Source organism: Spinacia oleracea, chromosome 4 (genome assembly GCF_020520425.1).
Source record: "Spinacia oleracea cultivar Varoflay chromosome 4, BTI_SOV_V1, whole genome shotgun sequence".
NCBI lineage: Eukaryota > Viridiplantae > Streptophyta > Magnoliopsida > Caryophyllales > Amaranthaceae > Spinacia > Spinacia oleracea.
In genome coordinates, this window is record NC_079490.1 from 21,286,716 (window position 1) to 21,338,509 (window position 51,794).

Consider the following 51,794-nt stretch of genomic DNA (forward strand, 5'->3'; position numbering starts at 1 on the left):
AGGTAAACCTATCGAATTTGCCACGACATAAAAGGACTCCTTACTTATATCGTTGAGTTTCACCAAAACTAACATGTACTCACAATTATTTGTGTACCTTGCCCCTTTAGGATCAATAAGTAACACCTCGCTGAGCGTAAAAATATTACTAGATTGATGTAAAGGTTATCCAAGTAAGTGTTATTTTGGCATGGCACCTTTTAACTCAATTTTTATGTTTGGAACTTAAGGCTTTTACTATGTTGGTTAGATTTTAAGTGAACTAAAATCCTTAATCATGCAACATAATCAAGCCACAATCTCATGCATATTTAAGACATATTTAAAAGCAATAAATAACTTAAAGCATGCATAAGATAAGTGTGATCTAGTATGGCCCGACTTCATCTTGAAGCTTCAACTTCAAAGTCCGTCTTGAAAATGGATTGGAAACTTCACCTTGAATTTCACCGTGGGAGGCTCCATTTTCTTCAAACAGGATCAGTTATAATTAAACTAATTACAACTATTTGATGGTACGCAGACCATATTTGAATTGAAAAATAATTTTGGTGCATTAGACCAATTACATTCAAATGAATGGTACGCAGACCATATTTTCTATCCTATTTAGGCCATACTAGTCACTTCATAACCTGCAAAATAGTACATATACAATATATACCATTCACTCATTCATTATCATGAATGGCCCACATAGCTGGTTAGTAAAACACGTTATGCATCACATAAATATTTGCAGCAATTAATCAAGGGCACCAATAATCTATCAATTATTCGGTCCTTATTAATTCTAACCAAGTTGTTTAACCTTAAAGGATTTGTAGACCTAATCAAGAGTTTATGACTAAAATTGCTCCCACTAAAACCAATAACTTTATATGCTTTACTAATTTTAAACATAAAAATGTATTTCTAGTCTAACCGGAAACATACAAGTTTAATTAAAATTTAAAGCTCATATAAAATTATAATTGAATCCATTTATTTAATTTATTTTTCAGTTGAATTAAATGAATTTAAATTAATTCAAGGTTTAATTTTAGTAAAATAATTAGTATAAATAAAATTTATAATAATTATAATATTCAAAATTAAAATCCGAGAAAAAAATTTAAATTATCAATTTTAAAATTAATTAAAATTATTTCCGAACTGAAAATCTCAAATTAAAATTCAAAACGATTCAATCGTAATACGACGAGCACTTGAGCTTGCGCCCAAGTCCCATCGTGTGCACGACTGGTCGCTGCACAAGGCACACATAGCTCCACGCAACACGCAGCCACAGGCCACACGCACATGCAGCCATCGCTGGCCACGCCGCGCGCAGCCTCTGTGCTGTGTCGCGCCTGCTGCTGCTTTCCCTCGCGAGGCATCTCTTGCTGCATGCGAGCCATCGCTCGTTGCGCGAGCCAGCGCTCGCTGGCGCGAGCCTTCGCTCGCTGGCGCGAGGCAGTGCGCGTTGTGGCGCAGCTCGCTTGCTGCCCACACGTGACTGCTCGCTTTGCCCTGCCCTTCGCCCACGCCCATCGCATAGCACACACGGCCAGCACCTTTGCTTCGCGTGCGCGCCATACTATGCTGCTCGCTGCATTCGTACCGCACGGGTGACGAGCTCCCTTGCTCGTCGTCGCGTGCCCGCACTATACAACACCCCTTAAGGGTAACACGTAGCGTCCTTTGCTTTGTGCATGCAACTTTTATGAGCGAATTATATAAAAATTAAAAAAACTTTAATTTAAAATTAACGATGAATTAATAAATCATATTAATTTCATAATTTTAGGGCGAAAAATCGAAAATTTATTAATCAATTAATTTCCGATTAACATGGATTCAAATCTAGGTCATAAAAATTAAAAATTTAACATAAATTAACAATTTTTATGGTGGATTTTAATCATGGATACCTAATTAAATTTTAATTAATTATGAAAAACAAATCAATTCTAAACTATTCGAATTTCAACAAATTAATCATAATTACAAATTAGGTTGTATAATTAACAAGTCTAGGCATTCATAATTGTTAAACATATACTGTAGGTCAATCAAAAACTCAAGATTTATCAACAAGAATCGCAAATACTTAATTTAACATCTTAAATTTACAAATTTTTGCGTTCGAAAAACTAAAACCTCCGAAAAGTCATAGTTAGGCTTCGAATTTGGGAATTCTGGGTTCGGCCGGAAAATACTATTTTTGTCAAAATTCCTTTTACATGCGGAATTGACACAAAAATCACTCAATTTGGATGAGTAACGAATATTCTGCCGAAAAACTGCGTACATATAAACGCAATTTGCAATTAATTACGAAAATTAATCACCCCTTTAATTCTTTGCAAATTTGTAAAATTTAACCATGTTCATGCAATTTAGATTATGAAAATAATAAGAGGCTCGTGATACCACTGTTAGGTTATGATACATATGAATAAACATAAATCATGCGGAAAAACCATAAAGCCAGGAAACATATTATTTACACATAATCATTTAGCATAATTCAGATGCATACACTTTGTAGCGTGCCCTCCCTAGCTGCGCCCGAACCGAACAAGAACAAGTCTTTAGGACTCCAAGTGTCGTCCCTCCGTAGATAGTCCACAACACGTCCGGATCTTCCTTAAGCTTGACCAACTAGAATCGCCCTTAAGGTTACTTAGGATTTTCGGCTATTTTGGGTTGCAAGTGTTTGGCTGATTTTTGCTTAAAATCTTACCTTTGAATACTTCAATTCTCGTCTCTAAATTGTGAACCTAGGCCACATATTTATAGAGGCTATGGAAAGGGATTTAGAATCCTATTAGGATACTAATTAGTTTAATTAGAATTTCATTAAAACTCTTTTAAACTAATTCTATCTTTATTAGGATTAGGATTTAATCAATAAACGAATTCCATCAGCTTTAGGATTCGTATCGAACACAAACGTTGCACGACACGAGCGTACCGCACAGCCCGCGCAGGCCTTGCGGCCCACACGAGCAGGCGCTGCTCGCAGCCCACGAGCGTCAGCCCGCGCGCGCCCCTTGGCCTTGCTGGGCCTGGCCTAGCGTGGCCTTGGCTGCATTGTGTTGGGCGCTTGGCTTGCTGGAGGCGGGCCTGGCTTCGTGTTGGGCCTTCGTCTAGCAAGTCTCGTCCGATGCTAATTCGTACGATGCGCTTCCGATTAAATTCCCGATTCCGGAATTCATTTCCGATACGAACAATATTTAACATTTCCGATTCCGGAATTAATTTCTGTTTCGAACAAATATTTAATATTTCCGTTTCCGGAATTATTTTCCGATTTCGATAATATTTCCGATTCTGACAATATTTCCGTTTCCGGCAATATTCTCGATTCCGGCAATATTTCCATTTCCGATAATATTTTCCGATACGTACCATGTTTCCGTTTCCGGCAACATCTACGACTTGGATAATATTTATATTTCCGATACGATCCATATTTCCGTTTCCGGCAATATCATCGTTTCCGGAGTATTCACTTGCTTGCCTTTGACGATCTTAGCTCCCACTGAAACCAAGATCCGTCGATTCCGAATATCCATAGATGGAGTATTTAATGCCATTAAATACTTGATCCGTTTACGTACTATTTGTGTGACCCTACGAGTTCAATCAAGAGTAAGCTGTGGATTAATATCATTGATTCCACTTGAACTGAAGCGGCCTCTAGCTAGGCATTCAGCTCACTTGATCTCACTAAATTATTAACTTGTTAATTAATACTGAACCGCATTTATTAGACTTATCATTAAATGCATACTTGGACCAAAGGCATTATTTCCTTCAAGCAAAGCCTTTGCTAATAGTCTAGAAACTAGTCTTGGTTGATAGGTACGTCTAAGAACTTATTAGGTAAACCTATCCCATTTGCCACGACATAAAAGGACTCCTTACTTATATCGTTGAGTTTCACCAAAACTAAATGTACTCACAATTATTTGTGTACCTTACCCCTTTAGAATCAATAAGTAACACCTCGCTATGGCGGAAAACTATTACTAAGATTGATGTAAAGGTTATCCAAGTAAGTGTTATTTTGGCATGGCACCTTTTAACTCAATTTTTAAGTTTGGAACTTAAGGCTCTTACTATGTTGGTTAGATTTTAAGTGAACTAAAATCCTTAATCATGCAACATAATCAAGCCATAATCTCATGCATAATTAAAACATATTTAAAGCAATAAATAACTTAAAACATGCATAAGATATAAATGTGATCTAGTACGGCCCGACTTCATCTTGAAGCTTCAACTTCAAAGTCCATCTTGAAAATGGATTGGAAACTCCGTCTTGAATTTCACCATGGGAGGCGCCATTTTCTTCAAATAGGATCAGCTATAATTAAACTAATTACAACTATTTGATGGTACGCAGACCACATTTAAAAGCAATAAAATTTGGTACTTTAGACCAATATTACATTCAAATTGATGGTACGCAGACCATATTTTCTATCCTATCTGGGCCATACTAGTCACTTTTCAATAACCTGCAAAACAGTACATATACAATATATACCATTCACCCATTTATTATCATGAATGACCCACATAGCTGGTTAGTAGAACATGTTATGCATCACATAAATATTTGCAGTAATTAATCAAGGGCACCAATAATCTACCAATTATTCAGTCCTTATTAATTCTAATCAAGTTGTTTAACCTTAAAGGAATGTAGACCTAATCAAGAGTTTATGACTAAAATGCTCCCACTTAAACCAATAAATTCACATGCTTTACTAATTTTAAACATAAAAATGTATTTCCTAGTCTAACCGGAAACATACAAATTTAATTAAAATTTAAAGCAAATATAAATTTATAATTGAATCCATTTAATTTATTTTCAGTTGAATTAAAATGAATTTAAATTAATTCAAGGTTTTAATTTTAGTAAAATAATTAGTATAAATAAAATTTATAATAATTAGATTATTCAAAATTAAATTCCGAGAAAACAATTTAAATTACGAATTTTAAAATTAATTAAAAAAAACGTTTCCGAACTGAAAATTTAAAATTAAAATTAAAACGCATCAATCGTAACAAGACGAGGCACCTGGGCTTGCGCCCAAGCCCCGTCGAGTGCACGAGGCAGCATCGCCCCTCGACTGATTGTACGGCATCACACGAGCAGGCCACACGCAACGCAGCAAGCCCAGGCCACGCTGCGCGCAGCCTGCCTCACTTGACGCGTCTGCTTGCTTCGCTGGGCGCGGCAGCGCGCGCTGTGGCGCAGCTTGCTTGCTACCCACACGCGACTGCTCGCCTGGCTTGCGCCAATGTCCATCGCCCTCGCCCCCTCGCCCATGCTGCACACAGCACTTGACACAAGGGCAGCGTGCTGCCTTGTGCTCGTGTGCCATGGCCCTTGCTCGCTGCATTGTACCGCATGGGCGACGAGCTCCCTTGCTCGTCGTCGCATGCCCGCACTATACAACACCCTTTAAGTGTAACACGTAGCGTCCATTGCTTTGTGCGTGCAATTTTTATGAGCGAATTGCAGAAAAATTAAAACTTTTATTTAAAAAATTAATGACAAATTAATAAATCATATTAATTTCATAATTTTAGGGCGAAAAATCGAAAATTTATTAATCAATTAATTTCCGATTATCATGGATTCAAATCTAGGTCATAAAAATCTAAAATTTATCATAAATTAACAATTTTTATGGTGGTTTTTAATCATGGATACCTAATTAAATCGTCAATTAATTATGAAAATCAAATCAAATTCTAAATTATTCGAATTTCAACAAATGAATTACAATTACAAATTAGGTTGTATAATTAACAAACTTAGGCATTCAAATTTGTTAAACATATACAGTAGGTCAATCAAAAATTCAAGATTTAACAACAAGAATCGCAAATATTCAATTTAACATCTTAAAATTACAAACTTTTGCGTTCGAAAAACTAAAACCTCCGAAAAGTCATAGTTAGGCTTCGAATTTGGGAATTCAGGGTTAGGCCGTTTTTTTTTTGTCAAAATTTTAGGATGCCTTTTACATGCGGAATTGACACAAAAATCACTCGATTTTTCGTTGAGTAACGAAGAAACTGCCGAAAACCTGCGTACATATAATTAAATAAACGCAATTTGCAATTAATTAACAATTACGAAAATTAATCACCCCTTTTAATTCTTTGCAAATTTGTAAAATTTAACCATGTTAAGCAATTATTATGGAATTAATTAGAGGCTCGTGATACCACTGTTATGTTATGATACATATAAACAAATATAAATCATGCGGAAATAACCATAAATGCCAAGATTCCAAATTAATTGCCACATAACAATTAGCATAATTAGGATGCATACTCTTTGTAGCGTGCCCTCCCTTGCTGCACCCGAACCGAACAAGAACAAGTCTTTAGGACTCCAAGTGTCGTCCCTCCGTAGAAAGTCCACAGCACGTCCGGATCCGCCTTAAGATTGACCAACTAGAATCGCCCTTAAGGCACTAAAATATTCGGCTAATATGGGCTAAGTGTTTGGCTGAATTTTTGCTCAAATTCTTACCTTTGAATACTTGAAAACTCGTTATAAATTATGAGCCTTGATCTCATATTTATAGGCCATGGAATAAGCAATTGAATCCTACTAGGATACAAATTAATCAAAATTAGAATCCTAGCATAACTCTAAATTAATTAATTTATCTTTTAAAATTAGGAAATTTAATCATCAAACGAATCCTATACGCTTTAGGTTTTGTATGTGAACACAAACTTTACACGAGCATGACCCACAAGCGTGCAGGCCATGCCCGCGCACAACCCACACGGCCACTCGGCCCATGCAAGCTACAAGCCCACGCGAGCAGCAACATTGCTCGCAGCCCATTGCACGCAGCTGCGCGCGCAGCCACGGCCTGCTGGGCCTGGCCTTGCGCTAGGACTGGCGTGGCGTTGGTTGTTCGTGTGGCGCGCTGGCTTGCTGGACGCGGGCCTGGCTTCGTGCTGGGCCTTCGTCTAGCAAGCTCGTCCGATGCTAATTCGTACGATGCGCTTCCGATTAATTTCCCGATTCTGGAATTCATTTCCAATACGAACAATATTTAACATTTCCGATTCCGGAATTAATTCCCGTCTCGAACAAATATTTAATATTTTCGTTTCCGGAATTATTTTCCGATTCCGATAATATTTCCGATTCTGACAATATTTCCGTGTACGGCAATATTTCCGATTCCGGCAATATTTCCATTTCCGATAATATTTTCCGATACGTACCATGTTTCCGTTTCTGGTAACATCTACGACTTGGATAATATTTATATTTCCGATACGATCCATATTTCCGTTTCCGGCAATATCATCGTTTCCGGAGTATTCATTTATTTGCCTTTTGACGATCTCAGCTCCAACTGAAACCAAGATCCGTCGATTCCGAATATTGATTAGATAGAGTATTTAATGCCTTTAAATACTTGATCCGTTTACGTACTATTTGTGTGACCCTACGGGTTCAGTCAAGAGTAAGCTGTGGATTAATATTATTAATCCACTTGAACTGAAGCGGCCTCTAGCTAGGCATACAGTTCACTTGATCTCACTGAATTATTAACTTGCATAATTAATACTGAAACGCATTTATTAGACTTATCATTAAATGCATACTTGGACCAAGGGAATTATTTCCTTCACACGCTGGCGCGCTCCTTGGCTTGGCCCAAGCGAGGCTCGCTGCTGGCTTCGGCCCATTGCTTGATGTTGCTTAGTCATGGCCCATCGCACAATACGTCAGCACCATTGCAGGGCGCTAGGCCTAGCATTGGCGTTGGGCCTTGTGCCTTGCGATGTGCGTGCGGCCTTTGCTCGTCGAGTGATGAGCCAGCTCGCTTGCCGGCTTGTCGCTCGTCGAGCTTCCGATTCTTTTTCCGATTCCGGAATTTATTTTTGTTTCGAACAATATTTACGTTTCCGTTAATATTTCTGATTCCGGTAATAATTTCCTATTCCGACAATATTTCCGATTCCGGCAATATTTCTATTTCCGATAATATTTTCCGATTCGAACCATGTTTCCATTTTCGGAAACATCTACGTCTTGGATAATATTTATATTTCCGTCATGAATAATATTTCCGTTTCCGGCAACATCTTCATTTCCGGAATATTCTTTACTTTGCCTTTTGACGATTTCAACTCCCACTGGAACCGAGATCCGTCATTTCTGAATGATCATAAATAGATATGATGTATTTTGAATACACATACCAAAATATACATCAATTGTTTGCAAAAATAATGAAAGGATGAAACAGAAATTAATATAAAAGGGGTCACTTTACCCCGTTCGAAGCAAATGCCCCCTTATCGTATTAGGGATATATATAAGAAGTGCGATATGAATATTACAATTAGTTATTGGGATAATGATATAATAAGTGTTCTCTCTTATTTGGTATAAGTTGGGATAAGAGTGGGATAAAAGACAAAGTTACTAAATTACCCTTACTAATTCTCTCTTTCTCCTTTTTCTTTCTCATGATAAAGGGTGTATATGTGTCATTTCATTTTAAATCCATATTCCTCCATTATGTCCATTCCATATATAATGAATTGAAGGGATAAATCCATAAGAAAATGTATTATCCCTTTCGTATCCCTTTAACAAATAAATGATTTATTCAATCACGAACTCCTTATCCTTATCACACTATACAATCACCCCGAAGTTGACTTTAGGCATGTGTTGTTGCGGATTCTCCAACAACGAAGAACAAAAAAGAAAGGAGAAGGCACATGAGGTATTGTGTGTGACAGTGTGAGTGCTTTACGCGTGCAAAAAGTTGGAAGTCCTTGATCAATATAGCGACTTTCTTGCCGAAAAATGAGTTAAGATGTTATTCTTACTATATGTACCACTCCATACTTCGTAAACTCAAAACATTACTGAGTATTGGATACAAAACGTATGGAGTCGCAATCTAGAGTACTCGATAAAACAAAATTTACAGCGTACTTCTGAGTTTCTTTTGCTTGCCACATTTTGTCTTTCACATTTGCCAATATATGCATACCATCAATAACTCATATCTTTAATTATCAATAAGTAAAAGTAATAAAAAGTTGATATTATGAAAATATACGTTAAGTCGAATCCAACAAGATCTCACATATTATGTTTTCTTTGAGTTCATCCAATATAAACACAGTAGAGTATATAACTAGTGTAAAAAGTCAAAGTTGTAAGAAAAAAAGATAGTACTCCGTTGACAAATTTGTCAAAAACTAATGATCGTTTTTTCGGGGTCTTCCCAGTTAATCTTCATGACTGGAAAATTTTCTCAATCAAATGACATTTTTGAAAATAGTTTATGATTTTATTACGAAAATGCCATTAAATATGGGTATCAAGTACTATAACATGACATTAAATGTGGGTCACATGCACATTAATAATATATTTTCGTAATACACAATTAAAGCTGGCAATGAGTTGGGTTGGGTTGGAATCAGGTCGACCCATTAATAAACAGGTTGAGAAATTTTCAATCCGACCCGACCGGTTTACTTTAACGGGTTGAGATTCTCACCTGCAACCCAACCTGTTTAAAAATGGGTTGACCTGTTGACCCGTTTAAGGTTTTTCCCTTTTAATTGTAAATCGACTTGACTTTAAAACTAAAGTGGTAATTTTCTTGAGGCAATCTCGTAACAAAAACTAATTAATACTCCAATATGTATTTATTGGGAATCAAAACCTTAAATAATAACTCAATGTTGAAGGAAATTATGAGAAATAAAATCTTTAAAATGTCTATGGATCTATACTATATCATTGCTTGAATCTTGAATAGTTGGTGAAATAATTCAGCAGTAATTGACTTTTAATAAATGAATGAAAAAAAACCAAGTGAGTAAAATTGGTCATCCAAATATAAGAAGAAACAACACTCAGAGGCTAAGAAGGGGCTCATTATTTACTTCTTGTCTTCCTTCATTATTATTTAGGAAATGACCCTAGATTTGATGCTTTATTTGTGATGTAGAAAATATATTCATAGAGAACAAATCTAGGTTAAGACTTAGGGATGAGATAGAGAAGATAGATATCGAGAGAGATGAGTAGTTACTGACGACTATTATATATTAGTTTAAGTTTTTTATATTTATAATCTGTTTGAGCTAAAAAAAACCCAAAAATAAAATTTTAATACGGGTTGAGTGGGTTGACTTGACCCAATTATTTATATGGGTTAGGCACGTTGCTTTCGGGTTGAAAATTGCAACTAAACCCAACCATTTAATTAAACGGATTGGATTGGGTTGACCCATTTAATTAAACAGGTTGAAAATCTTAACTCAACCCTTTACTATTGGGTTGGGTTAGCGGGTTGAGTTAGCTTTTGTCAGCTATAATATACATCAACAACTATGTACTCCATCTGTTCCTTAATGTTCTTCTCGGTTGGAATCGGGAAGGGGATTAAAAAAATTAAATCTTAGTATGATCGGGTGTAAGAGATTCTACAATTTAGAATAAAAGAAAGAGAGAGAAAATAATAAAGAAAGAAAGGAAAGAGAGATATTTTATTAAAAAAAATCATAAAATAAGGTGAGTTAATGAATTAGGGGTGTGAATGAATTAAATAAGGTGAGTGGAAAAATCAATGGGAATAATTGGGTAGGTGGATGTAATAAATGTGGGATAGGAAATTAAATTGTAGAATGAAGGTATTTTGGTAAAAAAAGATGGCCAAAAATAGTAAAGATTACAACTGGGAAGAATAAAAAGGAACGCCAAATCGGGAAACGGGAAGAACATTTAGGAACGGAGGGAGTAATATACAGTCAACAACTAGTATTATTCAAAACATCTTTATTACAAAATTAACTATATAATCGGACACTTACATATAAACAATATTGATTTTAGTACTACGTAATACATTAACAATTATAAAATATACAATTAAAGACAAGTTGTATACAACAAACACAAATGAATATATCTGTTAAGAATTACAAATATATAGTCATAATCAAGATTTTACCACATACGGAGTATAACATACAATATTCAAGCAAAAATATTTATAAAATTGCTATTTAATTGAAAAGTTTTCACAATTATTGAGATTAAGCCCCTATTCTTTTTGTCTTAACTGAAGTTTCATGACTTATTTCACAGTTCAGTTCAGTTCAGTCCAGTTCAGTTAATTTTAGTCCTATTCAGTTCAGTTCAGTTCATGAGCATTTAGTTCAGTTCATTTCAGTTCAGTTTAATTCAATTGAATTCAACTTATTATTATTATTATTATTATTATTATTATTATTATTATTGTTATTATTATTATTATTGTTATTATTATTATTATTATATTATTATTATTATTATTATTATTATTATTATTATTATGTTAAATAATAATTTCAAAACGTTACAAGCTTAACAAGCTACAAAGATCAGGTGAACTACAAGAAGTTGGAGGGGAGCCGAGATACAATCTGGGCCCCCACTCCTCTAGCTATGGCGAACCCGATCCTGCTGAAAATGTGGGCAGTTGCCCGCGCCCCAATGTCTTGAGCCCTGGAGTACGCCTGGACCCGCTTCAGCAAAGAAACAGCCCCTTTCTCTAATTCCCCAAAAGAAGAGAAGGAAAAAGGTAAGAAACCGTAACCCAAAGCCCTACAACGTGCCGCATACTTAACCTGCTTCCGCTGCGCTGCAACCGCCACAACCCGACCCGGAACGAAGCCTGACAACCCCGATTGCGTCATAGGGGAAGACCCAGTCAAGTCAACGCACACATCTAGACCGCCATCCCATGAATAAAGCAATATATCTGCAGGACGAAAAGCTCCATCACTCTCACTAGTCAGCCCAACATCAACCTCCTTGCGAGCAGAAATCCCCGACCGATAGCAAATATCCAAAAGGGTATCACGAACAACATTATTTCGATGTTTGATACCCACAATGCCAGCAAAAGACACGGCATGATCCCCATAAATGTCCTCATCGAAAACCCGAGATCAAGCAGAACACGGCGTCGAATCAGCGAACAACGGAATACCCAACCGATAGCAAAGAACCGAACGATAAGTCTTACCGTTCATAGTCTGGCCTAAACCTGAGATGGGGACTGCCCGCAACCAAGCTGAGGAGTGATCCCCCTGCTGTGATTTCCATAGGGCAACCTGACGTGAAGATAAGGAGTAGGCGGATTCCGCATCAGCAGTAACCTTCGTGAAATATATGTCTGCCGATTTCTTCATGAGTGTGGGGGCAGCGATCTCACTAGGGCTACTCATAAGGTCGGTTTCCACAGTGCTATTGAAAAGACCAAGAGCATCATCAAAGGCCGGTCCCGGACCATCAACACCTGAAAGCCGAAGAAGCAAATCCTGCAAACCAGAAGACTGCAAACGGGATGCAAGAAAAGCATAATGCCGAACATCACCAGCCGAATAAACACCCAATCCTCCATAAGAATAAGGCAAGGTGGCAAGACGCCATTGCCAGTCACCGAACCCAGGTCCCGAAGCAGTCACGATACGCTCCAAAGAAGCCCGAAGAGCCACATCAAAAGATAATTGGGCCGCTTCGAAAAGATGAGGCGGACAAGTGCGCATAGCAAAGTAGAGTTTAGAAACTCCAGTACACGCACGAAGAAGCAACAACTCACACTGGGGATCATTAAGCGTAGCTACAGCATCCATCAACACAACAGTCTTCGACACACGCTGCGAAACCAACTCCTTACAAATAGAGGAATCCGTACTGACTGGACCACCAAGCAACTTAACACCAAGCGCAGGACGAGCAATATCCGAAGGAAAGACACCCTCTAGACGACTGCGTGGGTCTTCCGAAGGCCAGAAAACCTCTGTCTTCTCAACATTAACATGGAGACCTAAATGAGGACCCTCCTCCAAAATCAACTCCAATACCTTTCCAACCACCAAAGTGTCACCAACGATAGTGCCATCGTCCAAGTACCAAGCCTGAAGAGATAGATCAAAAGAGTCTCTGATTCAACATACCAATGAATGTAGAACCAGAGAAAAAAGCAAAGGACCGAGAGGATCCCCTTGCTGCACACCTTGACAAGACCACAAGGTATGCTCCCCATAATACAGCCGCGCTGGAGAAGAGTAACAGAATTCAACCCAACGCGAAAGAGCAGGACAATGTAGCCGAACCTCACGCAACAAAGCCGATCGATCAACTAAATTGAACGCATTCCGAAAATCCACCAATAACATAGAGAAGCCAACATCAGCCCCACGAGCCTCAACCAAACGATTAACAGCATGAAGAATGGCCTCACCACCTGCTGGAACCCCAACACCAAACTGAAGCCCTCCTAAGTAGGTTCCTAAACGCGGACCAATCAAAGCAGCCCCGACCTTAGAAACAAGGCGCCTCCAAATAGTGCCCACAGCAATAGGCCGAATACCACCACCAGGCTTAACAAGTGGCGTAAGAGGGGCACTAGCAATATATCCTCCAAGCTCACCAGGACACTTTCCATCAAGAAAGAGATTAACTACCTGGGTAATAGCATCCACCAACTCATCAGAAACAGCTACAGCAGCACCACCCAAGAAATCCAAAAGGTGTTGAGCACGCAAGCCATCTCTACCGCACGAAGTACCACGCGGAAAGCCCCTAATCTGCTCCAACACAACAGCGGAGGAAGCAGTAAGGTGATGATCAACAGGGGTATCCGGTAAGGTAGGGACCGGAAAGGAAGGGTGTTTTGCTTGCAAATCTGCAAGACTAGCATCACTGTAAGGGGCAAGACCTGAGGACGAAAGAACTCTAACAGCAGCAGTGTAGTGACAGTCAGAAATCTTTCTCTTGCATTGCTTAATATTACGCTCCGCCAAACCATGGTCTTCGTCAACGTCCAATGTAGACACGCTAGCCAATGTGTCTATGACAAGTCGCTCAGAACCACCAGGCTCACCCCAAGAACGAATAGCAGAGGTGATACTCTCTTCCTGTCGACGCCGCCTAACACCAGAGGAACACTCACGATTACTACGCGGAGAAAAAGTATTGAGGACACAAAGAGGTAACACGAGCAACTGAACCCAACAAGCAATGTCATCTGGTCTGCAAATCACCTTATCAAGCGCCCCTTTTAGAACTCGCGAAAAACCCAAACGGCATTTGGGAGGGATGGATTTCACAGAACGCAACCGCTTAGACAATAAAGTGTCTAGTAGAGCAACATCAAAAAAAAATGATGTTCTCGAGGCGCATCAGAAGAAGATATCTCGGAAGTAGGAGCTTGTTATTATTATTATTATTATTTTTATTATTATTATTATTATTATAAATCAAATGCTAACAAAGTCAAATATTTTACAAATAGTTAGTGGGAAGCCGATATACAATCTGGGCACCCACTCCTTTAGCTATAGCAAATCTTATCCTGGTGAAAATATGAGCAGCAGCACGAGCCCAATGTCTTGTGTCCTAGAAAACTTCTGAATCCGCTTCAGCAACACAACAACATCCTTATCCAGCTCCCCCAAAGAAGAGAAAGATAACGGAAGAAAGCCATAACCAATGGCCCTGCACCGTGCTTCGTACTTGACTCGTTTCCGAACAGCCGCATCAGTCACAACCAGGCCCGGAGCAAAGCCAGACAACCCAGATTGTGTCAAAGGAGATGATCCCTTCAAGTCAACACACACATCATAGCCCCGATCCCAAGAGTAGGGCAACACGTCTACTGGTCGGAGAGCTCCATCGTTCCCTCAAGATAGACCAATATCAACCTCTTTCCGCGCCAAAATCCCAGAGCGATAACAAACATCAATAAGGGTATCCCGAACCACATTATGCCGATATTTAATACCCACGATGCCAGCACGTGACACCGCATGATCACCAAAGATGTCTCTCGCAAAGTCCCTGGAACAAGAAGAACAAGGCGTCGAAACAGAGAACAAAGGAACCCCCAACCGGTAACACAACACACATCGGTAAGCCTTAGCGTTCATCGTCTGTCCCAAACCTGATATGGGGACAGCACGAAGCCAAGCAGAGGTGTGATCTCCCTGCTGAGATTTCCACAACGCCGACTGTCGAGAAGATAAAGAGAAGGTGGATTCTGCAGATGCATTAACCTTTGTGAATATATATCTGCCAATTTCTTCATGAGTTTAGGGGCAGTGACCTCACTAGGGTTACTCAGAATGTCATACTCCACCGTTCTACTAAATAGACTCGACGCATCCTCAAATACTCGACCAGGACCAACAATACCAGCATGTCGTAGAAGCTTTGTCTGCAGCCCCAAAGACTGTAATCGAGAAGCAAGAAAAGCATAATGACGAACATCACCTGCGTAATAAACACCAAGTCCGCCAAAAGAAAAAGGTAAGGTGGAAAGACGCCACTACCAATCGCAAAAGCCAGGCCCCGAAGCAGTTACAATACGCTCCAGGGAAGATCGAAGAGCCTCATCAAAAGTGCGCTGAGCCGCCTCAAAAATACCAGGAGGACAAGTACGCAAAGCAAAGTAGAGTTTACAAACTCCGGTACATGCCCTAAGTAACAATAGCTCACACTGAGGATCATCAAGCTGAGCAACCTTATCCATAAGCCCAATGGTCTTGGTCACCCTCTGCATCACAAGCTCACCACAAAAAGATGGATTGGAACTAGCGGGACCACCTACCAACTTAACACCATGCAAAGGACGAGAAATATCAGGGGGGAAAGACTCCCACAAGCCTGCTTCGAGGGTCCTATGTAGGCCAGAAAACCTCGGTCTTCTCCGCGTTAAGATGTAACCCGAGACAAGGTCTGTCCTCCATAATCAACTGTAGAACCTTCCCAACCACCAAGGTGTCACCAATAATAGTGTCGTCATCCAAATACCATGCCTAAAGACATACATCAAAAGCGTTCCTGATTTTACAAACCAGGGGTTGTAAAACCAAAGCAAATAGCAGAGGACCAAGGGGATCACCCTGCTGCACCCTCTGAGACGACCATAACGTGTGCTCTCCATAATACAATATGGCTGGAGTGGAGTAGCAGAATTCAACCCATCCCAAAAGCCCGGACAACGAAGGCGAACTTCACGTAACATGGCCGCTCGATCAACTAAATTGAAGGCATTTTGAAAATCCACCAACAACATCGAAAGACCCACATCAGAACCCTGGTCCTTAATCTACCGGTTCACAGCATGAAGAATGGCCTCACCACCCGCAGAAACCCTGACACCAAATTGAAGACCATCAAAATAACTTCCCAAAGACGGACCAACCATAACAACACCAACCTTCGAAACCAGCCGCCGCCAAATAGTACCCACAACAATAGGACGAATACCACCACCGGGCTTAACAAGAGGTGTGAGGGGAGCACTAGAAACATACTCTCTCAAACCCATAGGACATTTCCCAGCTAAAAAGAGATTAACCACGCTAGAAATGGAGTCAACTAACTCATCTGAAATAGCCACATCAGCACCACTCAAACAATCCATAAGGTGCTGAGCTCGCAAACCGTCCCTCCCACAAGATGTGCCACGTGGAAAACTCCTAATCCGGTCCAAAACAACAGCAGAAGTAGCCATGAGATGATGGTGATCAACATGAATATCAGGCAAGGAAGGAGCTGGAGAAGAAGGGTGTTTGGACTGTAAATCCGCAAGAGTGGCCTCATTATAAGGCGCAACACCAGAAGAGGAAAGAAAACGGACTACAGCAATGTAATGACCATCACAAATCTTCCTACGACACTGCTTGATATTACGCTCTGCCAAATCAAGAACCTCATCAACATCCATCAAAATAGGGGATCCAGCTGCCAAAGCTTCCCGCAAAAGTAACATACTACCACCCGACTCACTCCAAGCACGAATAGCATTACCAATGCTCTCTTCCTGCCGTTGCCGCCTAACGGAAGAAGAACACTCGTGATTACTCCTAGGACTAAAAAATCAAGGGTACACAGAGGCAACACGAGAAGACTAACCCAACAAGAGATGTCGTCAGGCTTGAAAATCACCTTATCAAGCGCGCCTTTCAATACCCGGAAAAAACCCAAACGACATTTAGAAGAGATGGATTTCACAGTGCAAAGACGCGTAGAAAGCAATCTGTCAAGAAGAGTGACGGTAAAACCACAATCAAGTTCGTGCACCGTAGTATCCACATGACTAGGTACATCAGAATGGAGTTGCGGTTTAGAAAGACCATAGAGCACAAACCGAACAACACCATCCCCATTATCAGGTGGGGCCACAAAATTTGAACCTGCACCATGACGACACTTAGAATGAATAGCATGCGTCTTAAAACAATCCCCGCAAAGCCAAACCCCCATACGACGGAAGGTCAACTCAGCCTCAGCGAAAATAGCCAAGTCAGTGGTAAGAGAGTGTCATGTGACTGCTTGATTGGCAATATCACTACAATGACGATCACGAAGATGAGTGATCAAAGAGCTCCTAGTAAGCCCATTTCCCCCGCCATCTTGACACCCATTAAGTCCCACAAATGGGCAATGAAAATGCACCAAATTAGAAGGCATTAGAGCAGCCCGAGGTAGCACAACCAAAAAGAAGGGTCATAGAGTCAAAAGAGCCAGGAAAACAACAGCAGGAACAAGTAAAAAATAAGGCCACAACAAGAGGACAAAACAGGAGCAAGACAAAGCAACCACAACAAGAGGACAAAACAGGAGTAAGAGCATCCACAACAACAAGACAAAACCACAACAACATCGTGAATAACCCCCACGAATAATGGCCTGCAAACCGAACCAAAACTGCCGCCAAACTACCGACGAACAATTGTAACTGCCAAGCAACACCCACTGCAGCCCACCCAATGCAGCAACAACACCACAACAGAACCCCGCCGTCGAAGCACCACAACAGCACCGAAATAACACCACAACCACACAGCAGCCGAATAACAACAGAACAAAAACACAGCAGTACCGCTGCCGGACCGCCGGCGAGCAGGAACACGAGGGACCGGAAAAAGCCGCCTGAAAGAACCCTCGCAAGCCTGAAATACGTTGTCGGGAACTGACCAATTACTGCACCAAAAGCCGCTTGTATGCTTCCACGAAACTGTTAAAAACCATCCCTAATGACGTCGGGAAACACCCCTAAAACTGACCCAACACCGTACGCAGCAGACCCCCTATATCTCGCCTGAGAACCGCCCCCTGCAGCAGACCTGAAACACACACGTAGTCGCCGAAGAAACTCACCAAAACTGGGCTGAAAACACACCGAAAACTGAAATACGTTGTCGGAAACTGACCAATTACCGCACCAAAATAACCCCTGAAAGCACCGCCAAGCACCGCCGGACCTACCACCACCGTCGGAGAACCTACCACCGCCGTGAAAGCCCTAGAATATGGACATGAAAAGAGGAAACCTACCCGCCCATAACGCGAACCCTAATCGCCCTTTATTATTATTATTATTATTATTATTTGAGTTGGTATATTATTATTATTATTATTATTATTATTAATCAAATGCTAACAAAGTCAATCAAAGTACAAAAAATTAGTGGGAAGCCGAGATACAATCTGAGCCCCCACTCCTCTAGATATAACAAAACCTATCCCGGTGAAAATATGAACAGCAACACGAGCCCCTATGTCTTGAGTCCTAGAGAACTTCTGAACTCGCTTCAGCAGCGCAACAATATCCTTATCCAACTCCCCCAATGAAGAGAAAGAAAACGGAAGAAAGCCATAACCAATTGCCCGGCAACGTGCATCGTACTTGACCCGCTTCCGAATAGTCGCATCAGTCACAACCCGGCCCGGGACAAATCCATATTATTATTATTATTATTATTATTATTGTTATTATATTATATTATTATTTGATATTTATGATTTATTATTATTTAGTTATTAATTATTTAGTTATTTATTATTATTTAGTAATAAATTACAGATTACTAATTATTTAGTTATTAGTTCCTAATTACTAATTATTAACTATTAATTATTAACTATTAATTATTTATTAAGTTAAGTTAAATTAAGTTAAGTTAAGTTCAATTCAATTTCAAAAGGTCTTATGCGCACAAGGTGTACAATAAATTTATTGTACACCAAGATAACCTTTATGCAGTTTTTTTTTTTTTTAACTTTAACCTACTTTTTTGTAACTTTTATATTATAAAAATAAAAAGTTGATAGATTAAATATTTTAAAGGGTTAAATGATTAATTTATACACTATTATTGATTTTGATGAAATAATTTTTATTCAAATGAAAAATTTATCATTAAAAAATAGATAAGTTTTACATATATAAATGTAACTTTTAAACAATTTGAGTCAACTTTTACTCTGAATTTATTGTACACCCCCTTGTAAATAAGAATTTGTGATTCAATTTAATCCAGTTCAGTTCAAGAATTAATTCGGAATTTTTTTAATTTTACATTTCCCCAACTCAAACTTCTCGAGTATAAAAAAGTTAAAAACCTTAAACCCCGCGCCAAATGAACCCAAAGTTACAAATTTTTTCTCTCCTCGCACTAAAGACGACGACCAGTATCCAGTAAGTAATAGAAAGAGGAGAGGGAAAGTGAGTGAAAAACAACCATGGAAGAAGCATCGCAGGGCGACTCAAAGGTATTCAGCGTTCGAATCGTTTCGATTGATCACTATATGGCTCCTCCAATTCCTGATTTCGACATTTCTTACAGCAGTTTCCAAGGTTTTCCTGCAATTTCATCTCTTTGGAATCGATTGATTGTTTTTTCCAAAACCCTAGATCGATTGGAATTTAGGAATGATGAATAATTGACGAAATTCTAGGTTTTAGCTAAGGATTTTGGGTTTTCCCTTCTTATATTGTTTTGCAGGTGAAAATGTGAAGGAGGTGCCTGTTATAAGAATATTTGGCGCTACTCCTGCTGGTCAGAAGGCTTGTGTGCACGTTCATCGAGTAAGACACTGAAAGTTTTGATGAATTTACTCAATTGAGGTGCCTGTTTTCTATATTCAATTTCTATGTAATTCTTGTGAATTAACTTAATTGAGTATTTATGGGGGTCCAAGATGTCCAGTTGAATTAAGGAAATCTGTCAACAACTACTGTTTATCTTGTAAATTTAGTACATTTTGTTTTAAAGAATCCTAATTTGACATTCAATTAATCACAATATGGTTCTAAATTAACCAAATAGGATATACACTTAGTCACGTACTTGTCATCATCTTTTCATAGCAGGTTAATTTTTTAAATATTTATGGTAGTTACTACCTAACTGACAAGAAAAAGTTAGAAAAGCGGAGTAGTTATTTGAATTTTCTTACTTATCATAAAGGTACTCTATCCGTTCCTAGTTCCTAAATATCCAATTTACTAAATGACTTTTTTTTTTTTTACTCTTGTTTCTAAGGAAGTTTGAAAGATGTAAGTGTAGAATAAGGTGGATAGAGTAATATAAAGGGAGTAGAAAAGTGTACATATTGTGGGAAAGTGGGTGTAAAATGGTAAAAGGTGCTTGCCAAATATAGATTAATGGAGTGTTCTATTCACCTGATTTTCACTTATTTTTCCTAAACCTTATCTTATCTGAACTTAGTAACTTACCTGAACTTATCTGAACTTGCTTGAACTTATTAGAACTTATCTGAACTTTCCTGAACTTATTAGAACTTATCTGAACTTTCCTGAACTTATTAGAACTTATCTGAACCTAGAACTTATTCAAACTTCTTTTGTTATAAATTGTACTTGGTAACGCTTATTTTTCCTAACTTATCTTATATAGATTCTGAACTTATCTAAACTTGTTCTTCTTGAAATAAGTGGAAACAAGGTGAAAAGAGCAAATCCTAAAGTAGAATTGAATAGAAATTGAGTAACACTTTTAAGATTGAAGGGCGTAGTTAATTTCGAAAGGCCTTGTACTTAGGCTTTTGGAATTATTTTTATAATGTGCCTATTTCTAAGTGAATTTTGGTAGAATGGGATAAAATAGCGAAATTTGAAGCCCCAATTGTACGGAGTATGTTGGTTTAAAATGTGATTAAACTTATTTCATGCTAGCTCACATGGTAATTTTGATTTGGAAGATATCCTGGATGTTAAAGCTAGAGTTTCCTTCTAATTGCACATTGGCCCTTGATATATCTTGTAGGCTTTACCGTATTTATACGTTCCCTGCTCAGATATACCACTCCAGTTAAATACAGAAGGTTTGGCCTTTTTACTTATGGATATTCAATGTACTCTTTGGTTAGATATGTTATGTTTCATAGGTTAAATGGATGTTATTTTCCGTCATCTTGTCCTCCTCTACTTTTATATAAATTATATTATCATACACTTGAAGCTTCTTAGTCAATATTGGCATATTTCTCTTTTAGGCACACGCATATAATTTCTATCATCATATTTGTTGTTCTAAAGTGAGCTATGAACTTTGTGAACAGAAAATTCGAATGCAGCCATTGAAAAATTGTTATTTTCCCTTGCAGCAATTTCCACATTGTCAAGTAATTTGACGCTAACGTATTGAGAAAATTTGTTCAATAAGTTAATCTGCCAATTGAATGGTTCTCTGAGTGAAAGTGACTGGTTGATTTCTGTCGCATCATATGTTTAAAGGGAAACAATTAAAGATGGGAATAATGTTGGTTTGTATCGTTGGAAAATTTGGTGTCCTTGAATTTTTTAAACAGGCTAAATTTACGAAAAGAAAACCCTCAGGGTAGTAAGTATTATTATCCCAAACCTTGAGAAAATCAGTGCAAGCTTTGCCACTTTTTTGTAACAACTTCTTTTGATCTTTTGTACATTGATTTTCTTTTGTTTCCAAAGATCTTTATTTAGGCTGCGTTCTATTCACCTGATTTCCACTTATTTTTCCTGAACTTATCTTATCTGAACTTAACTGAACTTAAATGTACTTATTAGAACTTATCAAAACTTATTTTAGTTATAAATTGTACTTGGCCAACCCTTATTTTTCCTGAACTTATCTTATCTGTACTTATCTGAACTTATCTGAACTTATCTTTCCCGAAATAAGTGGAAATAAGGTGAACAGAATAGGGCCTTAGAGAAAGGATTTGTTTGAAGTTATCAGTTGTTGACTCGCTGGTAAAGTTTGTTGTTCCATACTTCGTATATTCTTTAGTAAAATCCTATTAGAAATAACTGTCTAGAATCTAAATTTGTTTATGTCAATGCTGTGATTGGGTTTGGGTTGTTTGTAAATACAGGTAGTATTTATGAGAATGCTGTATGTTTTGCTGTTGAGAAGGCTTTGAAGGTATGTTTAGGTTTTATCATTGTTTAAGATTTTAAATGGCTTTGCACATAATTTTGTTCCGCCAGCTGCTGATAAACTTAGAATAATTTGGATCCTTGAAGCTCAAGGGCAATGCTGGTTCAAAAAGGCAGCATGTGCACCATTGCTCTGTAGTCCGTGCAAGGAAATTTTATGGTTATCATTCATCAGAGGATCTTTTTGTAAAGATAAATCTGTATCCTTTTCATCATTACATAGTTTTAACTCTGTGCTTGAGCACCTTCTAAAATTCTGGTTGCATGACATGGAAAGCTAAAATTCAGAATAATATCTTTTGATTATAATGTCTCGTAGTTTACCTGTTTTCTAAAAACGTTTTCACATAGAATGGATGATTAGTTTCTGTATACTCACCCTTGGATTTAAGGTAGATAATTGATTTTATGGTCATATGGCTTATTCTTATCCTAAGAAGAATAACCACTGGTGCAAACACTTTCCGTCATCTTTTCCTTTGACTAGTTAGCTTCAATGTTATTTTCTGAGAAGAAATTGGTCTAGAACATCGGAGTATTAACCGAAGTCATTACATACAACAGGTTGCTGAAAGTTATGCTCTCCTGACTTTTCAAGTTTGCATACATGATTTTTTCTTCCTTTCTTTGTTGCCCTTGACTGGTGAAAGGTATCATCCACATGATGTCTCTCGTGCTGCTAATCTTCTGCTGGTATGTGTTTTTTTTGCAACTATCTGTCGACATCATAAATTTATATACTGAAGTCTTGCTGTAGTCTTCATCTTCCTGTGGACCCCTTCTTTGGCTTGGCCTCTGAGTAAAGAAGATTCTGTCACAATTTGATAATTTACCCTGGAGAAACTGTTTGCAATTTAAATGTTGGGGAAGAAAATTGTATTACATCAACTGTTATTTTGATCATTCGGTTTTGTTTGAAAGAGTTGATTTGCTTTCAGGTTTTAAGTTCAGAAGTTTTCCATCTTCTGTGGAACAAATACTCCAATCTAGTCTCTGTTCCTATGGTCAGACTATAAAATTTATTGGACAACTTTTTGCATGTTTCAAGAAATTAATTCTACTGGTATAGTGAGCTTACTTAAAGGAGTAAGGTCATTAATGCTTCACTATTAAGTTGATTAAATTATTCAACTTTTTCCTGTTCTAGGCTTCTAGCCTCTTAGGTGCCTTCTGTTCTTGGTGGATGAGTCTTGTTGTTTGCTGAGGAATTACTATATTCTTACTGAAACAATGTTTTGCAGGGTGGTGCTGTCTTTGAAAAGTGTTTACAACCCTATGAATCACATATTCCCTTCCTTCTCCAATTTCTGGTAATAATAACATTTCGGGATGAAAATTCAATTTTCTAGACTTAAGATAGTGTTCTGTCTTCTTGCTATATCTGTGGCTACTCTTCTCAATGTATTGCTATCCATAAACGTGCTGCGATTATGTTGAATAATCTTGCCTTGACTTCTTTTGCTCATTTCTATGCTATCTGATCCGATCTGATACGCTTTCTTCAGATACAGTTTAGGGCCTTTAATATTTGTTGTGAGCTGATGGTATGTTTCAACAATCAGGGAGGATCAAATTGGATAGGTGGGTGTAATTGGTCTCATCTTACTTCAGAGATTCAACAATGAGGTGTTTTCTTTTCTCAGCAAGAGTGAGCAGCATTTGTTCATTTTAGTTGTGTCTGCTAGGACTTTGGACTATGAAGCGATGATCTGATACGTAGATGAAAGTACTTGGTCATTGGATTTCTCGACCCTGCAGCAATTTTCTATGTTTTTCTATTTACTTAGTCAGGCTAAAATAAGCACAGCTTGCTTGGCTTTTGAACATTTATTTAGGATGCTCATGTCAGAATGAGAAACTTTAGTCCACCTATTTTTTATGGAAGCTGAAGTCACAAGTAAGAAGATAGTAGTGATTAATCAGATGTGTTTGACCATCTTTTGGACTTTTAGGTTTTACTTATACCATAAGGAAATCAGTGGCAGATATCTACCAATATCTGTGCTCATTTATTGGGGCCTTGGGGGGTATACGGTTAGCAAAGTGCTGATAATTAATGAAAATATTTCCGTCAGTTAAGCCTTGGGAATGAGAACATTTGGGTAGAAAATTATTGGATTTGAAATGCAATATCTTGTTATGGAGGATGAGCATTTAGCGACACAAATACCTTTTAGATTTGAATGGTATGGAAGAGATTTCTGCTGTATAATTTATGAACGATGTGTATGCATGTTTTTCTTGTATGTAGTTAATTAGTTATTACAACTTTTTTGAACGGTTGTTTAAACTGCACGAGTTTCTGACATCCTTAATCATTTTCACTTATTTATTTTTTTACCCAACTTGATGCTTCTCCAGTTCACATGTAAGTATCCGAGGCATTTAGGTGTTCAACCTCTTATTCTTGGATGGTTTATTACATGTTTCTGCTTTTGTTGTCTTTGCTTTAATTGCGTGTGTTAAAAATGTATCAGGTTGACTGCAACTTATATGGCATGGGCCATATGCATCTTTTGAAGATGAAGTTTCGTCATCCAGTGCCCAGTGATCTCCTTGCTGATAATGCTGATAGCTCTTATCCGGAAGCGTTGGTTTGCAAGTCTTCTTATTCTCAGGTCATGTTACTGTCTTACTGGTCTATGATTATCGTATTTTCAAATATATTCAATGGTTTCTACTTTCTAGTATCTGAAACTGTAAAATGGGGTTCCTTTTTCATTAGGCAGATGCGACGGCTAGTTCACATTCATTTCCACTAGTTTGGAGGTCTTCAACAATTCCAGATGAATGGAAGTGGCAATATCCTTCTGTGCGTGGCGCTTCATCAAGCCATGTTAACAACATGGTGAAGCGTCAAAGCATATGCGAACTTGAGGGGGATGCCACTGTGGAAGGTACACTGTTACTTACATCCTGCCTTAAACTACTTCCATTCAGGCCGCTACCCCCTGTATCAGTTTGATTGCTTACTGTTACTTTTTATGATTTTACAGACATTTTGAATCAGCAGTTAAAAATGTACACATCCCTCTCACAAACTCGTTCAGATGTGAGAATGGTTCAATCGCTTGTTCCTATTTGGGAGGTTTGATTTTATCCCAGCAATGTAATACTCACTGAGGATCACATGTATTGATTGTGCTGCTATTTACCGTGTCTTTCACATAAATCATAGGAAGAGTTTGAAAGAAGTGGAGTTCATGATGCAGAGATACTGGCTGACCCTTGTAGGCCACCTCCTCAACATGTTTTGAAAACCTTGTCAAATGATGTCGAATATCTGGACAAACTGAAGGGTTTATATAGCAACTCAGAAAGCAGTTTGTTAGATACATCTGATTATGTGAAATCGGTGCTGGCGACACAATGTCTAATAGAAGAGGGGAGTATAATGGGAACAGGAAACCAAAAATCAAGTGAGCTAGTATCAAATCCCTCTGAAGACGTAAACATAGTGCATTGTGGGACATCACAGCATTCTGTGCCTGCTGATGCTGTTGATGCATTATTGGGAAAAATAGAAGTGAATGAATTGGATACTCTTCAGGTGATGGAAGGGGTGGATACAAAGGTAAATTATTAGTCCTCTTCATTTCTCTCTTCACCTTGTTGTCTTATAGTGTCTGGAACTTTTACTATATCAAATTTCAGAAAGTATTATCTTTCTTACCTGTTTACATGTCTTCTTGGTTTTATTGATGGTGAAGAAGGACCTAGATATTTCCTTATCTAATCCCTTGATGATGATTCTTTAAAGTTGTTATTACCTTAAAATGTATTAACCTTTAAGTGCTTCATTTTGCCTTGCTTGTTTCCTTGCTTTGATTACCCCTTCTCTCAAATGTATTAACCTTAAAATGTATTAACCTTTAAGTGCTTCATTTTGCCTTGCTTGTTTCCTTGCTTTGATTACCCCTTCTCTCAAATGTGTTTAATTTGTATGCTTCAGGGTGCAGATCCAGAGGACATAGCACTACTGAAGTGGCTCGCTTCTTCACAGGCTGCAGAGGATATGAATTCAGATGATGAACTTCACCGGGATACCATTCTAAATCCCTTGCTGCCAGCTGCAACCATTGATAAAGTGTTGGAGATAGTTAATACAGATTATGAGAATGAATCTCAGCAAGAGTGTCAGGATATACTTGATTCAATTGTTGATGTGTTAAATTCTGATGATAACAAAGGAAAGAGAAATTGTATTGGTCAAGATTTATCTGGCCCAAAAATACCGCAGTTCGATGGCGCTGGAGATGACAACCAATTGACTCCTGCTGCTAGTTCACCTGAAAAACTGGACAGTGAATCGGTGTCTTTCAAGCGCCATACTTTCCCCATTTGTAGCTCTAGCTTTGACGACAAGAAAAAAAGGCCCAAATTACAATATGGTCCATTACCTCTGTCTGAAGTCCAGCAGTTTACTGGCAATATTCATTCTGACCCTTCAACTAAGAATGCAGATAGCAGTGGCTGCTGTGTAGTTGACTTGAGAACACAGCTCAGCTGCTCTGTGCGAGACTTGATGAGGAAAAAGCGATGCATCCGGATTGGATCATCTGGGTCAGGAAAAAGTGAGGTGGAAGAAGGTTCTATAAAGGATAAGAACATTTGTCATCCACGAAAGTTGGAATTTCATACAGAGCCAGCAGAAGAGAAAAACTTGCTGGCTGTTGAATTTCCTGTTTCTAGTCATGTACAGATAGACAAACAAACAAAAGCATGTGAGATTGGACAATCTGCCTCTACTCATTGTCCTGGGGGAAAAGAAAAGCAAGGTATCGTGAACTCATCTGTAGCTGATACACAATTTGTCAAAGTTGGCTCTGTAGAACAGTATGCATCCATGGAAGAGAAAGAGTCCACAGGATATATCAGCATGACCTTCCACAAGAAACCTCCCTTAGCTAGTTGGAAGACTGGCACATCTGAAAACTCAGCATCAATACCTGTTCCCTCCAATTGGTGTTCTGTCAGAGATGACAGTGGTGATGAAGGAACATCAGGTTTTTTTTGCTTTATATGCCTTGTAGTAATTTTAAAACACTCCACCTGGAAACTAAAACCAATTTTAAGTTTTCAGAAAATTGCTGTCATCTTTCCTAATACAATACTTGTTTGTGAGTGTCTTCCCAAATACCCATGCTAAGATTGAGTGTTGAAATGATCTAACTAATTTGAAGGGGATTTTTTTTCATGTAACTTTGTGACATATCCTTAAAACCTTAATGGTAACAGGTCAGGATAATGTGACACTTATTTCTAGATGAATGGAGTAGGTGAATATGTGATATTTGATCTGATGTCATTAATAGAATCTAATCTTTCCCCCCAGAACCTGCTATTCTGTCCAATCTGTCCTGAATACTCAAATCAGACAGCTATAACTGTGGAATCCTTGTTGTTCAATTTCAATGTTTCTTGATCTGCAAGAAAATATGAGGAATATGTTCTCCAATGCATATATAAATATGTGAAATGTAGATAAAGGTGATGCGTACTCTTCTATTTTTGTGGAGCCAATGTTAAGCTCCTTTCTTAGTACAATGTGAGCACTCCTACGGATATTGAGTTTGAAAGGTGTCAGAGGATCTGAAGAATGATCTGTTACTCGAGTTACCCTTATGTAAGAAATCCAGTTACCCTAGGAGACTGTTTTGTTCAAATAGATTAGAACAAGAAGTTTATGATTTTCCTGCAATTGATTGTGAACTAGGATTTGACATATGAATACATGATGCAGAAGCGCAAAGGTCGGGCCTTTTTCTTTACCTTAGTTGATGGTCTTCTTTTCTCCTTGTCCTGCCTTCTTTTCTTTTCTTTTCTTTTCTTTTAGGGTGGTGGTGGTGACGGTGATGCTGGCTTATAGAAAAAGGCTAAGATAGAGTATCTAGTTTTACCCTATTCTTTTGCTTCTAGTATCTCATCTAGTTGTTCACTGTTACATTGTGTGCATTTTATTACCGAGATGATCATTATTTATTTAATTTGCAAATGTAATTGAATCCTGGTGCTTCTTGTTTGACATGCTTTTTTCTCTCTTGCAGTGCAGTCTGGGGATCCGAAAGATGTTCGTCCATTCTTTACCGATTCCTATAAAGGTGTATCTGAGGAATCTAATGGCTTTGGTGACTTCTGTCAGGATTCCCTCATAGGAGTACCAATTCATTATCTAAATGATGGCTCTTATTCCTATATGTTGACACCAGCAGTTTCACCTCCATCAGTTGATTCTGTTCTCGAATGGCTAGCGCTTGAAGAAAAAGGTAGAGGTAAAAAAATATGTCTTATTTTCATATTCTATTTGTAAAGAAATTTATCCATGATACTTTGTACTCAAGATATTAATAAGCCCTTTTGAGGGATGTTACAGAACACACACGTGTGACTCAAGCTAGGTCTTTAAGTTTGACATTTTTGCTTAGGTCTCTAGCATCTTTTGCACTGATGTGCACTTCAAAATTGTTACAGAACACACACGTGTGAAGCCCTTACCTGATGGTTCCTCTCAATTACCTCGTACGGAACCCTTGAATAATCGGCTTGACGGAGAAAATCACAGAACTATAGATATTGAAGGATGTCAAATGAAAGCTGAGCTTTTCCCAAGTGTTGATGAAGGGTGTTTTTTGAGAGAAAAAGATATAACAAAGTTATCACAAGACATCTCTCAGATTTCAGGACCCAGTGGGCAGTCAAAGCCTACTCCTCTCAGTCAAACTGGCTTTAGAGACCCTGCCAGTGTTGGCGCTGGCCAACAGTTGACACTGTTCAGTATAGAGGTAAGGTACACTAGAATATTGAATTTCATATGCTCTTGAAACTGTCAGACAAGATGTTACTTATCTGTTCCTGCTTTGTTTTGCCAAATGTTTCCATCCAACTTATCTCTTATTCTCAGGATGCAGTAGTATTCCAATTACATTTATACCTTTGGTTTATTAGTATTGATTCTTCAAAGTATATGACTGCATTGTCAAAGCAATGGAAGGGATACTTAATTTTTTACTGACTTCACTTATCCAACATCGTTATCTCGATTCCCTACAAAATAACTCCTTTTTAAAAGGACAATAATTACCTTTTTTTCCACATTGCTTGAAGACTGGCAGATGCAAGATGAAATTGTCACTGATGGGATGTTGGACCTTTGGTCTGTGACTTCTATTCGACTAGTTTTATCTGAACTTTTATTATCTGAACGTATCTTGTCGACTTATTTCATCTGAAAGATACCTATTTTGTCTGAAGTGAACTTAATTGTGTGTGAAGTTAGCCTGATTTTTTTTATTTTGCCTGAAATAAACTTAGTTTGACTGAACTTATTTTAACTTATCTAAACTTTTTGTTTGAAATAAGTCGAATAGAACAGGGCCTTAGTTTGACGATTAAAGTGAGATGCTGGGTAAAATTTATATTTCCCCTCTTTCACTATACCTTTTCTATTGACCTTTTGTGTCGCCTAAGTTTCACTTCAGGAAACTCAATACCCTTTCACGAATAAGCACTGTTCTGTTAAGAGAGAAGGCACAGTCATCAAATTTAAGTAGTTCAGCTTTCTAACGGTGAATGGTAGAAGAAAGTACCAGATATAGATGTTCAGGTCAATGGCTAACATGCACATAAATTTTCTCATGAAAACACTTGGTTGTTTAGCATGTAAAGCTTATGCTTTCTATGGGATTATGTAAAAATAAAAACCACGGTGTGGATGATACTTAATCAACAGCCTTTTTGTATACCAGAGTGGTCTTACATTGGTGCTTAGAGAATATGCTCTGCTAAAATATTATGGACTACTTAACTTCATTTAGTTGAATAAGATCATGTCTAGTTCTTCTCCTCCCCATAATATCTTCTTTCTGAGCATTCTTTCTTAAAAGCTTTAAACTTGGACTAGTGTGTATGTGAGATCAGCTGTCATGATCTAGCACATATTCAGGCTATATTTTTACTCAGGCACTCAGGGTAGTGTTTGTGATTTTGTGTTTAAGGTAGGCTAGTGTTTGTGATTATGTGTCTACTGTCAGGCTAGTGTTTATGTGATAATATTAGCATTATTGCAGAGTTGCAGTTTCAGATACTTTTAAATATTTAATATACAATTCCTATCACGAGGTCGATAACTATCAATATTGCCAGCTTCCTAGTTTCTTTAGACTGCCATTACTGTCTTGGTTAAAGTAATGCTGTGAACGTTTGTGCCTTTTATTAGCCATGTCATGTGAGTGTTTTTTTGGCATGAATCTGTATGTTTAGTTACTGTTGTACTGTATGATATGGTTTTGATTGAATCTAGATATGGATACAGGTCCAAGCAGAATCTAGGGGAGATCTTCAACCTGATCCGCGGCATGATACCATAAATATCGTTGTCATAGCAGTCCAGAATGATAGTGGGCCGTCTGCCAACATTTATGTACTTCTGCGTGATGCAAATGAGGGTTGTGGAATTGGTGGAAGGTATGACCGTATGAGTGATGGAGTTCTTCAGAGTTTCCTACTTCCATCTGTACTGTGCCTTCTCTCTTAACAGAGCAGTGCTTATTCTATTGCAATAATGTTGCATATTTATGTGACTGCTACTATGCGGTTATGCAATCATGGAACCAGAGGATTATTTTATTCTCCTCCCTCCAAAACGGTTTGTAACGCCAGGTATATGTTTGCAGCTTAAGAAGCTAAGCAGCGGACCAGGTTCATTGAAAAGTAAAGTTAGTCTTAAACTGCATCTTTAAGCGCTAAGGCGTGACTTCCTCACATGATTTATGGCCAATTCTAACTAAGATTCTATGTTACTCTGTTGTGAGAATTGCAGAAATTTCCTGCAAACATAGGACTTTAATGTCGAGCGTCCATGTTTCTTCTCACCCTGCCCATCTGTGTCTTTGTTGTTGGTTGACAAGCTGCCCCAGTTGAATTGTTGTGAAATTTCTGTTTAAATAACTTATCCTAGTACGAAGATATGTTTGACATTTTGCACGAAGTAAAAAGTGTCTGGGACTTGTTATGAAATAATTTTTCTTTTCTTTCTCAGTAAATTTAATGTTGGGAATCTTACTCTGAACAAGTGCTACTTTTATCTTCTGCAGAAACTTGGATGGAATATCTGGATGCAGGATGCTTGTTTTCCCTGAAGAGAGGGACTTGCTAGACAAATTTATAAGTATAACATGTTCAATTGATCCAGATATCTTAATGGGATGGGATGTTCAAGGAAGCTCACTTGGATTTTTAGCTGAGAGGGCTTCTCATTTAGGTGTTAGCTTAATTAATAAGATCTCTCGGATACCATCAGAAACAAAGACAGTCAATAAAATCCTGGATACTTCGGACAAGGGAAATGCTGATGCTGTATCTTCTGACTCTTTGATGTCTGATATTGTTCTTGACGACAATAAAATAATTGAGGATGAATGGGGTAGAACCCATGCAAGTGGTGTCCATGTAACTGGAAGAATAGTCCTCAATGTTTGGAGACTCGTGCGTAGCGAAGTTAAATTAAATATGTATTCCCTAGAATCTGTGGCAGAAGCTGTTTTGAGGCGAAAGGTTCCATCGATTCATTGGAAGATATTGAACAAGTGGTTTTCAAGTGGTCCAGGGAAAGCAAGATTCAGATGCATTGAGTATTTTATGGATAGGGTAAACTTGAACATTGATATTGTTAACCAACTTGATTTGGTAAGTGCTGGTTCTAGAATTCTCGTAGTTTAATTCATTGAAGATTTCATTTTGTTTTCTATCATCATCTGCCTCTTGTTCTTAGTAGATTCATCTTGCTTGTTTACTTTGATTTGACTGCCCTGAAATTTGCCATTTTCTGGATTTCCTTTGGTTTCAGCACTCTTAAACTATGTAAGGTTACTTTTATTTTTTCGATTTTTATGACTGTTTTTAATTTTTATGGATATTACACTGTACGCCTTTGTCAATAAACTCAATATCATTCTTCTTTGAAGGAAACTCCATTGGTAATCGTAGGTTGATCTTTGCTAAGAGTTTAATTACCTTTCGCCTCCAACTTTTGAATCTTTGTTCTCTTCCTTCTATTTAACGCTTGCTTCTTCTACAGATAAACCGCACATCAGAGCTAGCTCGTGTTTTTGGAATCGACTTTTTTTCTGTTTTATCTCGTGGCTCTCAGTATCGTGTTGAATCCATGCTTGTAAGATTGGCTCATACACAGAATTATGTCCTTATTTCTCCAGGGTATCAACAGGTTTTGCTTTCTTTCTACTTCTCTTTTTATCCATGTCGCTGTAATGTAGATAACTATATATCTTACTGTATTTACAAATCTATGATTTTGTCTTCCTATGCTTATGCTTGTTCTGCAATTACTAGTGGCAAATCTTTAAAAGGAAATTATTTATCAAGGGATCATACCACCGTTACCAGTTAAATGCCTCTCTCCTAAATCATCAAACATCTTGTTTTCCATAAAAGTGGCTTCAAGAATCTACTTAAGTAACTTAACTATCACAAAAGCACTCGATGTAAGACATTTGTGCTTGGAAGAATTACCCCTAATAAGGATTTGAGCCTGGATTTCATAAACACTAGTGACCTGATTGATTGGTGTACATATCTTCACCATTCATCCTACTTGGGGCTATGATAATGAAAATGTGGTTCATGCCCTACTCACATCCAATATATCTGGAAAGAGCTGCTGCAAAGGCATCCAGACCCAGAATCCTGTCCTCTTACATGATGAAAGTAGGCTTTTGATTCACCTCAAGATCAAAAATTCTCTATACCTTGTTCCTATCAGCACAGGATTTAATGGCCCTGCCGCTCAGCCCAAACTGTCTAAGTGTAGGAATAAGGCAGTGTCGACTGTTGTCAAATTTTTCTTTTTGAAAGGACTTCTTAAAAAGATGAAAACTCCTTGATAGTAATGTTGCTAACCAAACCATGACTCATAGTCGACGCTCCTTAACCATTGTTTCTCTCTTTGCAACTGGCACTGCGGCTACTCAAGCCCAAGTTAGGAACCTCACCCAACCACTTGTAAGTGAAGAGGATCCTTTGATCAAACTGTTGCGTAAGACTAAGGCCGACGGGAGCGTTTGGGAATTGTTAAGAACAAATCACGCGCAGCTTCATAACTATCGAAACGCCTGCCTTCCTAAAAGTTGTTGGGGGATGGATCAGGTAGCCATTACGAGAGAAGCAGAGGGATCCGAGGTATTCCTCCCCGCTTTGAGTCATCTCTTGTTTACTTCTCTCCTAAAACATCAAACATTCTAATTATGCCCATGATTAACCCTCTGCTTTCCCCCCATCCAAAGGTCACCACTCTTTGCATTGTCAATCTCAGAAATCCCCTGAATAGCATCTTACTAATTTACCCTATGACCTATGCCATGACCTCTATATTGGAAACCTTCAATACATTTAAAGCGACTATAAGACCTTTAACCTTTATCCTTATTATATAATCTGCGTTGCTTCGGATTTCCATAATCCCATACATGGAACAGTGTAGAATCCATTGAGCTGGTCTTTCTAGTTTATGGCTTTATCTGTTATGGACAAAAAAGAAAAGCAGTATCTCATTGACAAATCACACAACTATGCAATTCCTTGACAATAACATCCCGGGATTATAAGAAAAATTTGTAACTAATCATTTGTCCAAGTATGTATAGCCGTGTAGGCGTGTAGCTGGAAGAATTATTGCTTATATTGGTGTGAATTTAGACCTGTGTGCTTTCTCACGACTTTCTAAACATTATACCATTAACTAGAAACTAGATCCAAATTTCAAGCTATATCATCCATTAGTCTTATTTTTAGAGGATATTTCATGAATCTTGGGTAAAACGTGTTGTCTAATTCTTATAAGTACTTTCCCTAGCTTGCTATGCAGCCAGAATTATGAGTCGAACTTAGTTAATGGTAGTGACCTCATTTACCAATAAGTTTCTAGTGCTCGTTATTTGATGGTATTAGTTGTTGGAGTCAATGGATGGAGCTTAGTAATGGAGCCAAATATTATATCAGATGTGTTTGGTACTTTGGTGGAATTATGGAGTCCGAACCTGAATTGTAAAATGCCATACAAGTATGTGATTTTAAAATTGGCCTTTTCATTCAGCAAGATGAAAGGTGCAATTTTGTTTTTGGCTTTGGATTATGATGTTGGAATCAAATAGGTTCACTAAACCATTGTGCATTTCTTATTTATTGTGAAGTAGTGAAGTGTAGTTCTTTTGGACCAAGGGTGTGATCAAATAGCTTTTACTTTTGGGATAAAGCCGTAAGGCCAGGTAGATCCTATCGCCGCCTCCTAGCCTAGCCTAGCCTGAGAAGAAACCTTATTGGAGGAGACGGTCGTTTTATGTTTTTCAAAAGCTAAAAGTGCATAGGTGAATGTAGTATAGTGTGGGCTTATGCTATCTGTCAGCTTGTTAGACATCTGTCTAGTGTGCCGCATCCTGTGATGAACTTCATCAACTTGTCAAATGATTAGTCATATCTTGGAAGCTTTATATGTCTTGCATATTTTCCTTTGTTGCTCAATATGTAGTTGCATTTACCAGATTAAACTGGGACCTTTTATTATCAGGTAGCCTCTCAACCTGCAATGGAGTGCCTACCGCTTGTAATGGAACCAGAATCTGGTTTCTACTCAGATCCAGTCGTCGTTTTGGATTTTCAGTCACTCTATCCATCCATGATAATTGCATACAATCTCTGTTTTTCTACCTGCCTCGGCAATGTTGTCCCTTCAAAAGCAGATTGCCTTGGGGTCAGCTCATACTCGCCAGATATTCATATTTTGAAGGATTTAAATCAACAGATACTGGTTACCCCTAATGGTGTTATGTATGTGCCTTCTCAGGTAATTTTTCCAACTTATGCTAATTATGCTTCTAGATCTGTAAGTTTGCAAAATAGGATATAATATTTAGAGGCTTGCCTCTGAAGTTTGAATTGCTGGTGCACTCTGTGACTCTGCGTATGAATATTCTCTTTGTACATTTTCATGTGCATGTTCTGAATGCAACTTTTTTTCCAGCGATCATTATTTTTCTTAGTGCATTTTAATTAAATATTGTTCCAATCTTCTTTCACTAGTCTTTTTATCCCTTAGAAGTTTCCCACATTTTCTGGAAGTTCTTTTGATATTTTTAAAAATTGTAAGTTCTATGAAATACTCCCTCAGTCCTATAATACCTCACCAGTCCTATGTTTTGTTTTTTACCCGTTCCGAGTTAGGTAGGGGTCCACTCAATATAATTTCTCTACATCTTCCAAAGCATTAGTTTATTCTTTTTTCCTCTCTCCTTGTTTATGATCAATTTGGTTAAATTACCCCAATACCCTTACTGCCCACTTTCCCCTAGTCCCATGTGATCCACCAAACTACAAGGAAAAGTTATTAAAATGTGGTGTGAATGCAAATTCCCACTCTCTCTTTTCCATTATATAATTTTATTGCTACCCACTACATTTATAAAATATTACTCTGTAATTTCTTATGTCAACAAAACTCTACTATTAGAAATTGTCCTAAAAATTTGTGCCGAAGAGAGACGGGTAAGGAAGGGATGGAGAGAGTACACGGTAACATGGGTGGAAAACATTAATGTACACTTCATTAACTTCTGCATTTATATAAGGGGATAAAAGTTGAAATATTAAGCATAAATCAAACGTCAATAACACCAATTGAGAATCGAAGGTGATGCGTGGTATTTTTCATGCATTCTGAAATTAATACCAATTTAGGAAATGCATTTAATGCTTATATGCAGCCCCTGGACTCATATATCATAACCGTTTATATGATGAATTTTTTTCGTTTTAGGATTTTGTGTGCGTTATGTTGAATGGTGCTTTTGTTTATAGCTTGTGAGGATGAGTGGTGACATCATGGTAGGTGACTATGTGGTTATGAAGTTGGGAATGTGGGAGAGTGATCCGAAGATCAGATTTTGTGGTGGAGGGAGGGTTGGTGTTTGAGAAACTTTATTCTGTTATTTTTCTTGCGATTTGCGCATCACCTATATTTGTTTTACTTTTGAAAATAACCAGCTTAAAAACTACCTCCATTTTTTATGGGCTTTTTGGTATTTACTACCTTAAAAATACACCACTTTTGTATTTACTACCTTATGAAAATTTTATTTTAAATTACTACTTTAAAGTTCCAGTTTTTTTATATTTACTACCACTTTACAGTTTTCTCATTTTAAAATTGAGGTATCTCTTTCGTTTCTTGATCATTTTAAGTGATTCAAAACTCATTCTTCTCATTTATGTGTAAGGATTTTATAGGGATTTTTCTTTTAACATTTTGTAAAAGTTAAAACGAATTAAATGTTATTTGTAAAATTTTAAAATATTTATGAATTATCAAACGAATTGTTTTGAAATGTCGTTCTCAATGAAATCCTTATGGAAAAAGGAAAATAATGAACTTTGAGTCGCTTTAAACGATTAAGAAACGAAAGAGATATCTTAATTTTAAAATGAGAAAAATGTAAAGTAGTAGTAAATAATAAAAAATTTGGAACTTTAAGGTAGTAATTTAAAATAAAAGTTTCATAAGGTAGTAAATACAAAAGTGGTGTATTTTTAAGGTAGTAAATACCAAAATTTCATTTTTTTTTATTAATATACACAGTTTAACTTCCTACTTTCCAACGCAGAACTTTGACCATAAATCTCTTTGATTATCAATATGTAAACGTTATAAAAAAAGTTGATATCTATACTATACATTAAAAAAAGTTTCTACAAACGTCTAATGCCACGTGGCACTCTCCCTCATTCCCTAAATCCATGCTATCAATCAACTTTCATTTAGAAAAATGAGAAATGTGGTTTGCATTTAGATTCAAACTTGTGACCTCTAGTATCAACATTAGAGCATTATCCAATTAAGTTATGATCTTTTACATGTTATTTTTGCAAAATCCATATTAATATAATACAAAAAAATTATCTTGTTTCATAAAAGAATGTAGTAATAATTGTTATTCATATATATCTGGGGCATCGCCCGAGCCCAAATACTAGTTTGGTAATAATAAATTGAGACGATTCTAACAAGATCCCATGACTATGTTTCCTTATGTATAAATTACCAGCATTGGTCAAATTAGTTTGTGAACAGTGCCAAAAGACAAAGTGTGTAGATTTAAAAAAAAGGGGAGTGTTAAACTACTGGTGGAGGCTTAATGGCTCGGTCTACAAGATTGAGAGGTTTCAGCATCAATAGGCTTCAGTTCATTTAAAAGAAGTACCAACATAAGCTAATGGTTTTGCTTCACGTTATTTTGTTAGGGTATTTAATTATCTATGAATTATACACATACTTTATACTTAACTCTAGTAGTCTAGTAATTTCTAATTAATGTGTTCTTTTTGATGTCTAATTGTTCAGTTACCATTGTTTAGGAATTTTTGTAGTTGTTAGTGATGTTATTAGTCCTATCTTAACGTATTATAGCTGCTGCTTTGATCTGGTAAACACTGTCTATTTAAAAGGCATCATGGAGTGTTCACCTAACATGACATCATAAATTGTAGCCTCTAAACGCTGACACCCATTGTTAGGTACTCCCTCCATCCCTTAATACTCGCCCCACTTTCCTCTCCTTAATACTCGTCCCATATCTATAAATGACATACTTTTACTAACATTATATCATTTGTCACTTAACCATGGACCACATATATTCCTACTTCCTAAAAATACATTAAAAAATTCAAACCCCCCACCCCACCCCTTTATTTGACACATTTCCCACTAACTATACTAAAAAAATACCCCATTATCAACTACCACCTAATAAATTAATAAGTCAATTAAATTGCCTAAAACTATGTGCCGGTCAAACCGGGGTGAGTATTAAGGGATGGAGGGATTATGATTTAATAAACAATAGCTTATATGTGCTTTTCTTCATCTTGAAAAAAGGGGGAAGTTTCTAATGTGTATGTGCTTTTTATCTTTCTTACTTTCTGCGTGTGTTTACTTTTGTGACTCTACACAAATCCAAATAGGTGTGTAAAGGTGTTCTACCTCGACTGTTGGAGGAAATTTTGTCAACTAGGGTTATGGTGAAGCAAGCAATGAAGTCGCTGGCACCTTCAAAGAAAGTTCTTCAGAGGGTATAGTTTCCAAGACTTCTACTTTTGCATGAAGTCCATAAATGTGAGAAATGTTTATTGTGGCTCTGAGAGTGATTAATCAAAAATTTATTAGTATTTGCTTTTATTTAATTACTTATACCATGAGGGCATGAAGTCCTTGTATTCCCCTTTCATACACTAAAATTTAGGCCACATTCCCAACGTGATTTGACAACTTTAATCATTTTGGAGCAACCCTTTGCGACTAACTACAAGCATGAAATTGTAGCTGCCTGATGTTGAATTTAAGGAATGCATGTAGTTGTGTACAAAAGTTACCTATATGATCCTTAGCTACAAAACTTACTGGAGTTGGGTTTCTTTTTTCTTTATGGCGTGTGTGTGTGTGTGTGTGGAGGAGGGACTAGCTACAAAACTATGATATTGTAATTGTTTTATTTATGTGTGGTTTTTTTCTTCTTTTGGAAAATATTGTTTTACATATTCGTATGAAAGCAGAATTATGCTGACTTTTTCATCCTTTATTACAGATATTTAATGCTAGACAACTTGCTTTAAAGCTAATAGCAAATGTTACTTACGGATACACAGCTGCTGGATTTAGTGGTCGCATGCCTTGTGCAGAGCTGGCAGACAGCATTGTTCAGTGTGGTCGTAGGACTCTTGAACATGCTATTTCATTTGTCAATACACATGATGAATGGAATGCTAGAGTTCTCTACGGTGATACCGACAGGTGTGTGATAAGACATCAGTATATGTTTGGTCTTGCTTGAAATGTGTTTTTTCTCGCGTTCTTATGGGAATGGGTGGTATATTTTAGCTTCCTTTTGGGCCCACCCTGATTAGGTTTCTCATGTATGCTCCTCTAAGCTTTAAATTGCTTCATTTACTAATAGAAGACATTTGAGCCACCCCCCACTTTTTGCCTTGCTTGCTGTTGGCTTCTAGTCCTGGTTTTTGTAAGTCATGTTGATTCTGTCTCTGTTATTAAGGCTCCATGTCTAAACAAACATCCATATCTCCTCTATCATTAATGTATGAACCTAAACTTTCTCTGTTGGCCAGTGTTCAGTATGCTTCTATACAGAGCTAGCAATCAGGATGTTGTACAAAATCCCAAGGCAATCTTCTGCTCCGTCCAGCGTTTATATAGTGGGACAACGTCATCCTAATGCTTGAAAGTTTGGTCCAATATGTTTGAAATAATCTTCATCACTTTAGTATCCGTAAATTCTGTAGTGATCCTAATTTTAAAGTCTAAAACATGCCTGTCATTACTAAAGACTGAATGTACAATCCCGGTACACTCTGTAATGAATGTTATTCATCCAGCATAAGTACAATTCATAACAAGTTTCCGTTGTGCGTGGAAATTCCAAGTAAATGTCGTATCATACTTTATGGAAATTGCATATAAATGCTTTCTTTTATGAGTTTATCTACTTACTATTTGAAAGAACCTTCGGTACTTTGGAATTTTTTTCTAAAACACATCAAAGGGGATTATCTTTTGGTGTTCCAGTTACACTGTACCGATTTAGCTTTTGCATTCCTTAATCTTGTTATTAGTTGAGGGCTGTTTGCTCATTTGTTCTTTCTAATCTTGTTCATTTGTCCTGCATGCATTGTTTGTTTTTTGCAGCATGTTTGTTCTTCTTAAAGGGCGCACCTTGAAAGAGGCTTTTCAAATTGGGAATGAGATAGCTTCCATGATTACAGCAATGAACCCAAATCCAGTCAAATTGAAGATGGAGAAAGTCTATCAGTCCTGCTTTCTTCTTACTAAAAAGCGATATGTTGGATACAGTTTTGAGAGCCTCAATCAACTAGAACCTATGTTTGATGCTAAAGGCATTGAGACAGTTCGCAGAGACACATGTCCTGCTGTTGCAAAGATTATGGAGAAGTCACTAAGAATGTTTTTTGAATGCAAGGATATTACCAAGGTAAAATGCTGGGTGGTCGAGTCACTTTTTTAAATTAGAGTTATTTGACAAATCTGGTTCATATCATGGGATATGTCTTGATTTATTGTTGCTAGCTAGTGGGGAATCATAGTCATGTATCATTGTACCCCTGAATTCCTAATAAGAAGTAGAAGTTGGGATCACTCATACTAAAAGTATCCTCATGTTAGTCATATATGTATCAATGTATGATTATTTTCGCTAATTTTTATTAAAGATATTATCTTAGAGGTTTTATTCGCCATATATTTCCCCCATTACTTTCGTCCTTGGAAAGATTGCTAAACATATAGCTGCCACTTTAAAGCTGCTCTACCCAGAAAGAATTCTCTTTTACATTTCATTTTTATTCTGATGAAGCTTTCTGCCTTGGGAATTTCTTCTTGAAGATTGAGTGTTTTGACTAATTTATTCTCTGTGGTTGTTTTGCAGGTTAAAGCTTATCTACAGCGCCAATGGTCCAGAATCCTCTCAGCAAGAGTGTCCATTCAAGATTTTGTCTTTGCAAAAGAGGTCCGGTTGGGCACCTACAGTACAAGGACTTCATCATCACTGCCTCCAGCAGCAATTGTTGCCTCTAAAGCAATGAGAGTGGATCCAAGAGCAGAACCTCGATATGCTGAACGTGTCTCTTATGTTGTTGTCCATGGAGAGCCTGGTGCCCGTTTGTTTGACATGGTTGTTGATCCACAGGAACTCTTGTCCATGGACTCTCCATACAGACTGAATGATTTGTATTACATCACAAAGCAGATAATACCAGCATTACAGCGGGTATTTGGGCTTGTTGGTGCTGATTTAAAGCAGTGGTTTCAGGAGATGCCTCGGCCTGTTAGGGATGCTCCTGCAAAGCAACACTTTAGTGCTGCAAATTCTCTTCGAGCTAGAATTGATTATTACTATTCCTCAAAACATTGTGTACTCTGTGGAGAACTTGTCCAAACAGCTAACTATTTTTGTGAGATATGTTCCAAGAAGGGTCCTGTTACTGTTGCAGCTATGACGGGAAGAACCTTGAAATTGGAGAGGGATATCCAACACCTTGTTGCTGTGAGTATTATAACCCTCCCTCACACTTGCAATTTCTTGTCCTTGGTGTCCCCTTATGTGACATCCTATATTCCTCATCATTCATCAACGTTGTTGGGGCCTTGGGGTAGGATTATTATTATTATCACCATCATCTTATACGAAGTATATTGAAATTAGTCGAGACTGAAATTTAATGTCATTGGTGATTTACTGGTTCTTTCCTCCACCTTATGTGGAAAAGAGTACCTTATCCCAACCTGCCATGCGTAGGGATGGATTTTTTCTTCCTCTTGTTATGTCCTTTAATGTTGGGGTCAAACTTGTTATTTATCTTGCAATGGATTGACTAATCATGTGATTTTACTTCTATAGATTTGTCGGCATTGTGGAGGCGGAGATTGGCTGGTAGAAAGTGGTATCAAGTGTACCTCACTTGCATGTTCAGTATACTATGAGAGGCGGAAAGTTCAGAAAGAGCTGCGGGCTCTCTCTGGTATTGCAACTGAAGCGGGATTTTATCCTAGGTGTATGGTGGAGTGGTTCTGAATCTGGTCATTTTTTTCTCCTTGAAAGAAACCGCAAGTTGACAGTGAGATAGGCGATGATGGATATGTCTAGGTTCTAAGGGTTAGGAATTTTTCCTCCTGCCCGCTTGGATTGGGTGTAATGAGTTATGGGGGTAATAAAAGTCAAACCACCATAATAAAAGGACAATGAAGGTGAATTGAGGTGGTTGTAAGGAGGGTGGTGTGGTGGTATTGTGATGAGAAGTTGTGGTAGTGGTGGTGTTGTGAGGAGAAGGGAGGAAGGGGGGAAGTAATTACCCCAAATGAGGGTAATAATCATCCTAGTGGGATGGTGGGTAACTATTCCCCCCATGAGGAGGGTATTTGTTCCCCCTTCCTTTTTATTTTCTTCTTGCCAACACTAGCTTTTTCCCTTTGCCACCACTTCACCCCTCATCATCACCTTCAATTACCTTAGTTTGACTTTTACCCCTTTAATACATTACCCTCAATCCAAACATGCCCTGAATGTGAATGTGAATGTGAAAAAGGAGTCTGGTATTGTACGGGTTCAAATGTATTTGGCCTTTTGTGGCCGCGTCTTTTTTGTATAGATAGTTTGTATGCACATTTCCTCGTGTAAAGATAAAATCATATATACTAGAAGCTTTGCGAATTGGAGTAGGTAATAACACTAGAAGCTTTGCGAATTTACTATTGTGTAACTTGTGTTGTATGTCTTGTTCTATATAAATTTATACCCTGTCATATTAATCGAAATATTTTCTTATGCTTGCTTAATTTATCGTACTTTCATGCTAAATTTTGGCATTTAATGTTGTCCATGCCTGGCAAGCTGAAGAGAGTTGGCAATGTCAATTGACTTGTTCATAGCTACATTGAATAAGTTTTCATGCTAATTTTTTGGCATTTAATGTTGTCCAAACATGGCAAGCTAAAGAGAATTGCCAATGTCAATTGGCATGCTCATAGTTAGATTGAATAACTTTTATGGAGGGTTTCTCGACTAATGGTAAAGCGGGGAGAAAACATCTTATTTGAATGTAGTTCAAACCCTTAGATAATAGCTTCTTTATTTTTGGGAAGAATGTGATGCATCTTATGAATCTTACTCCCTCTATGGTGCTTAATATGAAAAGTTGTTCTGTGCTTTATAAAATTACGAGGAAATACGCGTTTTTTTGTTGTTTTGATTTGCTCATAATATATATATATATATATATATATATATATATATATATATATATATATATATATATATATATATATATATATATATATATATATATATATATATATATATATATATATATATATATATATATATATATATATATTTTTTAGAAAACATATTTGCTCATAATCAAAGAGATAAGTTGCTAGTCAAAGTTGTAAATGTGTGTTTGAGGGATAACCTAAAAGTTCTTCGATGCTTTATCAAATTTGAGGAAATGCGCATTTTTGTTGGTGTTTTGCTCATAATATTTTTATTGTTTGGAAACATATTTGCTCATAATCAAAGGCTTAAAGGAGATAGTTGATAGTCAAAGTCGTAAATGTGTATTTGAGGGATAACCTTACGGAAAATCAGTGGAAATTGTATGATCTTGATGCTAAAGAGTTTTTTTGTATCACATAATATGAAATTCTATGGGTGATCTATATATAATGGGTTTTTTTTTACCGGAGATAGTGACTTTGAATTTTTGGAGGACTTTGGTGTTGAATGCAACAACAACTCAATGAGCCGATCCATGGGTAGTTAATTATGAGCTATAAAATTCTCCAAAGACTTTTTTTTTACGGGAAAGCTTCGGAGCTTACCATTCCATTAAAGATTTGTCTGCAAGGACAATCGAACCAATATTCAGTAGGAAATCATCCAGCCAGACCAGTTCTTCCTCAAAGGTGAGGGAAGACTTGGCCATGGCATGCGCCACTTCTTTACAATTACGCTTTGCAAAACAAAAGGAACTGCTAGCAAATAAATTGGCAAAACTGATGTCATTGGCTACTACTTAGCTTGAGGAGCTGATCTCTCACACAGGTTCTTTGTGAGCATATTAGCTAGCGTGAGGCAGTCGATCTCCACTTCAACTTGTCTGCAAGCCGCATTCCAAAGAGTAATGCCTTTTCTTTTGCCAACAGAGGCGATGTCGCGGTCTGCACATTCTTCCATGCTACCATTACAACATCTCCCCCCACTATCCCGCACAACCATTCCCATGCATGTAATTCCTTTACCCACTGCAACATCAGTGTTGATTTTTCACGAGCCAGCAGGTGGAGGTCTCCAGTGTGTGTCACTCCTGTCATTGCTCCCTGAGTCACCCTCATCCCGCTTTCTTGCAGCCTCATAATCTCCAAAAAGTCTCATCATTCGGTCACACAAAATTCGCGGATTGGTGGCCTTCCTCTCGAATACCCATTCATTACGTGCATTCCATACCTACCATATGAGCATCATGAACATCTCCCAGGCACTATCAAGTTTGTATATACTAGCAAAGTTCTCACACCATTCTACAAAACTCAGTAGCCAATCCTTCACCTCCAATCGAGCAGGAGACATCCGCCAAAGAACACGTGCTTCCTTATACAGTAGGAACGTGTGTGTGGTTGTTTTAGGGCCCTCACCAAATCTAGGACAGATTCGGTCAACATTCACCCCCTCTTGGCCAGGTTGTCCATAGAAGGAAGCCCCTCTTTTACTAACCTTTGGGGAAAATCCTGCATTCCAAATTTTCTTCCGAAGCCACTTGCACTTGTTGATCGTGGAGGTTCTCGTATCACCATTCCTTCTTTGAACCTCGCGGTGGAAGAGCGCTTCTCATGGTGAATACACCTGACTTCGTGTGATTCTAGGATAAGAAGTTAGGTTGCTCACTTTCAGCAAATGAAACCCTCTTAATGGCCTAAATTTCCTCATTAGTCAGGATCTCATTTAAGGCCTGCAGATTCCACCCATTGTTCTCTTCGTTTCTCTAGTCACGCACACTACCCTTAACTAACTCTTCATTAGGGGGAGGGACATGATGCGGCCCCCAAGCAAAGAAGGGACCCAAGCGTCCCTCCAAAACTGGATATCATTCCCTTTACTAGCGATCCAAGTCGAACTCTCCTACACAAGTTTGCGCGCTGATAGGATAGACCTCCATGTGAAATTGGAGTTGGGGGGAATTTTGGCATTCCATATTGATGTTCTCGGGAAATATCTTCCTTTGAGCACTTTAGTAGCGAAAGAGGTAGGGTTTGTCACCAATCTCCAGACCTGTTTGGCTAGAAGTGCCAAGTTAAAAGAGCTAAGGTCCCTCATACCCACACCCCCTGCCTCCAAAGACTATCTGGTTAACGTATCATAATTTCTCAGCAAGATATTAGATGTCTCATCATATATTCAAACACTTAGTCATACCATCATGGATAAATTCGAAGAGAGGATACTAATTGTAGCCAATCAACAATTACATATTGTTTAAATTTGGAAAATATATTCCTATATACTTCCTCTGTTTAGAAATAGTTGCACCACTTTCACTTTATGCACTATTCATATATTAACTTTGACTCTTTTTTTACACCTATAAAAAAAATATGTTATCATAAAAAAAATTGATTGGATTAGTCTCATGTCTACTTTACAAATATCAAAAAAAAAAAATTATTTTAATAATGGATAATTAAAGATATTAGCGGTCAAAGTTGTGCATTGGCAAACGTGAAAGTCAAAGTGGTGCACCTATTTCTAAAGGGAGGAAGTAGAATTTAAGAAAAACATCTCTAGGAAAATAAAGACTTTCATAAGTTTATTAAAGAACCAGTACATGTCCATTTGCAAAACCAATAACTTCAATGGTTTACACACTTAACCTTTATTATGGCCAATAATAACAATTTGTTTCTTGAATACTATATGAGAGCAGGTGCTAGACATTTTTCCGCCATAAACTGTCATCATACAAAAAATTATGCAAGCATTTCTTTAAGGACTCTTTGAACTTATGTTACTCAGACAATCATGGATACATTCCCAAGTGTTAGACACATTACAGTTCAAATTTTAAACAGGTGTCCAACATGTGCTAGAGTTGGACTTGGATGCAGGGACAGGGAATTCCTAAATCATATTCATGGTTTAGATGCAAATCAGAAATGACCTCATAAGTTGCAAATTAATACCCTAAATTGAAAAATAAAAAAGGCGAGTATATGACCAGAAGTTGGCGCTAAATGTAATACCTCGTATTTTTAAGTAATTATAAATATATTTAAGTATATTTATCAAGCATTTTACAGTTTTTATAAATTAAAGTTGCATTTAACAATTTATTTAAATGTATTTTATTAATTTAAAATATTTATTATTTTTAATTAGAGAGAAAATGAATTTTATTTTTAATTGGGGAATTTAAATTGGGTTTTGAATCATAAAAAATGTTTTTACACATTCTAGCCCAATCCAATTTCAATTACTAGCCCAAACAAATAAAGCAAGCCCAATCTTGATTTAATGAAGCCTGAAAAGAGCCTTCTTAAACCTAGCTCATCAAGGGATTTGAAACCTATAAATACCCATTGATGTCTCACAAATCCCCACACATTAATTTCATTAACCCTCAAATTCTCTCCCTCACTTTCTCTATCCTTTTCAAGCTCGACCACTAGCTCGCCCAGCATGCCTCACACCCGCTCGTCGCTGCTTTGGCCCTCGCCCGTGCGCGCGCTGTTGTCCCCTCGCGCAGCTCTCAGCGCCTCGCGTCACTCTTCTTGCGCACGCCAGCGACGCTCTGCCTTTCCTAGCGTGAGTCGCCCGCACAGAAGCAGCAGCAGCAACACGCGACCTGACCTGCGCTGCTGCACCGCACACCCTGCTCGCTCTCTCTTTTCCATCGACCACCACCACCGTTTCCGTGCTAATTAGTCGACCGATATGATTCTCTTCTTCTTAATTTATCTTTAGAATATCGTTTTTAAATTATGATTAATTATTATTTTGATGATTTAAATTATTCCGGGATTGGTTATGAATATCAAATTATGGATTATTGATGTTGCAAATATTTATGAAGTTCTTAATTTTCATATTATAATTATAAAGCAAAGCATCGATTTTTATGAGTTTTATGGATTTTAATGTTGAATTAGGGTTAGGGTTTTAATTAAACTCATATGATTAATTGATTAGCATAATTAGATGTTGATTTTAATTATGATAATCAATATGAATTTTCAAATTCGTTTATGATCAATAAAGTGTCGATTTTAATGGTTTTATGCATCAAATTAATTAAATTTCATACTAGGGTTTTAAGTAATTAATTAGAATTATTATTTTCATTAATAACGATTAATTTCTAATTAATTCAAGCGATTTAAAACTTAATAACGTTGCTGAAAAATTAAAGAACATGAGAATTAATTAAAGTTATCTATTTAATTTATGATAGGAGGATATTTCTAGTTTAATTGGAATTGAATCACAAAGTGGCCCCTCTACTTAGGTATTCAAGGTACGTACAAGTCTAGGGCGACCCAATTAAATCATGTGAATACATGTCATGTCTATGTTGTTGTGATCAGTGTTTACTCCGATTGTTGGATTCATGTTTGAGTATGCGAGCAAGCATGTTGTTATTATTTATATTTGTTGAAGTTTATAGCAAGCATGTTGTCCAAGTATGTTTTATGCATGTATCTTTTATTCGCATGCAAGCAAGTTATTTATGCTATTTTACGTAAGGTCTAGCATACTATGAGCCAAGTCGTTTTCGTGCCATGTTGCAGTAGTTAGTAACCAACTAACCACACGTGCTTAGTCAGTGTAGGGTATACCATTTCACTAACCACATGTGTAGGGTATACAATTTCAGTATCCACATATGTAAGGTATACATTAAAGAGTTATTGTTAAGATGAATTGAATCAGGAATCATTCGTTCCTAGTGCACTACATGCGCGCATGTTAATAGGCATGTCGTGGACTCCCATGTGGAACCATGTTGAGAAAGAACAAAGGAGTTATTCATTGGAGTCATGTGTGCATTTTTCACAAGTCCTAAGAATTTTAAAAGAAACATTGTTTGGTTAAGTTGTTTGTTTATTAATTGTTTGTTTGATGGTGTCTTGAGTCGACTTTTAATAAAATATTAATAAACGTAAAGTGAAACCGTATAAACTTCAAAACTCTTGGAACGTATGCACCTCGAGTATGAACAATGGGGGAAGTACGAGAACGTATGGAGTTACTTTCAATTGGTGATACAAGACGTCAGGGCCGTCTCCGGCAATTTAGAGGCCCTGTGCTAAAATACAGATATTGGTCCCTATAATTTTTGACGAGCAATTATTTAATGTAAAACACATAATTATTATATTAATATTGTTTTATTTATACAAAATATAAAGTCAAATTAATAATATGGTTTAACGTTTTATGTGTGATGGTTTGAGAAAATTGATGTAAAGGTTTAATGGACATGAAAAAAGCAACTTTAAAAAGGGGGCATGAGAAGAATCGAACCCTGGTCTTGGATACCACACTTATAATTCTTTACCAACTGGGACAAAGATTACTTAATGCATAACAAAGCAGCTGTTAAATATATGATATTTGTTCCTGGGGGGTTTAACCAACATAAGTTCTTTTTGGGGCCCCAAAATTTTGTGGCCCGCTGCTGGAGGTCTGCCTGGACCTCCCTTTAGCCGGCCCTGCAAGACGTTGTATTGCTTCTTTTATGCGTAGGGAATTCCATCACAAATGTGACACGGGGTTACAATGATTTATTTTAGTGTTTAGTTGTCTCTCAACACTCGTCCATTAGACATTTCTTTTTCAAGGACCCGTTCGATACTTATTGTAATTAATCTATAAGTCAAGAGTCATGTCTTGAGTCGAGTCTTGCCTTTATCATTAAATGTTTATTAGTTGGATTTTGCATGCGATTTCAATTATTGTTTTCGGAATGAAGCATTTTAGTTATAGGATTTGCTTTAGCTTGTAGTACTCAGCTTTTGCTGATTACGTGCTTTATGTCTTTGGTCATGGTTTTCGCCATCCATCATTGGCACTTGCATGGTTGGGGAGTAGATTTTTAATAAGCAGATAGATGTGACTTGCAAGCCAAGTTATCTTTCAGGATGGGAATGTTGAGAGAGCTTTTTACTTGGATTGTTTAAACTCTACTTTTATATTAGTCTAGACTATCACTATTAGTGGTTAATGGATTTATTTTAACTCGGATTTTGGTTTGGGCTTATACGGTTCCAACTTGTAGTAAAGACCATTAACTATCACTCCCCCGCCTCTTTTTGTTCTTTATGTTTTCCTTTTCGGGTGTCCCAAAATGTTCTTTACATTTCCTTTTATATTATTACATAAATGCTTATATATTCTAGCAAAATGTGTGTCCAGTTATTATTTTAACCAATTAAATCCATTGGGTCGTTTAATCTCTCACACTTTTTCATATATTGGGACATTAAATTTTTTCCATTTTCTCAATATCAGAATTTTGATAAAAAGTGAAAACATTATAAATAAACGTAATTTGACTTGTTTAAATAAAAAATATAGAGGAATCTCAATGCACATTAATTACTCGTTAAAACGTGTGCAAATTACCAAACATAAAGAACAAAAAGAGACATATGGAGTATTTTATATTTTGAAAGTTAGTTATTTCCGCTGCGTAATTCTGGTAGTGGCCTTAACCGTTATTACCTGTGGCAGTAGTATTCTAGTAATTCCTTCATTTGAGTTGGAAAAATATTTTTATAAAAGTAAGGAATTATGATGGTGTTACACTAAATGTTTCAATTATCTACATCTTCTAACAAATATTGAAGCAACAAAATATGTTTTTGAAAGTATAGAGTAACAGATACAAGATTCAAATTCTAAACAAAAATTATCATGATAGTGCAATATAATCTGCTAATTATGCTAAACATTCTATAATTAACATATACTAATCACCCCAAAACTCAATCTAACGAGAACATTGCAATTTTTTTTTTTCTATCACTTGAACGTTGAAACAGTCTCACAAATACACTTGCACCAAAGATCTAAAATTCAGATAAAATTGATGAAATTGGATTAAACCCAAAACAATAAATTCATTTTATGGTAATATGATGTACCTGGAAACTCACTATGTCGAATAATTGTTAGAACCGGAGCTTGTCAAAGCCCTAAATTACACCTCCTAATAAAATTCACCAGATTTGTTGATTTTAACTGAGATGTTTTTGATCTTAGACGCAGCGGCGGCACCAGTAAGGGTTCAGTGGGTTCAACTGAACCCTTACTGGCCCGGAAGAAAAACTGCCAGATTTTTATACTGTTTATATATAATTAAACGCATAATTATGTCAGAAGAAAACCAAGTGCTTGGATGGTTTTGACATCTACATATTAAACCAAGGGTCTTGGGTTTAAAATATATACTCATAATTCTGTATTCTTTCCCCAACAAACCTTTTTTTGTTTTCCTTTCCTCTTTTTCGTTTTATTTTTCTTTTACATTAAATTGAAATTTTTTAATTTTATTTTGAATAGGTTGAGATGACTCCCGTTGTTTCCCCAATATTCAACACCACTTGAACCATCTCAAAATCTCCAACATTTCAAAAAGTGAACCTCTAATACAAGAAAATGAAATGCCCCCGAAGTTTGCAAAAATGCACCAAATACCCTCGCGTGTTTCGAATCACATAATATACCCCTATTTTTTCGTACTGTTCATGAGATGCACTTGGAGCTAACGGACGTTAGTCTACCGTTAGTTGCAATTTACCATTTTGCCCTTAATGATGTTTTTCGACATAAATTCCAAAAGAATCTCAAACTTCTTATCTTTCTCTCTCCTCTCCCCTGTTCTTCCTCTTTCTCTCTCCTCTCCCCTGTTCTCTCCTCTCCCCTGTTCTTCCTCTTGCTCTCTGGTCGGCGGTGGTCGATCTCCTTCGCGCGCCACCGCAATGTTCTTCGGTGTAGATCGAGATCCTTCACGCGCCATCAAATTTAAATGGATTGTTCTTGAATTCACTCCTCCCTCAATTCTTAATTGTGCTCTCTACCATTGTTGACCAAGGTGGAAGCTTTAACCGTGATGACAGGTAATCTCTCTCCTCAACTCCTCCCTCGATTCTTTTTCACTATGTTCTCTTTGTGATGTTTTTGTGTTGTGAAATTGGGGGTTTCTTTATAAATTAGGGTTCTCTTATTGGGGGTTTTAAAAATTAGGGTTCTTCGATTGGAGGATTGGTTAAACTAGGGTTGTTTTATTGGGGTTTTTTCGAAAACTAGGGTTCTCGACTGAGGCTTTTTCGGTAATTGAGTGTTGGTAATTTGGGGATGTCATTGTCGATTTGGGTAGTAATTAACAAAGAAAGGGTTGTTGATTGGATTTGTATATTAGTGTTGCAGGTTAAATTGTACCCATTAAAATTTGGGGCTTTGACAAAACAAGAACTAAGATACTGAATTACTGAATTACTGAATTACTGGGGCTTTTTTGTGTGTTGTAGTGCCGCACCTGCTGCAAGAATGGGTTTAGATCAGACAAGAAAGGTCGGGAATGGAGAAAAACAAGACTGCAGAAGAGAAATTAAAGGGAAATCGTATTGATAACCAACCAATGAAACCAACTTGCATTCGAGAGGCTAGACTATCCCAACCACAAAGCTGCTAAAACATGATTTCTGAATGGATCTACTTCTCTTTTTCTTTTGTTTCTTTTCCTTGCATTCACGCCAAGTGCATCCAGGCTTCCAGGTAGGGCAATATAGATTTTCAAAGGCTCCTAACAGGGGATGTAATAAAGCACTCTTAAACGCTATAT

The 51,794-nt window shown here is 37.3% G+C and overlaps 1 protein-coding gene across 6 annotated transcripts; it reads left to right on the plus strand.

The window, feature by feature from the left end:
- Positions 1-19,499: 19,499 nt before the first annotated feature.
- On the plus strand, positions 19,500-42,732 carry LOC110790690 (DNA polymerase zeta catalytic subunit). Of its 6 annotated transcripts, none has more exons than XM_021995466.2 (23): positions 19,500-19,724; positions 19,873-19,955; positions 21,157-21,214; positions 22,244-22,293; positions 22,395-22,507; positions 22,958-23,000; positions 23,549-23,617; positions 24,785-24,925; positions 25,033-25,204; positions 25,304-25,395; positions 25,486-25,881; positions 26,260-27,313; positions 28,355-28,579; positions 28,779-29,089; positions 30,619-30,770; positions 31,400-31,991; positions 32,383-32,529; positions 34,885-35,160; positions 38,334-38,441; positions 38,954-39,159; positions 40,069-40,372; positions 40,826-41,443; positions 41,798-42,732. In XM_021995466.2, the coding sequence occupies exons 1-23, from the start codon at positions 19,610-19,612 to the stop codon at positions 41,969-41,971; spliced, it is 5,499 nt and encodes a 1,832-aa protein (XP_021851158.2). In that variant the 5' UTR covers positions 19,500-19,609; the 3' UTR covers positions 41,972-42,732. The 6 variants fall into 6 exon arrangements, with proteins under 6 accessions (XP_021851158.2, XP_021851159.2, XP_021851161.2 ...); XM_021995467.2 differs by having other exon boundaries at positions 28,355-28,573; XM_021995469.2 differs by lacking the exon at positions 38,334-38,441.
- Positions 42,733-51,794: the final 9,062 nt, after the last annotated feature.

What these genes read in the sequence shown, in the direction of transcription:
- LOC110790690 (XM_021995466.2), top strand. Translation starts at nt 19,610, where the DNA reads ATGGAAGAAGCATCGCAGGGCGACTCAAAGGTATTCAGCGTTCGAATC. An exon ending in CTTTTTGTAAAGATAAATCT is followed by an intron (nt 22,508 to 22,957) that starts GTATCCTTTTCA and finishes GACTGGTGAAAG; the next exon opens with GTATCATCCACATGATGTCT. An exon ending in GGGGGATGCCACTGTGGAAG is followed by an intron (nt 25,205 to 25,303) that starts GTACACTGTTAC and finishes ATGATTTTACAG; the next exon opens with ACATTTTGAATCAGCAGTTA.